The sequence below is a fragment of the Sceloporus occidentalis genome, unplaced genomic scaffold (genome assembly GCF_023333645.1).
Source record: "Sceloporus occidentalis isolate IW3139 unplaced genomic scaffold, rSceOcc1.0.p SCAF_1, whole genome shotgun sequence".
Lineage (NCBI taxonomy): Eukaryota > Metazoa > Chordata > Lepidosauria > Squamata > Phrynosomatidae > Sceloporus > Sceloporus occidentalis.
Window position 1 is genome coordinate 193,226,955 of NW_028316981.1, and position 60,948 is coordinate 193,287,902.

General features: G+C 39.7%; 1 protein-coding gene across 2 annotated transcripts; it reads right to left on the minus strand.

Moving 5' to 3' along the window:
* Positions 1-19,431: 19,431 nt before the first annotated feature.
* Positions 19,432-60,737, minus strand: CAAP1 (caspase activity and apoptosis inhibitor 1). Of its 2 annotated transcripts, none has more exons than XM_089487997.1 (6): positions 60,476-60,737; positions 54,833-55,033; positions 46,762-46,846; positions 41,765-41,843; positions 36,015-36,088; positions 19,432-21,178 (listed from the first exon to the last, which is right to left on the minus strand). In XM_089487997.1, the coding sequence occupies exons 1-6, from the start codon at positions 60,641-60,643 to the stop codon at positions 20,841-20,843; spliced, it is 945 nt and encodes a 314-aa protein (XP_089344123.1). In that variant the 5' UTR covers positions 60,644-60,737; the 3' UTR covers positions 19,432-20,840. The 2 variants fall into 2 exon arrangements, with proteins under 2 accessions (XP_089344123.1, XP_089344128.1); XM_089488002.1 differs by lacking the exon at positions 60,476-60,737 and adding an exon at positions 60,277-60,342.
* Positions 60,738-60,948: the final 211 nt, after the last annotated feature.

Below are 60,948 nucleotides of genomic sequence, written 5' to 3' on the forward strand. Positions count from 1 at the left end.
AAACAAAAATTAAAATTCAATTACTACAAAGTGGGCAAGAGGAGGGATTCACAGCTATCAAATTTGCACTTGTTCTTTCCAGGAATGTAGAAAGGATTTGAATTCTTCTCTTGTGTTGATGTGGCATTCTGTCAAAGGGAAAACAATGGATTTGAGTTTAAAACATTAATCCAAGGTTTAAATTTTAGATCGTAAGGGTTCTGCTGCATCCCATGACAAAGAAGCATGCCATGATTTTTCTTGCATATGCAAGCTTGCTTAGACAAAAAGAAAAAAGAAAAAGAGTCCACACAATTTATAGCTCCCATGTAGGAATTCACTGTTCACTTGGAACCATTTATTCATGTTAAACATAAAAGCTCCGGCAAAAAGTCTGCATTTGGAAAATTTGTCTGCATTTGCACAGTTCACTGAGAGCAGGGGGGGAAATATATGTCTCCCCCACATCACCTTCCTTTCCTCCCACATAAAATCTCTCGCCTTTCAAGTTAAATTTCTCATCAACTATACACATCCAGTGTGCTGAACTCTGCCCACTGATTCTTGGGGCTGATTAGAGCATTCAATGATAAGCATATATTATATCCCCAAACAGCTTTATGAGGCCTGCAGTTCTTCATCGACCATAGATCTGACTCTGCCCGCTTCATTCTCTTTGCCCTATTGATATTTAATGAACAGTAGTGACAACATTATCTACCTTTCCAGCAAAATGGGAAAGGAAGCACCTCTGGTGGCCAAGAAGCTGGCTAATCTCCCTTTCTCTTTAAGCAGAAGAAGTTGGATCATTATCAAGATTTGAGAGACTACTTGTCTATGGATTGTCCACCAGGAAAGTGCTCTTTCAAGTTGTTTGGGTAGCATATCTGGTAATTGTATAGGAGAGGACTCAGCAGGTAAATTATATCCTTTCGCTCGATGCCTTGTATGAGACAGTTAATTGGAAGAAACTCCTTTGACACTTAACTCCAGTGTCTCAAAGGGTTAGGTTGTTCCAGAAGCCGCCTTTTAGCAGTATGGTCTCCTTGCAGTAAAAGAGCAATAAATGCTTATCAAGTCCATATGTTATTTATTTTCAAAGTCCGATTTTAAGCAGAGGAAAGTGGCCGGCAGGGTTCCAAATAAAGTCTGTTCCTTGATTCATGTTTGAACACTGTGTTTGGTGGTCCCTATGTAGACTTGTCCGCAGCTGCATGGTAAACTCCTGCAGCTCTGAGAGGGTTTCTTCTGTCCTTTGCTGAGCGCAGCATTTGCTGGATCGGTTTGTAAACCATTTGGAGGTTGTGTTTCCTTACCAGTTTCCCTATTCTGTCTGGAGCTCCTTTGATGTATGGTAAAAATACCTCCCCTTTGGGTGGTTGTTTTCTTCCCTCCTCTGGGTTTTTCTGGTCTGGTAGACTTTCTAATGTCTGAGTTGGGGTAAACATTAGCCTGTACAGCCTGGTCTGGGTGCTGCAATTCATCTACCAAGAAGTGGGGTTCACAGATCCGTTTTGCCTGGTCTACTAGTGTTTTTATTGTGCTTCTTTTTTGTCCTGGGTGATAGTTGGAGTTCTTGTGCAGGCATCTGTCTTTGTGTGTAGGTTTTCTGTATACTGTGTGGCCCAAAAATTGGTTTGGTTTGCGAACAACCAGGCCATCCAAGAATGGCAGTGTTCCTTCCTTTTCTTTTTCCATAGTGAATTGAATGTTGGAGTGGATGTTGTTCAGATGGTTCAGAAACACGGTCAGATCTTCTTCTCCATGGTTCCAAATGGTGAAAGTGTCATCCACATATTGGAACCAAGTTGTGGGCTTTTTTGGTGCTGTTTCCACGGCTTACTTTTCAAAGTGTTCCATGTAAAAGTTTGCTATCACAGGGCTTAGAGGGCTTCCCATGGCTACCCCATCTCCCTGCTTGTAGAATCCATTGTCCCACAGGAGTAGTTAGTGGTGAGGAAATATTTGAACAGGGCTGTGATATCTTCCAGAAATATGACTGCATTTTCTGCAACAAAGTTCAGCTGTGGATCCCTAAACAAGGACAGGAGAAGCGGCTGATTAGTAATAGTTATTCAAATATGTTCCAAGTCTGAGATGAAGCAATTAATTCAGAGGAGGCAAGAGCACTTAAAAGTCAGAATCCAACAACACTTATTGCTACATGCATACTACAGAATAGGTGAACCTTGTATTGGAAGTCATTAAACAAGTTAGATGGCTGCCTTTCCTGTATACTGTAGCAATAGATTTCAGTGATGGTAACAGGGCTGAACTTTCCTATAACTTAAAAAAGAATTTAAAAATACGTAAAATTTTATGGCATTTCTCAAATGCCATTTTTCCTATGTTATTCTCCCATTCCAACTAGGCACAGCTTCTGGCCTCTTAAGAAGCATGTGTCATTTAAACAGCATATCTCCAAAGTGACCCAAAGCAGCTTTATTTTGGCTTGTATGTTTGGGCCCTTACTTAAAGAGAAGATTGATCTGGGTCTAATGCTAGATCTCTGGATGATTTGCAGTAAATCAACAAAGATTCCCCAGCTGTGTCACAAAATGATTCCACCCAAACAGCACATGTACACTGACAGGAAAATCTAGCTTATCTTTGGGTTATCCCAATCCATAGTGACCACAGGGTTGTCTACACACACAAGTAAGTTTGGGAGGATTGCCCACACATTTTCTCTCCTTTGAACTCACCCTGATCAGATAAATTGCAGTATGTATGGTCACACAACTATGCTGCTCCAGAGAACAGGACCCGGGACAATGGATGCAAGCTCCAGGAAAAGAGATTCCACCTCAACATTAGGAGGAACTTCCTGACAGTAAGGGCTGTTCGACAGTGGAACAAACTCCCTCAGAGTGTAGTGGGATCTCCTTCCTTGGAAGTCTTTAAGCAGAGGCTGGATGGCCATCTGCTGGGGATGCTTTGATTGTGATTTCCTGCATGGCAGGGGGTTGGACTAGCTGGCCCTTGTTGTGTCTTCCAACTCTACGATTCTATGATTCTATGAGATTTTCCTCATCTCTCCATGCATGTGTTTCTGAACTCCTTCGCCTGGGCTCACACGAATGTCATGATGGAGTGCTGCCCACATACAAGAGAAAATATTGAGATTTTATGCTCAAAACCAGGATAAATCCACACTTTTAAAATCCGGATTAAAGCCCTGAGGCAATGAAAAGGCCTGAATTCACTCCCAATCATCTCATAAGTCAATTGTACAGCTTTGTGTGAAAACTTGATGAATATCCCTTATCCAGAATGCTTGGGACCAGAAGTATTTTGGATCTGGGTTTTTTTGGGAATATTTGCATATACATAATGAGATATCTTAGAGATGGGACCCAAGTCAAAACATTAAATTGATTTATGATTCATATACGCCTTATACACATAGCCTGAAGGTAATTTTATACATAATATTTTAAATAATTTTGTGCACGAAACAAAGTTTGTGTACACCGAACCATCAGAAAGCAAAAGGGGTCACTACTGCATTCTTACATGAGGACAATTTTGGAGTATTTCATATTTCAGCATTCCAGATGAGGGATACTCAACCTGAAATCTGATCACCACTATCTAAGGCCCCTTAATGAGTGGAGGTATTGGAACCTAGTTTGAACCTATCTCTATTTTTGTTTCTTAGCCACTATGGTAGAGATGGAAATCAAGCACACATATACCTCAATGTCCTAGCTACTATAGCCAATGAGGAGAAGTTGCAACCCAACAACATTTGGAAGGTTGCATGGTTTTCTACCCCTGCACTAAAGCCTAAATACAACTAAGTATCCCAACTAAACACATTGAATCAAATGAATTTACATAAGGGTTATTATGCAGCAACTGATTTAATAGGTCTACTCTAGTTAGTACTAGTAATTGGATTGAGGGCTGACACTACAGTAATTCCAACTCTGTTGAGGTAATGAATGTAACTATAACATTTATTTAATGTATTTTAAATCTTACCTTTCTAATAAAAACCCTCAAGATTGCTTACAGGAGCAATAAAAACAAATAAAATAGCAGTAATTAAAAAGAAGCAATAAAACACAAAATAAGAAGCAGTGAAAGGTATTTCAAATGCTACTAAACACACAGGCAAACACAGTGGACTTAACCTGGTGTTTAAATGATATCAATGGCTTCTCTAGGAAAATATGAGTATGGAAGGAGTTCTAGAACTCAGAAGCCATCACAGAAAAGGCTTCTCACACACCCCAAAGCCTGGACGACAGATTATCATTTTAATTGGTCGGATAGTTGAAGGAGAACCAGCATGGTGTAGTGGTTTCAATGTTGGATTACAGCTCTGGAGATTAGGAAGGGCCATGGAAGCCCACTGGGGACCCTGCCCAAGTCGCATTCTCTCAGTCTCAGGGGAAGGCAAAGGCAAAGGCACAGGCAATCCCCCTCTGAATAAATCTTGCCAAGAAAACCCTGTGATATGTTTGTCTTGGGAGTTGCCATAAGTCAGAAATGACTTGAAGGCACAGAATAACAACAACAACAATGGCAACTAGTTGAAGGAAGTCAGTCTCTAAAGTTCCCTGGTTTCAGGTCATCCAATTGCTGAGAGTATTTGACAACAAGCTTGAAATACAACAGCAGGCAGTTCTTTAATATAGTGACATGCTCAGAATGGGGCTCATCTTCTCAATGTGTGATAATCTGTTTTTTATGTTCCCCAAGTAAGAAAACACCTGCAGTAAAAACAAAAACTTCACTATACAATGGACCCTTGCCCCCCGCCCACGTGAGGCAAAAAACACTTATGCTTGAGTCCCATTGAATATAATGGGGCTTGGGTGCAATGGTACATGAGCACCATTCATTGTATCGCAGCACAACTTTAGCATAAGCTGAAAGCCACGTATAGTGCGCCAGTGTATGACACGGGTGCGCTGTATAAAAGTCAAATGTTTTATCTCAGTTCCTTTCCTGTTTTGCTAGGTATGTTGTTTTTTGAATTGCAGAAAACTTGCACACCACCCATAGTTAAACTGAGGGAGGCCTTACCTAGGAATTTTGGGGTTCTGGTGTGCCACTCATACTTGAATCATTTATTATTATTATTATTATTATTATTATTATTATTAAACTTTATTTCTAAAGCACTGTAATTATACACAGCGCTGTACAAAGTCGGTAAAATTAAAGAGTATATAAAAGCCTGCCCAAGGCGTACATTCTAAGATAATAACAATTAAAAGAGGAATAGATAAAATTACCATATAGAAAAGAAAAAACAAATTAAAAACATCAAATATAAAACAAATCACATCACATCAAATATTATCAGACAGCCAGATGACAATCACAAATTCCCTGAGAACGCTTCCCTAAACAATATGGTTTTCAGCTCAGCCTTAAAGCTGGTTAGGGAAGTGATGAGCCATGCATGCAGAGGAAGAAGGTTCCAGGAATGAGGGGCAGCAAGAGAGAAGGGATGGATCCGGGATGGGGCAGAGAAGATCCTGGGTTGGGAGAGGAGACTTTGGCTACCAGAGCAGAGAGTGCGAGTAGGGATGTAGGGAGAGAGAAGATTGGTTAAATAAAGAGGGGCCAGCCCATGCAGGGCTTTTAAGGTGAGTAGCAAAAGTTTGTACCTGATGCGGAAAGGAAAAGGGAGCCAGTCAAGGGAGGACAACAGAGGGGAGACATGATCATAACGGCGAGCGAATGAAATAATGCGTGCAGCTGAATGCTGAACGGAAATTAATGGGTGGAGATGAGAGGGGGAAGCCCTGCCAAGAGGAAGTTACAGTAGTCTAGTCGTGAGACCACTAGGGCATGGACCAGTGTCCTTGCGGTAGAAGCTGAGAGATATGGACGGATTTTGGCGATATTATAGAGAAAAAATCTGCAGAGTTTGGCTGTAGTCTGGATCTGAGGGATAAATGTACAGCGCTGTGTATAAGAGGAGTCAAAGATGAAACCAAGACTGCGGGCTTCCTGGACCGGCTGGATAGAGACGTTATTGACAGAAATAGAAAAGGAGTAGTGAAGGGTGGGCTTAGGAGGGAAAACAAGAAGCTCGGTCTTGGACATATTGAACCGTTGGAGTCCTCCCATGGTCTAAAGTGGCCAATCTCTTCTCCAATAGGAAACCACTTCTACCTTTTTTTCCTAAATATACAGAACCAGTGTAGCATAGTGGTTTGAGTGTTGGACTACGACCCTGGCAACCTGGGTTCAATTCCCAGCTCAGCCATGAAACCCACTGGGCAACCTTGGGCAAGTCACATGTTCTGAACCTCAGGGGAAGGCAATGGAAAATCTCTAAATAATTCTTGCAAAGAAAACCCCACAATACGGTTGCCATAAGCCAAAAATGACTTGAAGGCACACCACAACATACAGAGCAAGCCAGTGATATCTCTAGAGTAAGTCAGACCAGTAATAACAGATCAGCAAAAGGTTTTTAGAGACCAAAACAAGCCAAATTATCACGAGGATTTATAACAGAAAGTAGAAGCCTTGGTCTCCAAACAATGCTGCTAATGTTACTGTTACTATGACCTTTATCCTATTGGTAGTCTCAGCTGGAGTAGGCCCATTGAATCCATTGTTGAATAGTGAGTATGCATTTATGTAAATCCAAGGCCCATTACAAACGGGCCTTTAAGTACAGACTCAGTCCGTACTAGGGTTAGGAGGGGCGGTGCTTCCGCACCCCCCTAACCCTAGTACGGACTGAGTCCGTACAAAATGGCGGCGCCCTTTCCACATGGGGGCCGCCATGATGACGTCACGACCGTCATCGCTCCATGCAAGGGCGCTTAATGCGCCCTTTGCGCTGAGCAGGAAGGAGCTCCGTTTCGGAGCTCCTTCCTGGTTTGCGTCACTGGTTTGTGTCGCTGGGCGCAGCCTTCAGACAGCTGCACCCAGCAACGCAAGGGAGAAAGTGGCCAAGCCGCCCCTTTCTCCTCCTCCCCGCCGCCGCTTGAAGCCCCAAGGACACCCCTTTCCAGGCTGCGGGGAAGCGGCCTTTTGCTGCTTCCCCGCAGCCCAGAAACCGGCGGATCGGGGCCTCAGCGGCTGCTGTTCTGTCCACTGAGGCCCCGATACACCGGGGAAAGGCGCACCTACAGGCTGTAAAGCGCCCAAGTGATTCAATTGGTCAACTGTAGTTGAGGCTACTAATAGAAATTAGGGCTAAATATGCAAAAAAATACTGTGAGACACAGTCATCAAAATCACATCCAGTGATGAAAGAGTTCCAACTCGTTGCCAGGGTAAGAGCTGTGTAGAAGGGAGCATTTCAGCAGGTATTGCTTGTCATGACGGCAAAACCTGTTGAAATTTCCTTGTCTATACAATCATTAAAAGTACAGAAGCCCTGTCCCTTATTTCAATTAGCAACCTTATGTAGCTCTGGACTTCCAAGTATCTTTGTGGCTGTTGTCCCACCAATGTGAGCTGTTGTTCCCACTGATATGTTAAATTGGTAGGAATTAATAGAAGCTACTTGGCTGCCATCTTGTTTTGACATTTATGAGTACAGTGGGCCCTCCATATCCACGGATTCCTTATCCATGGATTTAACCATCTCTGGCTTGAATGTGTGTGTGTGTGTATTCCAAAAAGCAAACCTTGGTTTTGCCATTTTATATAAGATGCACTATTTTACTATGCCATTGTATTTAATGAGATTTCAGCAACCATGGATTTTGGACCGTCTGTTACCATACAAGGAGGAGAGGGATGTGGGAGTCCCCCTAGCAGTGTCAACATCTCACTGAAATTTTGGGGAAATTGTAGCTCAAAAGGAGTCCTGTGAAAGAAGGGTAACTTTGGGGATCTTTCCATCTGTGTACACCAGTATTGACAGCAGAGAGACTCCAGTTTCAGTAAATAGATGGGTTTTATTTAGAAACTAGCAAAGGTACATGCAAACATACCAGACTAATGCAGCTTTAAAACCATACAGAAAGAAACACATAGAAGGTTGGATAGTGAGAAACTGGAAATTAGAGGGGGCGATAATTACCAGTCCTGGAGATAGGTCCAAGGAAAACTGAGAGTGGCTCAGAAAGCATCTGAAATTTAAACAGAGAGAGTGGGGCCCTGGTCAGTTGAACAGAGCACTGGTCTATGATCAAAATGGCTATGGCTAGGGCAGACATTTATATCCTATTTTGTATCTTTGAGGGTGCTCGATGTTACCACACAGTGTAACAAAAGCCTTGATGGTTTTCCCATGGAATTGTCAAAAGGAATCTGGAAAAGCTGATGGCTTTAACTCCGGAGTGACAAAACATTGATTGGATTTGAGGCAACCCCTGGATAGTCAAACAGGAAGGGTGAACAGGAACATAGCTTGGGGTGAGGTGGGAGGTATGGTCTTTGACTGCTTTTGCATTGGGACTCACTTTGCCTCCATTCTAAAAGGAAAAACAAAAAGCAGGCAGAAGTGGTGGTGGTGGAGTAATCATCAAACCCATTTAACATGTCCATATGCCAGTGTGACTTTATACATGTGTCATTTCCTGGTCTCCAAAGGTCATTGTGACCTCTCAAAATATTCCCAGTGTTAGATATTAATTATGAAACTTCGTATCCATCAAGAGGGATGTAGAGTATGCTAACACTTCTTTAATTTGTGGTCCTCAGAATTGTTAGAACTTGAAATCCCACTCTATATTTCCACTAGCCATACTTTGATGGCATTACAGACAAATGGCATCAGGGCAGCCAAGTTGGAAAAGTCTGGTGTGGAGGCTGTTGTTTGGGCATCTGGCTGTTCCAGTTATTATGAATGAGATGGTTTCATTAGTTTCCCATAGCTTCTGATAAACAAAACAACTGAGTAGAATGCTAGAAGACGAGTACTCAACATTATGGAAAAGTGTATGGTAGGAAGATATGCACACATTGTATTTTCATCTGTTTGAGTAATGTGAAGTTTGGTTATTCTATGTTTGATTTAAAGTTTACTTATCCTATCAGCCTGAAAATAGTTGCACTAAAAGAAGAAATTAAATTTAAAGCCATTGTTTACAATGGAACATCGTTTTTATATATTTAAAATTAGAGCAGTGAAAGACTGGAGGTGGGATGGCTGCCCACCCAAAAAAATTGGGGGGGGGGGAATATTCCCCCTCCCATTTTCTTTCCCCAAGTATTCACATCTGTTTGCACTAAGTACTGTGATATGAGTGAGAAATATTTAAGCACCGCTGTCCCTCCCTGCAGTCGAATCTTAAAGATGCTTAATTTAGGCTGCACTGCGATCTAAAGAAAATTTATCTATGCTAGCCACAAATGTTGATTTACTGAAGGGTGATACCAGGTTAGTAGAGTTGAGCCTTTAATCTTGATTTCAGAGTCTTCATATTTAAGTGCAAATGAGTGAAATTAGAGAAAGGAAGTAGAAATAGATGTGAGAAATGCTTTATAAAGCATTTATCAAATAGCAACTAGCATGAAAAGACACTAAAGGATTCCCATGTTTATAAGGATTAACCACCAAATATCAATGGTCAAAGACTGAGTTTGGCCATGCATTCCACAGAGGGCTGTTGGAGCATGCAAAGATGCAAAGGGGTGTGTGTGAACCACAGAAATGATAACTTGTCCCCTACAGTTTAATAACCATGCAATATTTACTGTTACGCTCCTTGGTTCTTTCCCCCTCTGACTAGAGAGAGTCACTTTGATTAACTGGTATGCAGCAAAAACCTTTTTACAGGCTTCAGACTTTTCTTCACCTTTTATGTATCCTGTTTACATATTTTAATATTAATGGAAAGAAACAACCATAAAACACGAGTCTTGACAAAAAAATTGCAGTATTTTAACATTTAAATTTAGCCGTAAATAAGGGAAACATAATAAACATGGTCTCCCACCTCCCGTCTGCACATATTGCAGATTGACTTAGCAATAAACATGAAGCTTTATATTATCATGACTAAACTGCAGGGCTTAATAATCAGGCTGTAATTTGGGATCTGGTCTCCTACAGTTTTGCATTTGCCTTTGGTTTTTTCAAATGGCCATCACTTAATGCCACCTCGCTGTCATTTCCACTCCACAATTCCACCGCTTTGAGAACATCATCAGCAAAGATCACTATAGCACTGTAAAGTTATACAACAGTTGTGGAGAAAACACAGCCTTTCAGATGCTGGCAGACTACAACTCCCATCATTCCTAGCCACTGACTATGGGGCTCAGACCAAAGTCTCCTTACTCCTGCTATAAAAGCCCTGGCCTGTGCTCTAAAGTGAAATGTGTGTAATGAAGTAGTATAGGTCATTGCTGCAAGGGGCGTAAACGCTACCTCTACAATATCTTCCTTTTATTTTATTTTTGATAAATTGGACAACATTTTTAAACCAATTCTTTTGTGCTCCTAAGGAACTGCTCCTACCCCTTTCCCATCATTCTATTTCATGAGTACAAACTGCTAGCCCTCAGGTTGTTTTGAACTACAATTCCCATAGCTCCTTACTATTGGTCATGCTGCCTGAGGCTTCTGAGAGTTGTTAGGCTGCATCCGCAATGCAGAAACAATCCAGTTGTGACACCACTTTAGCTGCCATGACTTAATGCTATGGAATGTAGCTTTGCGAGACTTTTAGCCTTCTCTGTCAGAGACCTCTGGTGCCAAAGCAAACTACCATTCCCAAAATTCCATAACATTGAACCATGGCAACTAAAGTGGTACCAAATTGGATTATTTCTGCAGTGCGGATGGCCTCTCAGTCCAGAACATCTGGACAGTCAAAAGGATTCCTACTCCTCTTCTGTTAGTTAACTGGAAATGAAGGTGAACATTGTCAGCCAAGCACCTAATTGATATAAGGACCAACATACATAGTCTGAGAAATCAGATAGGACTGTACTATCCTAGCTAGAAGGGTACATTTGAATCCCATATGGCCCTGTTAACATCTAAGGTCTAATTTGCACTGCAGAAATAATGCAGTTTGACACCACTTTAACTGCCATGGCTCAATGCTATGGAATCATAGGATCTGTAGTTTGTTGTGGCACCAAAACTCTGACAGAGAAGGCTAAATATCTCACAAAACTACAGATTACAGAATTGCATAGCATTGAGCCAGGGCAGTTAAAGTGGTATGAAACTACAGTGCAGATTAGATCCAAATCTCCTTGCCTGTGATACAATACAAAGGTGTGGACAATGCTGCCCTCCAGATGTTATTGTGCTGCAACTTCCAGCATCCTTCACCATTAGCTATGCTAGGTAAAGAGGATGGAACCTGTGCTTCAGTAACTTGTGGAGGTCCACATGATTCTCCGCCATGCTGTAATAGTCTGCAGGAACAGGGATGTAATTCTTTGGTAATTTTGTTCTGAAAAGAAACAAGCAATTTTAGCATTTTTTCAAAAACACTGTTCTCAAAGGAGTTCAGGGGATCTCTGCACCAAATTTGGGTATTTTCTGCATGAAAAAGCGTATCTTGTGCACAGAAAATAAAGTTGCTGTTTCTGAGATGGAAAATGTTGCTTTCTGCAGAAAATGTGTGAATTTTGCACCAAATAAGTCCCAAATGGCAGAGTCTCATCAGTCCAGCATTCTCCCCAGAAGGGTTTCCAGAGACTGAAGTAGCACACGTTTTAACCATTTTCCAAATAGTTTTGAATATTCCTTCCATACTGAGTCAGAAAGAAGTATCCCAGCCTTTTCCTTCATGCGGTCATTGCTATGCAAAATGTTTTTGCTTTGGATTTGAAAGTTAAAAGTATTTTTTTAACTTTGGTAATAAATGTTTTAGTTCTATCTTTTTTATTATTATTGTAAGCCACCTCGAGTCACATTTTGGGAGAAAGGCAGGATATAAATCTCATAAATAAATAAATAAATAAATAAATAAATAAATAAATAAATAAGATTGTACTCCTCATTTCAAACTGGGCACAGTTATCTATAGCAGCTGAATAGTCTGACACATTTGAAGGGCAATACTTCCATCGGCAGTATTTTTATGAAGTTGCCTTTAGGATACTTCATCTTTATTATTATTATTATTGCTGTCTAATAACCTGCCAACTTTGTGATCAATGCATTAATACTTTGCAGCTAATTATTTCAACCTCTTCCCCCCAAAAAAAGAAGATGGCAAAAATTCTAAAGATATTTAGAAGCAAATTAACCAGGCCTCTGGTTAATCTAAGCAGCTGAAGCAAAACATTTCCACACAAACACGAAACACCATAAAAGAGAGTGCTGCAAACAAACCTGAATTGTTTGGAGGCAATGTCTATAATTTGTCTTTTGAAAGTGACATTTTGAAGTCTAATTATTGTTCTCCATCAAATCACCATAAAAACAGCATTAAAGCCGCTTGCCAGGAATAATTGGTACTTTTGATTCTCACGGGAGTTACACCTTTTTTTTTTTAATTAAGATCATCCAACTGCAGTCTTGGCAACGGGGAAGCAGCACAAAATTGTGGAAAGAAATGGCTTTTCCTCTTCTGCTCAGAAGGCTTAGCAAGAAGTTAACTTTCTCCTTCCACTTGACCAGTAGCAAACTTTTTTGTCTGCAAGAAAGTGGGCTTTTCTCTTTCCTTGCTTAAGTTCTGAAATAATAAAGGACAGAACTCCACCAGCTGCATAGCTGTACAGAAGAGGGCACTTCAGCAGCTGTTGCTTGGCATTCAACCAGGTAACAAGTGACACCTGCTAAAATTTCCTCTGCTACACAACTATTAAAGATACAAGAGATCCTCTCTAGTTTTCACTCTGGCAACCCTACTTTGCGTGGGAAGGGAGGTTGACATGTTTTGTGGGGATGGAGAGTCTAGGGCCCCCTCAGAGCCTGGCACTGACAGTTATAAAGAATGATCACATGTGTGTGCAGATGTGGACAGCTATGTCACTCTTAAAAAGAGGAAAATCACTACGAGTGCATCTACACTGAAGAAATAATACAGTCTGACACGACTTCAACTGCCATGGCCCCATCCTACAAAATCCAGCACTCTTTGGCAGAGAAGGCTAAAGGCCTTGTGAAATTACAAATCTCAGGATTCCATAGGATGGAGCTACAGCACTTAAATGTCATGTCATGTCATACTGTATTATCTCTACAGATTCACCCAATGTAAACAAGTCCAGGTTCACACAAAGTGATCACTACCATGTAGAGCAATTTAAAGCATAAATAATCTACTAATACAATCGGCCCTTCTTATATATGGATTCAAGCATCCACAGTTTGAAAATGTTCAAAAACAGTATAAATTTCAAATATCAAACCTTGATTTTCCATTTTTTATAAGGGACACCATTTTGCTATGTCATTATATTTAATGGGACTTGAGCATCCATGGATTTTGTTATCCATGGGGGATCTTGGAACCAAACCCCAGCATATAACAAGGGTCCACTGTACCTTATTTTGTAATTCATACCTTATATATTCAATTATAAATTGAACAATCTATGCGCAAAAACTGACCTGTGTCGGCTTATATGTGGGTCAATACTGCTTAGAAAGGTCCTGAAAAAAGCCTCAGCAGCGATTTCTGAAAAAGCTGTCCAGGCAGGGGTGTGTGTGTGTGTGTGTGTGTGTGTGTGTGTGAAAGAGGTGATTTCCTTCACAATCCGATGTTAAAACCTTCTCCTCCAGCACCAGGGATGTGGTGTTAGGTGGTTGGGAGAGGTCCAGAGAAGGAGAGAGGGAAGTAGTGTTTCCCCCTTTACATCCCCGTTTGTTACATCCCCCTAAATTTTATCCTCAATGTATCCACGGGTAATATCAAAATCCATGATTCTGGCCCTAAAACCTTCCCTCGACTTATACATGAAATTGACTTGTACATGAGTTAATGCAATATACGTCTTGAACAACTTTTAGCTACTAGCTGGTAAGTAAAGCAATTACATACATTTGTTTGTAGCTAAATAAGACCTTTATACTATTGGTTAAACGTACTCAATCTACACGTCTTTAAATTATTTTAGGGGAATGAATGCAAAATTAAGAATTCCTGCTTCATGCTCTGCTTATATATTATGTAATACCATTTACATGAAGACTAGGATGTCCAGAACTTTCCAGAGGCAAAGTCTGGGCAGCAGAACAGTTTTTCTCCACAAAACGGAAATTAAATGGCCACACCATCTGACTGACAGAGTCTAATTTACACAATAATAAATATAATAAATGGCTATTGTCATGTTTATGCATGATTTCCACAGTCTGATATCTTTCTGTGCAGTCCATTCTTTCACAGAAAAGAAAAGTAGGTCTTAATTTTTGAGTGTTTGATATATGTGATGGATTCAGTTTTAAGTTATGATGGGAATGATTTTAAAATGTCTGTCTATATTAAATTCAGATTTCATTTCAGATCACATTATTTTAAGGAGTTTTCACTGTCAATAATGTCTTTATTTTTAAAGTAGGATAAATCCATTGCTAGTCCTGCCTTGGACAGTCCCACTGAAATTGTCAGGGCTTTTTCATTGCAACTAAAGTCCCATTAATTTCAATGGGTCTATCCTAGGTAGGATTAATGTTGGATTTACCTACCTTGTGTTTTTATCCACTCTACTGCCCAAAAGAGTGTGATCAAAACAGTACAAGTTGAGTCTCCCACACCATCCCCAACATCTGTTAACTGAGTCTGCTGCCACACTGCACAATTAATGCAGTTTGACACTGTTATAGCTGTCATGGCTCTGTTCTATGGAATCCTGGGATTTGTAGTCTGTTTTGGCACCAGAACTCTCTCAGAGAGAAAGCTATCTCACAAAACTGCAGTTCCCAGAATTTCCTAGCATTGAGCCATGGCAGTTAAAGCAGTGTCATATTGCATTATTTCTGCAAGTGTGGATGCAGTGCAAGAGAGGGGCATTCAGAATTCTCAACCCGACAGCTCTAGTGCCTCAACAAACTACAAAGCACAGGATTATATAGGATGGAGCAATGGCAGTAATAATGGAATCACAGTGCTGTGATGTGTAGCATGAATGGTACAGATGACAGTCCCTTTTTCACAGCATTTGACAAATTAGAATGGGCTGGCTGGGAGAGGAAGCAGTGGAACAGTATGGTTTTTTCCAACATTTTGTTAGGGTATATTGCCGCCATAGCAATTTTTCAAGTTTTGGTCTCCTCAGTAGCATTTCCAGAGAGTCAGTGTGTTGCAGTGGCTTGAGTGCTAGACTAGGGCTCAGGAGGCTTGAGTTCAAATCCCTGCTCAGCCATGGAAACTTACTGGGTGATCTCAGAGGAAGGCAATGGCAAACCTCCTCTGAATGAATCTTGCTAAGAAAACTCGGTGACACCATTGCCACAGGCCAGAGTCCATTTGAATGCAAGGAACATCAACAACCAATAGGGTATCTACATTTTTCTAATCAGAGCAATCCATCTCTGGATTTATATTGGTATGTACACAGAGCAGGTGCCATGTTGGGCAGAGGGTGCCTAAGGTGGCAAAATGGCTTTGACTAGATCTATAGATAGGAGATGCATCTTAGCTCTAGCACACCTCCATGGGGCTACAAAGTGCACTGTTTGCTATTTCACATGATAGCAAGGCTGCTTTTGAATTCTTTTAATAACAGATGGTAGGACAAGTGCATTTTGCTAGCCTCCTTGTAACGTAAAAGGCAGGCACACTATTGGCTGCAAAACAGAATGGGAGAAGCTACTGCACTGCAGTCTAAATGAACACAGTGGATGGACCAGAGCCCTGAGCCATATGAATGGTCCAGGGGGCAGGAGTGGGAAAGGGAGCATTGATCTTTCATAGGATACTAGCGGCCTGAACAGACAGGCCAAAATAAAGCTGCTTCGGGTCACTTTGGAGGTATGCTGTTTAAAGGACTGCAGCATAGCTTTGGTGCAGCTTCTGGCCTCTTAAGATGTGTGTGTCATTTAAACAGCATACCTCTAAAGTGACCCAAAGCAGCTTTATTTTGACCTGTTTGGGCCCTAAGCTTTTTACAAGCATAGCTGTTTTCATTTGTGAGATTGGAGACCATGGTGCCTCTCAGTTTCACTTGTTGGAGACGTAAGAGCAAGACAGATGTACAGTGGTCCCTCCACATTCGCTGGGGTTAGGGGTGAAGGACCCCCATAAATGTGAGGGGGGAATATCCTTTTTATCTGAGAAAACACATCCCTAGGAATCTCCAGTTCCTGCAGTGCAACTCTATGGTCAGTATCTGCCAGAAGTTGATCACAGAATCATGCTGGAGGACCTACAAATGCCTAGAGAAGTGTTTTCTCTAGGAACATCTAGGTTCTCCAGCACAACTCTACAGTCAACTTCCAGCTGAATTGCACTGGAGGACTTAGAGATTCCTAAAGGGAACATATTAATCAAAACAGCAAACAATTAAATTTGCAAAAGTCAAAGCCGCAAATATGAAAGGCCAACTGTATTATTCTTAAGGCCTGGCTGTCTTGAGTCCCTATATTGAGAGAAAGGCGGGATATAAAATAAATAAATAATGTCCTGCTTGTGAGTTTCACAGTTGGCCACTGTAGGAATACCATCCCGGATCAATTGACCCTCAGTTCCAATCCAGCACAGCTCTTATGTTTTCTTGGTGTATGTTTTGTGTGTCCCAACCACATCCTATGAGATTGGAGCCCTTATTCTGAATTCGCTCAGCAATTTGAACTCTCACATTGACAGATACGTTCCTGCCTCTTCTATTAGATGATCTAAAACAGTCACTCCCAGCCTTGGGCAATGGGCTGGTGTTGGTCTACACTTCCACAACCCCTGCCCGCTGGGGATGATGGAAGTTGTAATCAACACTGTCTGAGAGCGGGGAAAGCTGTTTAAAGGAGCATTTGAAACTGACAACATGAAAAGCAATCTGTAAAGCATTCCAAATAAAAAAAATAGTTTGATTATACAGGAAGCAAGCTAGCAGGAATTGATGCGGTAAGATAATAGGGCCGATGGTTCTTAAACACAATTGCTTGGCAGTTCTGAAAATGAATTAGTGCGTGAACAAGTGGTTGCTTGCACTCTCCCAGGCATAATGCTCAACAATTAAGAAATAATTTATTCCTTTGTAAATATCTTCCATTTTCCTGAAGCTAATGCTTTTATTTGCACAATCAACTTATCAGTCACTTCCATGTACAAGACTACATTTCTTCAAAACATTAAAAAAAAGCCTCAGCATGCCTCTGATGATTTTAGATACTACAAAGTACATACCACTAGATTTGATTACTGTATTTCAAATGACATTAGTGTTGTGACAGCAAAGTGCCTGGCTCTAAGGCTGGGCACATATTGGGTTTCTAAGAATTACCTCCAAATTCTTAGCCAAGCGTTACACACACAGAGGGATCATTTTAAAGAGCAGCCATCTCTCAAAATGGGCAGAAAAGTTACATTGTTGAACTATAGTTCTCCAACCATTTCAAGGGGATGCCAGGAATTGTAATCCAAAAAAATATTCATTTTATAAGCTCTGAAAAACATATGGACATTGTTGGGGCATGTTGTGGGCCGTCATAGCATGCCTTTTGCAAGCTGTCCTGAGTGCCCATTATTGCAAACATGACATGACCAGTCCTATTGGTATTATTGGTTTTTTAATCTGGAAAAGGCTACAGCTGAATGCTCAGATAAAAAGCATGAACAGAAATGAGAAAAATCCAGATTGCATCATCCTACTATGAAATTCAAAGCAATCCAGAGGAAAGATATCAGTTACCGTATAGAGACTATGGCAAAGGGAATAACACTATCCCAATGAAATGAATGAGACCTTTAAAGAAAAGCTGAACATGTCTGACATGTGCCCACAATTTATCCCATGTGAGCATGGTAATTATAGGTAGCAGGGTAGGCACCAGATTCAAGAACAAACAAAGAACAACACTTTTTGAGAGCCAGGTCATCATAAATACAGGAAAGGACCAAAGAACTCCCCCAGTTTAGCCCAATGCTATGTTATTTTATAAAGCCAGGCATTATTGAGGACATAAAGGCCTTCAGGCAGATCTCCTGGTTTTGAAGCAAACAGAAGGCTTCTTAATCCCATGTTAGCCTAGTAACTTTGATGTGAGTGTATAACTGAAGAGGAAAGAGTTGTTGTTCTATGGAAAGTTGTTTTATATACAATTTATAGGGATTTTGCAGCAGGAGATCAGTTTTTTTTAAAGTGCATGATGCATCTGCATCACCAGGAGCAACCCTTATCATCAGCTTCTTCCTTATTTTTCATTTAATTTTTTACCACACTTCAGTCTTTCAGAAATCCCCAACTCTACAAGCTGCCAAAAACAAGAATTACTGGGCGGGAAACAAACTTCAGCCAGGCAGAATTCTCAGCAGTTTCCGGAACAGCCATTTCTTGAAAAACGGAATTTCTTATTCAAGAAATGGCTGCTCCGTGAATGCTTTGATGACGGGAGAGAAGTGGGACATCTCAATGACGATTAAGAAGTGTGGCTGGCTATCCCACCTTCATGCTTCAGGAATGCTTCAGGAACGTTTTGCCAGTGGTAAGCCTCCGTGTGATAAGGGCCATTGAGTTAGAAGAGACCACAAGGGCCATCTAGTCCAACCCCCTGCCATGTAGGAAGACACCATCAAAGCACCCCCGACAGATGGCCATCCACCCTGTTTAAAACCTCCAAAGGAGGAGACTCTGCCATACTGAGGCAGCATGTTCCACAGCTCTTACCACCAGGAAACTACTCCTAATGTTTAGGTGGAACCTCTTTTCCTGCAGTTTGAATTCATTGCCCCATGTCCTAGTCTCTGGAGCCGCAGAAAACAATCTTGCACCATCCTCAATATGGCATCCCTTCATATATTTTAAAAAGCTATCACGTCACCTCTTAACCTTCACTTCTCAAGGCTAAACTTACTCAAATCCCTAAACCACTCTTCATAGGGCATGGTTTCCAGAACTTTTACCATTTTGGTTGTCCTCCTCTGGACACATTCCAGCTTATCAGCATGCTTCTTGAATTGTGGTGTCCAGAACTAGACATAGTACAGTTTGCCCTCTGTATCCACAGTTTCCTTATCCACACATTAAACTATCCATAGCTTATATTTTAAAAACATAAATTCCAAAAAGCCTTAATTTTGTCATTTTATATTGTATAAGAGAAACCATTTTACTGTGCCATTGTAATTAATGGGACTTGAGCATCCATGGATTTTGGGATCCATGGTGAGTTCTGGAACCAAATCCCAGCAGATACCAAGGGCCTAGTGTATTCCAGGTGAAGTCTTTGCCACATACTGTAGCTGATGGTCCCCCTTTTTACACAGTTCAGTGTTAGGTCTGCAACACTCCTTCCTTCATTCTTTTTCAACCCAAATACTGAAACCTAAGAAGGTGGGAGAACCAAAGAAAGCAATTAAAATGAGTGGCTACTGTTCAATCAGCTATTTGCTGCAGGTCTGCTTCCACCATTTTAATTTTTTTAAATAAAAAAATCAGCCTGAAATACAGTTATTTAAAGTCAATTATATTTATTTAGCTCATTTGTACATGGTAGATTGTAGAGGTTTTTTGCCTTTTTTCAAAAATGGCAGATATTGATCTACTGAAAGTTGTGAATAAGGGCCAATCAGTAATTTGTACAATGGATGCAAGAATATATATGTCCAAATAAAAACTCAGCATACTGACAATTCACATTCTGGACTGCTCTGTTTCATCTTACAGAATGGACAACTGAATGACAAATAAATAAAAATACCCTAGCTGCATGGAAATGTTTCTATCAAATAGAAATTAGAAAACTTTACTGGTAATGAAAGGAGAGAAAAATACCACATCGATCGAAAAATGAAACAGTTGTGGTACAGCCAGTCTTAACAATCAGGCACTTCTGTACTTGCTTAACATAGGGGTTAGAAACTATCATTAATCATATTAACTCTACAATGTAAGCATGCATTTTAATGTTTTGAGGTTTAACTATTCTCTTTCAATGTTGTCTCTCATATTCTGGGAAATTATGCACCACATAACTTTCAAGTACCAAAAGTTTTTTATACCGTATAATGTAACACACACACACACACACAATTACTGAAGTCACTAGAATTAAGGGAGACAAGTACTTTTTTCTTCATTTTTTGAAATTATACATATTGTGAATATTTAAGGCTGGTTGGCTGACCAAACTGGCAAACTGCTAAGGCCAGATGCATTGTTTCCCAATTCCTGCCAAAGGTCAGTGTCACCATCTTGACTTTCAAGAGGAGGCCATAGAGGTCAAAGGCAATGCATATCAACATTAACATGCCCATAACTTGTATCAATTTTAGAAAGTTCTGCAAGATTCAAATGACTGTCAGAGATCCTTGAGTGCTTTCTCAACTCACATGTCACATATAATGGGCAATGCCCCTTTGTCCCCTTCTACAATTAAACTTTCTAAGACAAGCAGGATGGAAATGTGTGGTTCTCCAGAAGGTACTAGATTGTAACACCCATCATCCCTCACTATTGGCTACATTGGCTCAGGCTGATGGAGACTGCGAAGTCCACACGTACCTCCTGAGTAAAGGTTGTCAAGAGACCCTCAGCACTTCTATTACTCTGTAAAGCTAGAGAGCGATGCTGTCTATGCCTATTTGTTTTCTGATTACTTTTGAGATATAATCTAAGTGAAAAAAAAGGTGACCAAGTGGGCCAAACAGTATCCAACCAATCAATGTGCATTTAAGTCACAGAAGCAGCATCCTGATGACAGTGACAAACTGCTGCCGATTAGTCCAGTTAGGATACACAAAGGGTTTGGAATGAGGAATGTCAAAGCCAGTCCAAACATCATTTTTAGCACTGAAGGGAGCTGACATCACACCCATCAGAACAAATACAGACATCTTGCAAATGAAACAACCCTGGGGCTATTTTTTTGCATCTCCAGCTTTCATGAGGGCCTTAATAGCCCTTGCTCGCATCTCAAGCTCCAGGAGTTCCAGCTGCTGTGCTGATGGCTGAACATCATCTGCTGGAGGAACTGCTAATGCTGCTGCCTTAGTCTCCTTCGGGGAAGATTCAACAAGCCCCAGGATCTCGTTTACACTTTTCTCAATGTCCTTTTGAAGGTCATCTATCTGACCATCTCCACTTCTGACAGTCTTTTCCAGCACATCTGGACTCTCTTCTTCGTTGCATGGGCCTTCAATGTCGCTATCATACGCGTCGGCATTGATGCTGAGAACATCACTATCCTCCCCCTTGCCTGCAATGCAAAATTAACATGAAGAAAGGAATTCAGATGCCTAACCAAAAGGATTGATTTTCACCTTGCAAAATATTGCCTCGACACACAAATATTCCCTTGCACAGATTTAAAGTATAGGAAAGGTCATCTATAAATTAAAAACAACAGTTTCTCTCTCTTCTGCCCTCCCCCAGTCTTAAGACTGATTTAATTTAGACAAGTTTTAATGCATTTTTATTCCAATTTAGAGGAACATGCAGTAGACCAAAGCAACAGCGCTTGGAAAATTTATTCCATCGTATGGAATTGCATGATCTATTTTCCTAATTAAAATGTCATAAGGTTTTATATCACAAGGACGCGCCTGCATTACAAAATGAAAGTTGATATGGGGAGCCTTTGGGACCGACTACTGTTTATTATTTTTGAAGTAAATTTAATTCCTAAAGTGCAGCTTAAAAATACTCCTAGAATTACTTTATATGTGGTAACAAAAATAATACAAGGGTACAAGTTAACAATGTAATAATACACTTAACCAGAGATGTTAAGAATTATAAACAGGATGTTTCAGTTTAAGTTACCTGCAGAACAATTAGGGCATTCTTATCTTATTTCTTCCATTTTGATTAAAAAACAAAGGCTGAGGAACAAACAGCTTGCTCCAAGGCTTGGGCATGTTTAAAATATTCCCTTTAAATGCCAGAGCTCGATTCTGTTCCTGATGCCACTTTAGAAATTTCTGTTCATTCCAAAAATACAATAATGGTAAGACATACTATTTCAGAAACTCAAGTCTCAAACTCCCCAGGATGTCCTGAACTTTGAAAACAGGCAGTGGGGTTTAGGAAACTTTAACAAAATACAATGCAAACTAGTTACATCTTTTCACATTTTTTTTTAAAAAAAGATAAACCTCAAACATTTATTTTTCTGACATCTTTTCCTCGGGTACTAAAGGTATGTAATCAATTATCTTTTGATATTCTCCATTAACAATGTTTATTGGTTAAATGTACGACAAAGCAACTTGTTCCCCAAAATAAGAAAATGACTGATTTTATAGGTCTAAAGGTACAAACTGCCTCACTAAATCAGATCAGGGACTGATGTCAACAAACCATCACTAAATAGGGCAAACCAAGCAACAAGGAAAACATGATAGCAAAAGCCAATGACACCATACCAAAGGCTAACAGGGAAAGTAGGACAGCAAAAACCTCCTCCTGTAGTATGCCCGCATTGTGGAGATTCCATTAGTAGTTATTATGGCTACGTAACTTAAGCTGCTATTTTTGTCAATCAACTTGACTTTTAAAGAGAAGGGCTATCTGTGAGGCTCCTGCTCCTTTATCCCACCGTTTCCCCCCCGGATGCAAGTTTCTGTTTGTCGTGGCACCTGAGCTCTTTGACGGAGAAGGGTAAATGTGTCACAAAACCACTAATCCAAGAATTCCATAGCATTGAGTCATGGCAATTAAAGTAGGGTCAACCTAGATTATTTCTGGAGTACAGATGCAGCCTAAACCACTTCTACTACCGTATGTGAAGGTTTCCACAAATCTCGCTATCACCAACAGCTTTCCCTTATTCCCACTCTGCCACAAAAACCACTGTGGGGGCCTACTAGATGCCCTCAAGGTTGATGTGTGGGATATTATGCAATGTCTAGTCCCATTAGACAGCAACTCATTTTGATAAAACATTATTCATTGAAAAAATAAAATGCACTCAAAAGATAAAAGCAGTTAAAAACAGAACATATTAAAACAGAATTATTGTTTACTCAGTTATTGTTTACTGAATTACTGTACTAGATAGAGCGTTCATTTATGTTGCTTCCACACTGCAGGATTAATGCAGTTTGACACCACTTTAAGTCTCATGGCTCCATGCTAAGAAATCATGGGATTTGTAGTTTGTTGTGACACTGGAATGCTCTCACAGAGAAGGTTAAGTATCTCCCAAAATCTACAAATCTCAGAATTCCATAGCATTGCATCATGGCAGTTAAAGCGGTGTCAAACTGCATTAATTCTGCATTGTAGATGCAACCTGTGTTAACACTCCATTCGATTTCAGCCATAAGCCCAAACTTTATCTATATCTATATATTCATTTTCTACAGTTTACCCCTTAAATTTTGACTCCATAAACTGTTCAAGAAGTTCTTGCAAGCCAAGTACAAAGCACACTTTGGCACCTCCATTTAGAGGCAGTAAAGCCAATTGGGGAGGAAACAGATGGAAGTTTCAGAACCAGAGTTGCAGGGAGACCTTTTTCTTTTCATTTGCTCTCCAAGTATATTGTAGAGAAAACAAATGAAAGAGGTCAGGGTGAGAAAAGGTTTAAGAAGATGAAGACTTCTGGATGTTCATACATTTATAAACTGTGACAATTGGCAGGAAGAGACTGGTTCCTCTCATTTCAGAATGCAAGGATTCAGCAGTGATATTGCCCAAAAAGTTCAGTGCAGAGGAAAGGAAGTTATTCAAATAACCCATACTTATGGCATTTGTTGCCATTACAGGTTGAGATAGTGTGAGGTCATGGACTTTTTGTAGAAAATGATGATGATGATGATGATGATGATGATGATGATGATGATGATGATGATGATGATTTTCTTATATCCCGCCTTTTCCTCCAATATAGGGACTCAAGGCAGCGGTAAAGTAATTTGGTTTTGTATATTCAGTAATAGAGGGAATCAGGTAAGGATCCAGTGGGTGATTGGTGAAATGTCTGGAAAGATTCAGATTTGAATTTGAATATAATGGTGGTTGACAGTTTGTCGAGATGGGCATGAAGTATGTGGAGTGAAAGAGTGAGGATTAGGATTAAGCCAGCTAGGTTTAGGAATTACTTTTTAAATAATTTTTATTATATATCAAACAGACAAACGTATATACATACATACATAACTACAAATGCATATACATATAGCACACACCCCTAGATCTACCTGTAGTCACATACACACACACACACACACACACACACACACACACACACACACACACACCCCTATAAACATTTATGCTATCTATTACCTACATATTACCTACATATTACCTACATATTACATATATTATTTTTCCCACCTATATTTACACTCATACTATATCTTCTTTTCTTATTAGCCTTTTCTTTTTCTTATGTCATTACTTGATTTATTCATTGACTTTTCTCTATATTCTTTTTCCAGTATTCAATTACTAGGTCCCATTCTTTTTCTTCCTCCTCGTTATCTTCCTTTTCTCCTTTCAAACTTTTGGACAGCCTCTCTCATATCCAATAATTTCCTCATCCATTCTTCTAATGTCAGAATTTGTATTGTTTTCCACTTTTGTGCGTACAGCACCCTAGCTGTTGTAATCATATATAATACTAATTTTGAGTATTTTTTTCCTAGGTCTTTCCCCAATCTATCTGTCAAATTTAGAAGGTACAACTCTGGAGTTCTTTGGAAGGTCTTTCCTAAAATATCCATTATAGCTGTGTGTATCATGTTCCAAAACTTCTTCACCTTTTTACAAGTCCACCACATGTGGTAATATGATCCTTCTGTTTTTTTACACTTCCAACACATCTTGTTTACATTATTATACATTTTTGCTAGTTTAGATGGTGTTAGGTGCCACATGTAAAACATTTCATAATAATTTTCTTTTAGATTTTGTGCCAGTGTGAATTTGTTAGTTCTGCCCCAAGATTTTTCACAGTCTTCTAAGTTTATATTATTTTGCCTAAGTTGGCTTCATTTAATCATAGTTTCTTTTATGCATTCTTGTTCTAGATCACGTCTTACTAATAAATCATATTTTGAATTTTTTTCTTTCCCTTTTCAAATATTATTTTATCCAGTTCATTTTTGGATTTTTCTATTCCTACTATTTTCAAATCCATTTTTAATCTTTCTTCTAGTTGTTTATATGGAAACCAATCTATTTTTATCCCTTCTTTCTCTAATTTTTCTCTTGTTTTTAATTTAAAGGTCAATCTTTCGTCCTCTTCCAATAGTTGTCCATATGTTAACCATCGTTCTTTTACATTTTTAAATCTGTCAAAATGAGCTTCTTATGGTGATGTCCACATTGGGATTTTAAAATAATTTTGTTTCCCTACATTGTTCCCAGATTCTCAAAAGTCCTCTTCTAATACCCTGATTATTAAACTCCTTATTCTCTTTCTGTTTTCCATATATTAAATATGCATGCCATCCATACTTTATATTGTGGCCTTCTAGGTTTAATATTCTCTCCTTTTTCAAATATATCTAATCCTCAAGCCATACCATCCCACATGCATAATAGTATTTTTCCAGATCAGGTAGTCCCAAGGTTTAGGAATTACTGAGTGGGGTTTAAGAGTCTGAGGCTCCATCTCTACTGCACAATGAAGGCAGTTTGACATTGCCCGAACTGTCATAGTTCCATCTGTGGAATCCTGAGATTTGTAGTTTGTTGTGGCACTAGAGCTCTCTGACAAAAGAGGCTAAATATCTCACAACACTACAAACCCCAGGATTCCATTGCATTGAGCCATGGCAGTTAAAGTGGTGTCGAACAGCATTAATTCTGCAGTGCAGATACAGCTTGAGTTAGTAGTTTTTGTAGAGCAGAATGTAAGAAGGAAAGATATATTTAAACACATGTTGTATTATGTTAATAAGAGATTTCTCTGAGGATATGAAACTCGGGGATGTTGTAAAACATAAATTTATTTGGAAGTGAGTCACATTAAATCCATGAGAATGGGCTACCAAGAACTGGTTTTCACTAGTTTCACATGCATGTCCCTTTCTTAATGGCTGCAGCATGAAATTACAGCTTGCATCTGTGAAGAAGTTCCCATAGATCAAACATCATGGATGGATGTTTATTATCACCTCTCACACACAGTACTTTCCAACAGAATCATTTCACACATTCAGCTGGGAGTTTTCAAGTGATGAGACATCAAGAATCTACAGGCATGTCAAAACAAGCCCTCTGTTAATATATTTAGGACTAAGGCATATCACACTTACTATGAAGCATCTCTCCTTACAATTACAAACTAAAGAAATTTTAGAATTCTTTACCCATTATAAAAAGGGAAATACAAAGCCACCTTGTCCATTGGTACATCTTAAAGGACACATGGCCTATTATGCTAAAGATCAATATGTTGCTCTTAGGGAGGTAGCTTATGTGCAGTGTTTTTAAAGAGACAATGAGAAAACCTTGTCAAGAATTTACACACAGTTTTGGAGCAGCAAAGAGATAAAATGGCTTCATTTACTGCAGTAGGTCACAACATTATATTCTTTTACAGAATACAAGAAGATACACATGCTTTCATAGGTTTTGACTTACAGATTCAGAGAATGTTACCCAACATACCTTGTATTTCTCATTTTAGCCATTCTGAATGTAGAATGTCACTAAATAGGTGTCATGAGTATAATAGAAATCTCCATAGTCTTAAACCGATGTGTAGATTAAAATACAGATAATTTTCAGTTTACACTATGAAAAAGTAACACTGCATTTGTTTACAAGCTCCTACGTTCCATAAAAGGGTAGCACCAGACTAGAAGACCAAGAAATAATTACATGCTTTATCAATACTTCTTTCTTGGGGATTTTGTTTTTAATTAGCCTTTTCCCATTTGCACCAAAATATTTTCTTTTACTGGACTGCTTTTACAGAATTAGCAGTTTCTTTTTCTCTAGCTTCGGCTTTCAAATCTCTACGGCTGGGAGCATTATTGATCTGCTCCTATTGCTCATCACCACCACAGTCACTGATATACTAGAAACCAATACAAAACTGCCTCTGAATTGCACTTCCTGAGTACCAAATAATTTCAGTCTTAGTAAAGCTTTGGTTCTAAAGGGGATGCTGGTTAATGCCAGCTCAGATAGCAGTAAATATTGAGGCCCAAATTCAATTGCTAATCCCATTTAGAGTAGATCTATTGAATTAATGGGTTTTACACAGGCAGTGACTTACCATTCAGCAATTCAGTGAGTCTATATGGACCTAGCTATTGTGTTCAGGACTAAGTTTTAGTGTCCTTAAAGGACAGCTAAGTAGTAAACTGTGGGTTGGTCCAGGTCTGAAACAACATCATCTGGCTTCCAATAATTTTTACTAAATTTTAAGTCAAGGTGTAGCTGTATTAAAACACACACACACACACACACCATCTACAACAGAAATTTATAAGGCAACACTGAGTCTCCGCTTGCTTCATATATCTTTTACATCACTACTATCTTACGTGCATTCTGGAACAGGAAAATACCAGTGTCAACTGCCCTCTGGAGGGATGCTTTCAAAAGCATTTTCATCTACCATTATTTGCACTGAAGATCTCCTGTTTCTGTGATATCCTCACTGATACCAACTCTTACTTACTACAAAGCAGTGGATACTTCTGGCTCCCAGGTCAGTTTGTAGAAAACTGAATGGAACCTGAGAATTCAGAAGTGTGCCATGCTATTTTTAAATTACAGCTAATACACATGCATGGAATGCATAAGTTTCGTGTGAAGAAGTAATCCATAGCAATTGGGAAAAGAAGTATAAGATCCCAAGGTCTGGGATGTAACAGTAGCACAACACCTCCAATTCAATTCCAGTTAGAAGATGTATGTATGGCATATTGACCCTGAATGAGATTGTTCCCTGCCCACCAAAAGAGATGAGACATGGGGCTGCATCTTACTATAGTATGAATCCACGTCATACAAAAAGGCAGACACATTAATGACAGAACTCTGTTCTTCCCACTGGGGATGCACAGAAATATTTGTTGGAAGGAGGGAAGTCATAAAGAGGAGATGCTAAAATTTATTTATTATTTAATGTAATCCCCACTTATCTGCAGTTTTGCTTTCCAATGTTTCAGTTACACATGGTCAACTGCAGGTGCTATCCACTATTTCAGGCATCCACTGGGAATCTTGGAATATATCCCGTGCAGATAAGGGGCTATTGTAATTATTAATTTTATTTATATCCTGCCTTTGTTCTAGGACAGAGACAGAGAGAGAGAACATATGGAATGAGGGAAGAACTTTGTATATAGGAAACTGAGCATTCCAATTTCATGGGTAGCACTACTGGCCTAAACAGTAGCTTTCAAAATCTTTAAGCTTTCCTTACCTCTTCCATACAGAAGTTTTGCTCTACCACAACCGCAAATCAAAAAACTAAACAAAAACCCCTTACAGCCTGCCACTAATCAGGATAAACTAACTGGCAAGCTCTCATCTGTTCAGGCATGTGTAAAATTTCTTCTTGACAAGTTTCTCACCCTTCCCAGAAACTCTAGGAAGTGATTTTAGCTAAAGCTGGTCTTTTGAGAGAGCTAGACTACTGTTTTTTTCAACAGTAATGGTTGAGTATGCCCTATCTAAAATGATTGGGACAAAAAGTGTTTTGAATTCTGGATTATTATTTTTAGGGTTGGGGAAGGGAATATATACATAATGAGATATCTTGGCAATGGGACCCAAGTCTAAACCCAAAATTCACTTATGTTTCATATACAGAAGGTAATTTTTACACACTATTTTTTAATAAATTTTGTGCATAAAATTTGTGTAATCTGCACCATCAGAAAGTAAAGGTGTCACTATCTCAGCCATCCATGTGGGCAATTTTGGGTTTTGGAGTATTTTGCATTTCCAGATAAAGGATACTCAACCTGAATGATACTCTCCCTTACTGATATCTGACATCTAGTGAGGGATTTGACGTCATTGTGATCCTAAATACAGAAGCCCGACTGGCACCAACATTGGATCCATTTTGTCATTAGTCTATAACTGAGCTTTTTATTAAAAGATTTTAGGGTGCAATGATTTTATCCAGTTTGTACATGTAAATGGTTTTCATTTGGTTTAATTTGATTTAGACTATTTCATGTGCTTTTAAACTTTCACTGCCCTGAGATCTTTGGATACAGTGCAAGATATAAGTTTTTTAATAAATAAACAAATACATAAATTTGTATTGGAAAAAAAAAAGGTTGAAGCAAATCAACTACTAGAAAACAGAGTTTGTTTTAGATGCTCACTGGAGAACAGAAAGTGATATTCAGCCTATTCTTTTTACCCACCAAGAAGCTATGTTACATTAGGGGAATCATGCTGAGCTACAGCAGAAATAGGAATTTGTCACAGTTGGCAACTACTATTATAAGTAATTAATAGGAACCATAATCCATTCATCTAACCATGTCTCCAAAGATTCCTGTTTTAACATGGGGATTATACAGACTTGTAGTGTGTCTGTCCACCTATCCCTCCAATCTGCTAGTCGATTGGCAGTAAACTCTTGCAATCCTTTTAGTATTTTCAGGGCTTTTTTCCCCCCAAATTGGTAATGCACAGCTTTTTGCAAAAGTTCCAAGAGGATTATTCATTATTATTATTATTATTTTTTTGCTTTTTAACAAGAATACCTGTTGAGATCCAGAATTTATTTCTCCCTGCCAACATGTACTTGTATCTGTTTATCCTGCCATATTCTAAAAACAAAGATTCTACATTTGCTCTCCTGTTAAATATTTCAGTGTCTTTGGCAGAAACAGTATACAGTACTGTATCACAGGGCTTTGCTCCATGTATGCAAGCAGCATTCTTTTGGAATACGGGAAGGAGAAGTGAAAACTTCCCTCACATAAAAGAGAGCATTCTTCACTTGATCTTTATATGGGATATTTTCCATTCACAGCATGTTCTGTGCAAAGATAAACAGAAGAACACACTACTGTCTCTAATGTGCAGCCAGTCCAAAATGAGATCAAGAACGACTACTTTTCCTCTCAAGTTAAAGTAGGGGAGAGGAGGCTTTGGAAAATCTACCCTGCCTTTCATCTTTTCTTTTTTTAAAATTTAACTTTGTTTGTGTGTGTGTGTGTGTGTGTGTGTCAGTCCTGTGTTTATGAGCAAAGAAGAAAATCTTTAGAAAAACATATTTTCCTTGACTTTTTATGATATAACTGCTATCTGGAGGCGAAAGAAAAATCAATACTGAACACTAAGAGAAATGTATAATAAATGTGCTTCCCTTGTAAAGAAGGAGGCATCTTTTCTTAAAGCAACTGGAAAGTAAAGCATAATACAAGCAGTGGGTTCACAAATGCTAGAAATGTATGTAAATTACATACTCTCATGGTAAATTTAGTAAAACCAAAATGTCAGAAGACTCATTTGAATATACAATTGCACCTTTGAGGGCCTGATTCAAGAAAACTTGAGAATGAGGCCAAGATCTTTATCAAGCTAATCATTAAGCCTGTGCTGGACAGACACAGAAGAATCCACTGATTTCATATATACTTCTAAGGATATCACATATTTAGAAGAATATGCACAAAGAACTTGCATTCAACAGAACGCTGCCTGAATTTGGGTGTCACAATAAACAGTAAGTCTTGGCTTCATAAAACTAAGTATACAAAAGGATCTTGTAGCACCTTTGAAGCTAACTAAGAGACAGACACAAGTTGGAAGCATAAACCTTCATAGACCTAAGACTACAGAAGTTTTATCTGAGGAAGACGACTTAAGTCTATGAAACCTTATGGTACCAGCTTCCTTCTTTCTCTCAGCTAGTCTCAAAGGTGCTACAAGATCCCTTTGCATACTAAAACAAAATGTAGTTTAATAATAAATCACACACAGCCCTTTCACTGTTGTGATTCTTTCTTCAAGGGAATGGGTGAAAAAACAAATAATAATAATAATAATAATTTAAAATGATAGAATTTGTGTTGTGTCACAACCTGAGATTACAATTAAGAGCTCACAAGCAACCCAGGATAAAAACATCATTAAATTTGGCTAAAGAACACAATGACAAGTGCATTTGTCCAATTATTAGGCAGATGGACAAAATCAGAAAAATCTATGCCACACAGTCATGACTGAGTTTCTCATTTCTTAGATAATTCGACCATACCTATAATAAAACAGTGGCTTTTAAAAGTGTTAATGGAAACCCACACAAAATGTATCTTCTTCACTATAGTGTTCTAAGGAGCAGTCCTCAAAAACAACATCAAATGTCCAACTTTAATCTGTAAGGTGTAGTTTTTAATCTTTTCCACACATTGCCTCCAGAAAGGCAGCCCTGAACTCCAAACACCATCTGAGTGCTTTTAACTTGCCAGAAACAAAGTGTGTGAAAGATCAAAAGAAATGGGAATCAATAGGATTAAGGAATGGAAATGCTTTTGCCTTGCTACTGGGCACTAGTCCATATTTACTTAATACATTGTTCAGCTGAACAGAATCTCTTCAAAGAGAGAAAACATCCTCTACTGAATAAGCCTGGTTCAGAGTTCAGAAGTTACATTTCAGTGCACTCATTTCTTTTTGCCAAAGGTCAAGCGATCCCAGTGAAAGGGGTGCTGACCTGGGGGAATGAGACAAAACTATTTTTTAGAGAAATAATTTCTCCTTTTCCTTGAGAATGAGAAGCTCCCTAAACCTTAAAGGTTCAATCGGGCTGGGTTCTCTCTTCAGTGCTGGAAATCTCAATGGAAGCATGGCGCACAATAATCACACAACCCTACTGGCCTAACAAATGTTTAATTAGCTGAACTTCCTCATTTCCCTTTTCTACTCCCCCTCCTTTTTTTGCAGCTGTAATTTTACATAGTAATAAAAGTCTCTGGTGGCATTTTTCTCATTATCTTTTTCATTTTGATAACTTGTATTTATTCCTTCAACTAGGATTGTGAAATTCATTTCCAGGCACTTAATTTCTCTTTTTTAACCACTTTTTACTCGTTCTTGCTTACCCCTTGGCTGTCATTCTTTTCATCTTCAGCATCACAGGCTCCAGCGTGGAAGAAGAACAGCTACTAAGTTTAACAATTTATGCCTGCACATTCTCAAAAGCTCTTTAAAAACTACCATCCTGGCTAGCAGTGTTGTCATTGCCCAAAGCCATCATGAAACGGTGGCTGATAAAGTCATAAAAAGGACAAAGAAGCAATCACCTACAACAAGTCATCAATTCCCTCTGATAGCAGAGAAGGAAGAGAGGAAGTCTGCAGGAAACATGTCAATTCAGAGGTCATTCCAGAGAGTGCAATGAGCAATATTTAAAGCATTCTTCACAAAGTCACAGCACTGTATTACCTCTTGGATGACTCATGGTACCAGGTTAGTCAAGTCTAATTCCCCCATTAGCTACTTTTGCCTTTTTAAAGAAAGAATAGGACATTCACTTCTAAAAAAAATCATTAAGTAACTACTGGAAATTTTTCTTCCAGTAAGAAGACCTTGGATTCTGTAGATAATTCTACCATATGCATCAAAGGCTAAGAAGGGAAAAAGCTGAAATGAATGCCCCTGTAGGAACTACTGCCTGGTCTCTGGTCTCACAGTTGTGTTGCCTGTCAAGCCCCAACAGCCAACAGAACAGCTCATTTTCTTCTTTGCTCATTATAAAGGCATGTCCCCATAGGATCTCAGTCCTATTTCCATCTCTTCACCAGCCTTCTCACTAGCCTTTGGCAGATGCAGAAGAGAGGTGTTTTTTCATCACAATACTGCCCTCAGGTACAGCACTCACATTTACCTCTAGGGCAGTATGGCCTAGGTATGTGCAGTATGACCTCTAGGGCAGTATGACCTGAACGTGGGAAGAAGAAAATGATGTGATCAAGGATAGTAGTATTGTAATGTCTAAATCAGTGGTTACCAAACTTTGGACTTCAGCTCGAAGAATTCCTGACTGTTGGCCAAGGTGGCTGTGGCTTCTGGGAGCTGAAGTCCAAAACACCAAATGGACCAAGTTCTGGGAGTCACTGGTCTAAATCATGAATGAGGAAAAGAGTCTTCAGAAATATCTGGTGCCCTGAGGCTGCACTTGTACCAACTCCGAAGCCCCTCACCATTCCTTCCACTCACCCATTTTTTCCTGGCCTTTTTTGCCCCCAAAATTATTCAGAAAATCCACCTACCATTTGAAAAAACACAAAACAACCACCCACACATTAATTTTAATTGGCATCTCTTCCAACATGGAGATCAGAAATGATATAACACTTCTGGTCATCATTTTGGGAGGAGTTCAATAAAAATGGAGGTTTTCTTCTATGCCATAGGACCAAGGTGCAGGCCACAGAGGGATCAGGGGAAAGCGGCCTGCAGTCCAACACACAATTGCCCACCCCAGTCTAACTCTATCCATTTTATGGAGAGGGACAAAGCCCTGTTCCTTCCCCTCTTGCTGACTTACAAGTCATTTACTTTGTTGAATATAAAGTAATGGAAGTTATTGGCCTACATGGAACCCAGTTAGAAGTGAAGAATGTTTGTTAATTTTTACACCCTCGGTTAAATAAAGTATGTTACAAAGGTAACAAAGAAGGGAAATTCTTTGCACTGTGGGACCTTTCAAAAGTTTGTGCAGGAAAAAAACCCATTTATTTCTTCTGCACAGTAATGTGGTTTTACACAGAAAATACTACATTCTGTATTGTACTGTATTTTGTGCAGTTTTCCATGCAAAACCCACATTTTTCTACACAGAAAATAACATGCATTTTTTCATAAAATTTCCCAAGACAACTCTTAAACTGCAAATAGTGATTGAAAATTGCAAAGAAATCCTCTTATTCCCATGCAGGAGAGAGAAAACTGCTAAAATTATTTCTTTTTGAATGTAGAAATAAAGTAAGTGAAGATTTATATCCCTAGACCAAGGAGAGAGACGCTGAAAATCAAGCTCTTGTACAGTAGTGTGTGTGTGTGTGTGTGTGCATTGTTTTACATATATATTTATAATTTTTTAAATACTTATTCAATAGAAAAGACAGTTTTCAATGCAATGTCAGCATCCATAATCACTAACAGCACAAGGCAAAGAGGTATGCTGGTTAGATTCTGCATGACCATGACAAGTTTGGAAAAAAGATGCAGGTTAAGTCTCCCTTATCTGGAATGCCACAATGCAAAATACTCCAAAACCGAAAATGTACTTCATGGGTGGCTGAGATAGTGACACCTTTGCTTTCTGATGATTCAGTGTACACAAACTTTGTTTCTTTCACACAATTATTTAAAATATTGTATAAAATTCCCTTCAGGCTATGTATATACGATGTATATGAAACATAAATGAATGGTTTCCTTCTTCATGATGTATATGCAAATACAACTATTCCACTTCTGGTCCCAAGCATTTCACATAAAGGAGACTCAGCCTGTACTTCTTCCCACCCCTTCATCTGACAATAAGAAAGAATTCAATGTTGGATGGGAGGGAGGACATATGGGTTTGGAGAAAAGACTTAAGCTCTTCACTGGTTAGCTAATCCAACTAAATATAATATATATAATAATTTTGTAAATATAATAATTTTGTAGTTAGTCACATGTGAAAGCTGTGTTCTGAGCTCCATAACTATTATATTCTAGAAGCTTCCCCAACCTGTTCTCCTTCAGTGGTGTTGGGCTACAACCTCATCACCCCCAGCTTCCATGACCACTGTATTAGAACACATCTGGAGGAAATTGTATTGGGAATGGTGACTCTAGGGTGAGCAACAAAGAGAATCCATGGCTAAGGACACAGAAGAAACTGGTATTACAAAATAATGCTGAATGAAAACTTCTGACATGTAGTTGTAACCCAGTCAGACAACATAGCATTATGAATTTACATTTCTATATCAATTAATAGTGAACTTATTACCCTTTAAGTGATTTACAATCTGTAAGACAATTGAGCTGGGTACTCATTTTATTCTTTCTTTATTCCTGGAACTGAAAGAGGACTTTTTAAAAAATGTTTCATTCCAGGATTGCATGGAAAAGTTGCAGCTGAGAGAGTGAGCCCATGCTTTGGAGGCATAAAGTCTCAATTTCAGTCTCTAGCAGCACTGTCTTCCCAGAAGGTGGAAGTGAAATTTCCAGACCTCAGACACACAGTGCGCCAGTCAGTCCTTTTTATGGGGACTGTGTGTGTACGTGTTGTGTACTAGAACTAGGCCAGCAACAACAGGCCTCGCCTGGGAAGACAAAGAGCCCTCCTTCCAATCACCATCTTGAGGGGGAGAGAGGCCTATGTGAGAGAGCTGATGAGCTGGACTTTCCCCCTTCCCTACTGTCATTCCCCTCTCCTTTTGACCATCCATTAAGAACCCAAGCCCTTCCTCCATTCCATCTGCCTTGGTCCTGGCCTCGGAGGTAGAGAAGAACTGCTGGTCCTGATCCCCTTCCCCACCACCTCTCCCTTCTCCTTTTGTGTCGTGTCTTTTTAGATTGTAAGCCTGCGGGCAGGGAACTGTCTAACTAAAAGATTGCATGTACAGCGCTGTGTAAATTTACAGCGCTTTATAAATAAAGGTTAATAATAATAATAATTTTACCGACCTACGAAAGGATGAAAGGCTGAGTCAACCTTGGAGCTCTGGGATCGAACGCACAACATTGTGGCTGCAGTACTGGCATTTAGCCACTGCACCACCAGGGTGCCTATTTACCTGCTTCTCCCCGTGCCACCCTTATCCAATACCAGTGTCTCATTTGACAATTAACAGGAGACTGCAGCACCTGCATGTGTGAAAATTCAACTTTTCCCCCCAAATAAATACATAGCTCAGGCTTAGAATATTTAAAGTCTACTTACCCAGAAGTCTTAGGCTGTATCTGCATTGCAGAAATAATACAATTTGACATCACTTTAACGGCCATGGCCCAATGCTATAGAATTCTGGTATTTGTGGTTTGTTGTGGCACCCAATCTCTCTGTCAAAGAAGGCTTAATATCTCACAAAAGTACAATTCCCAGAATTCTACAGTATTGAGCCATGTTGGCCTTCTCTGCTCCCTACCTTGTTTTGAGTCCATCCCTTCCAATTTGCTGTCTTCCTTCAACCAAGAAGTTGAATCTATGCTACTGTCTTGCCTGGAAACAAACAAGAGCACATTTGAATTAGTATAGCCTTTTGCATTTCTAAAACTGAACACTTCATCCTATACATAATTTCTCACCACCACTATGTTATTGTTGGTTTTACTTCATGAAACACACTTCCCTAGTTATTCCTGTGTGTCTTCTAGTTGTTTCTGGCCTTTGGCTACTTGTAAGGGAGTTTGCCTTTGCCCTTCTCTGAGGCTGAGAGTGTGTAACTTGCCCAAGGTCACTCAGCTGAGTGGATATTCCAATCCTGGTCTCCAGAGTCATAGTCCAACATTCAAATAACTACACCACATTGGTTCTCAAATATACATCATATATGTTTATATTTTAATGTACCCAGCTATAAAAGAAAGCAGGGTCCGTGCCACTTTAACAGTTGTATAGAAAAGGAAATGTGATCAGGTAGCTTATCATGCAAACAAAGTTAACAGTCCCTACTGTCGCCAAACAAAGGAAAGAAAATGTTTAAGAACTAAATGCTCATTAATCAGGAACAGCTATATGCTGACAACAAACCAGAAATTTTGGAACCTCCTTCCAGGAACTTGTTGCTCACAACTGACTTATCTGTTGGATGCAACATTCCTGACTCAAGTTGCCTAATAACCTTCAACCTTGCTCCATTTAAAGACTACACTTTTGGATCTCCCTTTCGGACTGTTATTTGGATTCACTGCTTGACTGCATTTGACTCAAACTGGCCCGACTACACTACGTCATCCTTCCTAGTGAATCTGACATCCTTCAGGGATTCTCCCATGTTCTGTTGCCTCCTGTACTCTTTCTCAGGGACCTGGATTCGTGTTGGCTCCGAGACAAGACAAGACAAGACAGGACAGGACAGGACAGGACAGGACAGCCTCGATTAATTCTTCTAGCAGAGCTCTCAGAGGAGCTGGCAAGATGGCAATGAGGTGGCAGCATTGGTGGGCAGGAAGCAAAGCAGCAGACATTTTAAAGCATTCATGCCCAGGAAAAGGAATGCTCCATCAAGGCCAGCCTGAAGGAAGGAGACTCTGCCCTCCATAACTGCCATCTGCCGGCCTGAGAGGGAGTTCACCAGGCAGGTCAAGCTCCATCAGGGCCAGCCTGAAGGAAGGAGACTCCGCCCTCCATAACTGCCATCCGCCGGCCTGAGAGGGAGTTCACCAGGCAGGTCAAGCTCCATCAGGACTAGCCTGGAAGAAGGAAGAGCCCTCCCTCCAATCCATCTGCCTTGGTCCAGGCCTCAGAGGGAGAGAAGAACCACTGGACCTCATCCCCTTTCCCTCCACCATTCCCTTCTCCTTTTGTTTCGTGTCTTTTAGATTAAAAATAATAATTGTAAGCTGCCCTGAAAGCCATTAGGGCTTAAGGGCAGGATATAAATACCTAAATAAATAAATAAATAAATAAATAAATAAAAGGAAGGCGTATGGTAATGCTACTAATGATATATTTGTAATTACTATCACTACTTCCACACTATTTTTAAAAAGAAATATTCACAATACTCCAGACTCCACATACAAAAGTGTGGGGGGGGGGGGGCGGATAGCCATAAATCTGGGCCACCAATGAGAAGTCAGTTGTACAACCTATAAAACTGCAAAGATCCACTTATCTCAGAGCTCTTGATAGAAAACTTTAAAAACTTCTAAAAAGTTTTACACAGTTCATAATCTGCACCAAAAAGGAAGAAATATTAATGAGCCACATTTTAGGAAGAGGTGGTAAGATCCTTGTTTAGAGTTTCCTACATGTTTCTCCCAAATATGAAGCTTTTTTTCTTGTACAGAGAGGGTGAATCTATAGCTCAAATGGATTACATTTTATCCATTACTTCACTGTGATATTCAAATGTCTTTATATCAAGCAGGAAAACAAATGAAAGATTTTAAGACACACTTGAGGATACAGCTCTCTGTAGGATTCTGAAATCATGGAAGGCTGGTCCAATTGTTGAGTTTAATGAGCATTTTGACCATAAAATGATTTTATATTCATCTAACCAATTTCAGACCTCAACTATTTTGTCTAAAATTTGTAAAGTGTATAAAATGTTAATATGCACACAATCACATCTGGTGGTTCATAATATGCACACAATCACATCTGGTGTCCCTCAGGGAGCGATTTTGTCCCCTATGCTATTTAACATTTACATGAAGCCGCTGGGAGAGATCATCCGGAGACATGGGGCGCGGTGTTATCAGTACGCTGATGACACCCAGATAATTTTCTCTATGTCTCCGACTGATGCAGTAACTAAGGATGGCATCTCTCCTCTAGATGCCTGCTTGCCGTCGGTAATGGGCTGGATGAGGGAGAACAAACTCAGTGTGAATCCAGGGAAAACGGAAGTACTGGTGATAGGTTCCCCGGTTTCGGGTGGTGAGATCTGTCACCCGGTCCTGAATGGGGTCACGCTCCCCCTGAAGGACTCGGTGCGCAGCTTGGGAGTACTCCTTGATTCGTCGCTCCAGCTAACTTCTCAGGTGGATGCGACGGTCAGGAGTGCTTGTTATCAGCTACGGCTGATACGCCAGCTGCGTCCCTACCTGGACCGAAAGGACCTTGAATCTGTTGTACATGCTTTGGTAACCTCTCGATTAGACTTCTGCAATGCGCTCTACATGGGGCAACCCTTGTACCAAACCCGGAAGCTGCAATTGGTGCAGAACATGGCAGCCAGACAGGTCGCTGGTAGTTCCAGGTCGGACCATATAACACCTATTTTAAAAGACCTTCATTGGCTGCCTATTTGCTTCCGAGCTCAATACAAGGTGTTGGTTTTGACCTATAAAGCCCTAAATGGCTTGGGCCCAGGGTACTTGGAGGAGCGCCTCTCCCCATATAATCCGCCTCGCACACTCAGAACTTCCGGGACCAAATTGTTGGAGGTCCCTAGGTCCAACTTGATACGGACCTCACAGAGAGCTTTTACTACTGCTGCCCCTTCTCTCTGGAATAAGCTCCCTGCAGAGCTTCGCTCCACCGCCTCATTAGCTGTCTTTAAGAAACAGCTGAAAACATATCTATTCCGGCTGGCCATCCCACCTTAGATTGTCTGTTTATTTTCCTGCCCTCCTTTTTCCCTTTCGACCCCGGACCGTTGTAAATTCCTTCTCTCTTTTCCTTGCCCTTGACATGTATATTTTATTGTTTTCCTGTTCCCGTTTTTGTAGTAATGTTTTTAACTGTTATATTGTATTTTTATCTTGTATTGGAATGTTTTAAAAATTTTGTAAGCCGCCCTGATCGTATCTATGGAAGGGCGGGGTAGAAATAAAATTTATTATTATTTTATTTATTATAGCATCCAGCTAGCAGGTTTGAGTTAAACTGTTAATATTTTAAGATTAGTGTTATTATACTGTATGTTTACATTTCATAGGTTCACTTATAACTTACCCATATATCCAGCTACATTACTTTAAGTGTTATGCCAAAGTTATGACTATATAGATCTATTTCCTTAATAGGGACTTCAACAAATGCAGTTCATTTCAAAGTAGTTCCTTAACTAATTTAGCTCTCCATGAAGAAGACTCCTTCCCACTGACCCAAGATTTGTTTCCATACACTGTGGCTATTGTTGTGTGCCTCCAAGTTGTTTCTGATTTATACCTAAGGTGAAGTTATCATGAGATTTTCTTGGCAAGATTTGCTCAGAGAGAGTTTTCTTTTGCCTCCTTCTGAGGCTAAAGAATTATGACTTGCCCAAGGTCACCCAGTGGGTTTTCCATAGCCAAGGGAAGGTTTAAACCCTGGTCTCCAGAGTCATAGTCCAACACTCAGACCAGCACATTGACTCTCTCTCTGGCTATACTGATGATAAACCAACAAAATATTGCACAGGACTTCTCCATTCAATATAACCAACAGTCTCTGATTCAGCACAGTAGCCCCAATATTTATACTGGAATCAAATTCATTTGTAATTACAAATTTTTTAAAAGCTTAAGCAGAAACATCAGTGGTGTATGTACGCCTGCAATTATTCAGCAATTACGCCACGCAAGCAGAAAACTGGCACTGAGTATGGAATGCAGCATCCTGAGGACTGCTGCTTACAGTCCAAACAACAACATTTCTATCTTCTAACACTGTGAAGATGGCACTTAAACTGCCTAGCAAATATGGACCTATGTGTTTTGATTATAGGATTCAGCTGCAGAATCTACCTTGTCCTAGGACAAAATTTTGAAATTATTTGGTGCATAGCATATACAACCCTGAGAGTAGGTGCAGAAGTAATAGCTATGCAAACATCTTTTGTGTATATTAGGAACACATATTCTAGGAACACATCTTTTGTGTGTTCCAGATAGTCTTGAGCAGCAAAAAGTACTTAACAATTGTACTCCTGGCGTGTATATCCTTCATTCAGAACCAAACAAAGGATGAAGACATCAATGCCTGAATTGGTTAATAAAGGTACCATCAAATACCACTCAGTGGCAAAGAAAACAGAGGATGACAGGACACAATCCTATAGTCTGCAGAAGGAGAAAGCTGCAAAGGGTATCTGTTCTAGGATAATAAGGCTCCTGCTGCCCTGAGTCTTTCTGCCAAATATAATGCTTGACTCAATATTGTTCTTTTGGCAGAAGCACCACTGTCACCTCTTTATTTCTAATTATGTAGCTTTTTTAAAGTACGGGTTATGGAAATGCCTCTATTCGACATGCAGTATTTATCTCAAATTTATAACAAATGAATATTCTGCTACAAAACCAGCTGGAGAAACTTTGTGGCACCTGGTTTATATCAGCCACTTCAGGAAAAAGGTACACATACTAATACAGACAATCTGCTGTCCAAAACATTTTTGTCACTGAGCAATTCTTGCACGGTCTGGACAAGATTTCTTGGTATAATGTGCTACTTATAGTTTAATATGTATGCCTTTTCTGCCACCTTGTGGCCAAACCATGTAAAGATGAGTTGTGGTTCCCCCAGTTAATATAACTTTTCATCAAAATACATTGGGCCCTTGTTCTAGTTGGAAAAAGAAATTTATTAATAAAGTCTACAGACAGAATGAAGTTACCAGTTCAATGCTGAGCTAGTTTTTTAATGTGGTGTCTACAATTACATGTGCATAATAATGAGTATCCCTCAAAAATTAATTCAAAACCATCTTGAATTATGTTATTTTCTGATAGCATTGCTTTAGAGAACACTGAAATGTCATATCTATAGCCTTGCTGATAGTATACTTATTAAAAGACAGGATCTGAGCAAAGAAAGCCTAGAATTCTCTCTCTCTCTTGAAGGCAATGTCAGAGTGTTTTACAAAATTTTGCAAAGGTATAATAAAAATTTCACTGGCATTTCACTTTGACTCACCTAGATCTCAAATATTTACCAAGATGCTCAAAAATTTCACTAACAATTTTGCACAATTTCATTTCCCAAATGTTTTGCTAATTTTTTACTTTACCTCTGTAGGGTACAGCAATATTTCAGAAAGTTTTCATACATTTTCACTAGGATTTCATATGGTTCCATCCAAGTGCCAGTCCCAATCATTTCCCTTAAACCTTTTCCAAGGTTTTAACTAGGATTTTTGTTGTGATTGCAGTCACATTGCAGGTGGAATGCTCAGCAAAAGACAAAGTTAAAATACAGTTTCTGCACAGTATTACATTTTGTGTATTTATTACAATTACTTACTGACTGATTGACTCAATTGCTGACTTCTCTTTATTATCATCCTCCTCTTCATCACTGTCAGAATCAGCTTCGTTCTCACCTTGAAATAAAATGTCAATGTGAGATACTCTTAGCAGCATTTTTCTGCCTCATTAATACTGTACACCAGTATGTTATGGCTGTATGTCAAAGAAAGAGACGCAGCCCACCTGCTTGTAGGGAGTTTGAACAAAACCATGTGACACTGCAATCAGTGAAGGAGGTAAGGGCCTGAGTTCTGCAGATGACTGGCAAAATGGAACAGGGCTGGTTGCAAGGGTATCATACAACTACATGATAGGGAACAGAATGACATGATGTTTTGAAAACTAAGACTGACTGACTGTGTGTTTGCCTGCCCCCTATGCACAAGAACAGATCTCATTGGAGGCATACGTGCTGCATGCAAAAGGTTCCCTGTTTGGTATATGCCATTTCCTGTCTGAAAATCCTATCGATCAGCATACAGAAAGTCAGCTATAACAATCACGACTACCTCCTATAAGGCAACCTCTTCCTCAAAAAGGACTGTTAGAGCATATGATTTGCACGCAGAAGGTCCAAGATTCAATGCTTGCCATCTCTTTAAGGAATCAACTGGCAGGGAAATACCTCTGATTGCATCAGAATAGACAAAACAATGCCTACATGGACAAATCAATGGAAACAATGAACAGCAGCTTCCTATAAACAAACAAGTATTACAACCATGTCATAAAAACACAGTGCTCAGATTCCAATCCCTTTGCAGGAGGAGGAGAATTAGATGGAGGAGCAGCAGTTGTTGCTGTCCTTCCATTAACAAACACCCATCTAACCAGGGGACATGCAGCCCCCTGTCTCCCATTTTGTAGTTTCCAAGCTTCTGGAGCTACCAGACCCCCTCTATTTAATTTTCTGAGGCTGAATTTTTAGGAAGGAAATGAACCCAGTCACCCAAACTGCCAGAAAAGCATGGCAGTCTGGGTCCTTTGCATACCCGAAACCCTAGAAAAATGGAAACAGCTGGTTGTTGTTGTTGTTGTTGTTATTATTATTATTATTATTATTTCTATTCCCACCTTTATCCCAGTTCAGGACTCAAAGCAGCTTACAGCAAATTAATAAAAAACATATTGTTAAAAATTTACAAGGTACAAAAGTTAAAATGAGATTAAACAATAAAAAAATAAAAACAGACTAAAACATACATAAGCTTTTAAGGGTGAATCCTGAGGGAGAGAGAGAGAAGTGAGGCGAAGTCACCCAGTCACTTCCAGCTGGGCAGATGCAGCCTGCCACAACTGCCTTTGCCTATCCTACCCAAAGAGGTTTTGCCACAGAGATCATATAACATTAAATCCAACCTTTTTTGAAGTATATTTATAGCCATCCAAGTTGAAGTGATATATTGGCACTGTAGGGAAGAAATGTGTTATTGTTTTTCAAAAGAAAAATAAATAAATGCAGGCTGCAGAGTCTGTTCAAGGACCTTGTAGTGTATCACAACATGACATCAAAACATCTATAACTAGAATATAGTTCTGAATGCCTTTGGAAATGCATGTACGGTCATTGGCAATTTCTGCAAGAAAAATCTAAAAGTCAAACTATAAGGCTAACACACAAAGACTCAATTGTTAAAAATTAGGTGTGATCATACAATTTCTGAGAATATAGGTTTCTTTACAGTGAAATATAAATACTACACACAAAGCAGCTTAGGAAACAAATTTGGGTTTTTACCAATCTACTGAGCAAGAAAAAAGCTCAATATAAGGACAACCACAACTCTTGTCTTAATGCTGCAGCCATTTACAGCTCTATATTAGATAGATGCCAAGTCATGTTTCCTCTAATTTGTTCAAAGTGTCTCTCCCTATCTATCTTATAGGCAATTGCCATGTTTCTTTGCTGCATATATAATCAAACAACCTTGCAGTGGTATTTATCAGTGGCTCCACACTTACAAGGCAGATGTGATTGCTCTGGTTAAATACAAATGGTATGACACTCAACAAATGCACAAAGTGTTGATAAAGTATCTGCTTCTTGAAACAGCTACACACACTCATGTGGGAATTCTGAGTGGAAGACAGGTTCCCGAATGAGGGTTCAAAGTCATCAATGCTTTATTCATTTGTTTTGGGAAGCGTCAATATAAAATTGGTGTAGCTTCAGCCACTGACAGAGGTGAACTGCCATTAATCCACACACTTAATTGCAAACACAGATTAGACTGCTCACCAGCACGCACTGAATGGATGTAGCAAAGCAGTGGTTCATACTCTTGTCACATCCTGCTTTGACTACTGCAATCTTTTCTTTTTCTGGTCTTGCTTTAAGGAACACTTAAGTCTTTTCACCTCTGTCCAAAATTCTATCACCAAGACTTACTCTTACTCCAATTGTATAATAATTTCCCATTCTGTATTGCAGCCGGCACAATTTCTTTGCCTTTGCCTGTGAGTCTGACTGGGGAGCAGGAAGACAGAATAGGTTTTGTATGTTTGGGAAGGGGATGGGAAGTGTTCAAAGGGTCTGAAACCAAAGGCAGAGAAACAGCTCTGATGGTGCTCATGCACGGTCAGAAACAGATACAAGTGGATATTGCTTACCTTCATACAAGTCAGACTGACTAAATAGTAGAGCACAGGCTTTGATACAGAAGGCTCCAGGTTCAATGCCTGACATCTCTAACTAGTTCTGGAAAATATTCTACTCTGAAACAGCAGAGACAGCTGGTGTCAGTCAGCATACATAACAATGCTCTAGTTGGCCAAGGGTCTGAAACAGCTTCCTATGCTGTCTTCCTATATTTAAAATTCTTTATGATTTTACCTTACTTTGTGCTCTTATTTCCACTTTCCCTATTTTGTGACCTTTTTGCTCTTGGACCTGCCCATCCCAAAGTCTTTCATTTCCTTCAAATACTGGTGTCATTCTCTCTTGCTGCCCTCCCTGCCTTTAACTCCTACTCAAAACACTGAAGGAATACCGTGAAACTCGTATTTTAAAGTAAACCTCTATTTCTCCTATCTGCTTAAAACAAAGCCATAACTGAACACAACTGAACCAATTCAGATTCTTCCATTATTATAGAAACTGAATTGAATGAATTTGACAAAATAATAAAGGAAGGGGGAAAAAAACAACTGATAAAGAAAATCCACAAGCTGTTACTGGAGAGAGACCTAGGGGAAGTAGTTAAGATTAAGTGGATGCAAAATATTGGAAATCAAATACCCTTAGTAAACTGGGAGAATGTAGGGAAAAACAATATGAAATTCACAAAATGTTTTATAGATGGTATATGATACCAACCAGATCAGCAATAATGAAAAAACATAATAGTAATAGTTGTTGGAAATGTAAAGACAAACCAGGCACCATGTACCACATGTGGGGGAAGTATAAAAGAATTTACTGAGTCGAGAGGAAATAGGTCTAATCTTATATATGATAACAGCTGCACATATGGTGAACACAAGGTATTGGAAAACTGATACAATACCAATGCTAGAGGAATGGATAGTAAAACTAAATGATCTTGCGGTCATGGATAGATTGTCTATGTTTATTGCAGGAAAGTCAATTCAACAATATGAAAAGAAATTGGGGAAAATGTCAAAATTGTGGAGCCAGATTGAGAGCGATCATTAAAATTCTGTTCAAAACAAAACCATCAAGGATTAGAGATTATGGAATGTATATAATAGATAAATAAGAGATGTTACATGTAAGAAGTTAACATGCAGGTATCTCCCTCTTAGATAATATTATGTTTACATTTGTTTGTTTGTCTGTATTATGTATTATTAAAACAATTATTTTTTTATATATATATAAAGATTCTTCTGTTATAATTGTTTCCTCATGCCTTCTTTCTTTCAGGGTGAGCAAAGTATGATCTGGGGATTATAAGCAATCGCCACTCCAAGACGCTTTTGTGGCCCTGAACAGTTCCAGAATCCCTAGACCAAGTTTTTCCACTGGTAAATAACAGGGGTGAATTGCTGCTCTTAACCTCCAGGTACAACAATTTACCTTTTAAATACATTTCAAGTCCTCCTCTGTCCTGTTTAACACTGAAAAATATCCATTTTTGAGAGCCAGAAGTGGATTTCTGATTATCTGGGGGGGGGGGGGAGGTTGTTTTATTTTTCAGTAGTTCAGAGGGTCTTGAGATATAAAAGAGGCTCACAGACCAACTGCATTTATCCATTTTCTTATTCTATAGTTGTTTTTTGTCCCTTGCTATCACAACAGTTTGTTTTATTTCACAATTTTTGTTTTGTTTTGTTTTGTTATTGCTACCCTGGAAAGTGCTGTGGCTGATGAAGCTTCATAAATAACAGATAACAAAACCAACATTGCTGATCACAGCCAAAATGTAGTGAAAAACAACAGCATTTGCAAAGCTACAGTATTGTGGAAAAGCATGAAAGTTTATTCCTGTCCTTCAATGGAACAAACAAATCTAAACAACCATGGAACAAAAACGGTCAAATGCTGCTACTAGCTTCTAACAAATGCACATTGCTTTTTCTGCAGTAAAGCAAAGATTAGTAATCCAAAATCATAAATCTTCCAGTGTAGATACTCCCTTTGCTATAAATTGCTCTGGATTTTCAACCATGAATGCTCTGAATCATGAATCTGATTGAAATGCATGAAATAAAGAACTTCAAGCTTGCTGAGACTTCTTAAAATTTCCATTTTACTAGAATCTAAGTATTAGGATTCAAACCTACACACATGATAGATAGTAAGTCCCATTTTACTCTTCTGAACGTATTTCTAAATGGATTCTAAGCAGGATTGAGCTGTTAGTCGGATAACTTAATTTTTACTACCAAATATATTTACCCTCTTATTTGCTGAATTGATACAAACCCCATGCCCTTATCTATTCTTTGATGGGCATTACCCTAAAATTTTACAGTAAACTCAATATATGGCATACTTTCAGTTTCAGTTTGCCATGCACTCCTGCTTACCTTCAAGAATTTTCAGTAATTTCTTCTCAGACATGAGTTCCAGCTGTTCAAGACAAAGCCTTTTGATGTCTTCTATGGAACAGTTCTAGGGGAAATGATGGCTCTTTTGTTAAAAATGCAACATTAGTACAAGACCATTAAAAAAACACACACAACCAAATACTGCACATTGATTAAGCCAAACTGATAATACACTCTCTGAACTTCTTTTTGTCTTCTGAACAAATTATCAAATCCCCTGATTTAGCAAGTGGATTTGGCTTATTCCAGCTACTGTTCTCATTACTTGCAATGGACTTCTTTTCCAGCTTTTGAAAAGAGATCAATACCACTCTTACTTGGTCTCCAACACCTTCATTTTTATTTTAAGAAAGAAAACTGTATTAGTCAGTTGCAGCAAAAACAGCAAACCTGAGGCACAATTCTTTTATCATCATCTTTATTTTCTCAGTAAATGATCCTAAACCACTTTGCTCATGTTATAACAGTTTGGGTAGACACTGAGACCAACCTGTGATGCTTGTGGAGTTGATGCTTTAGTAGGCTATGAATCATAAGCTGGGCTGGCGGAGGAGAGGTACAGTTTGCTATTCAGCCTCAAGCAACAAAATGTCTTGGGGCCACCTTGCTCTCTAGTAAGCACTGTTAGCTGGCATTAATCTTAGGTATACAGATTGCCTTCCTGCCGCAAATTCCATACTTAGTCATGGTAAAGTTGTTTGTCAGTATTACAGTTATTTCTGCCTAAAGCTAACCAGAGTTTAACTTAAGGCTGAAATTCCTTTCAGACTGTTGTCTAAGATACTGGTTTATTAAACTTGTCTTTCTTTTTATTTTTATTAGAAAATGAAAGTATGTTCCTCAGTGGTTCAGTATCTGAGTCCCTCCAAGCCATTCCAGCTACTTTATTCAACCTCATGATGGGGAGTCTATATTTCTCCATCAAATCGCTTCCATGGCAAGTTTATAAACAACCCAAGTGCTTTCCAACAGAATGAGAATTTCTATGAATCTTCCCCTCCACTCACACATTTTTTGGCCTCAGACATGGGAGGGATCATGGTGGACAAAATATTTGTGGCTTAATAAATTTTGCTAGGTTTTTCTACAATAGAAGGAGCATGAACATCAATATAGTTAGCTAACAGGCAGTCACTACATGTTGCTATGAAACTGGTACTAGAGCCTTAGAGAACAAAAAAGGGAGTTGCTCTCTTTCCATTCCACCAATTACAAAAACTTCCTCCCCATAAATGGTGACACAGACAGGTATATCATAATGGGAATATGGGTAACTTTCTTACCAACTAGAAGAACCTGCAATAGTCTTATAGAGCACCAACCACCAATAATGTTGCTTTTTGTTTATTTTTCAAATTCTGCCTGCCCTCAAGTTCTGGTTACTTTATTTCCTAGCAAGCATGCCATACATCTCTTGGGAGTAGTGTTCTCTTTAATTATAAATGACTTATTTATAAACTGCCAAGTTGCCACACTCATATCTGATGGCATTATGTCCAATTAAAGAAAAATTTCAATATCCCCATGGAAATGCTATAATTATATACTACATTATTCCATATGCCACAGTAATTAACGTTATTTACATTTCCAGCCTGCTCCATTCCAAGGGCTGTATAACAGTATTTATTAAAACACACATACAGACAAATATATAAACATAGAATGCTTTTGTAGCAGTCTGATCTTAATATCTACTGAACTACTATTGAACCAGCTTACAAATGCATAGGATACACACTGAAAAGGACAGCCAGCTCTAATTGGTTGGTTAATCAAGTACAGCTTAGTTGATTAATCAGTGGAAGAGTCAATTTTAATTGGCAAAAGTATATTTTAATTGGTGGGGTTATAAGGTAAAGTCACAGTTGTCTATTTTTGGGTTGTTGGGGGTTGATATTGAGATTCTAGTGTTATCATCATAAAAACACACTCAAGGCCTAAACACACCAACACCTTGTGCCGGCCTGTGGGGGGAGTCAGGGCGCAGCGTTCTCACGCTGGACGCCCTAACTCCACCCCATGGCGCCATTTTGGCGCACATTGCTCCACATGGCGCGCACCATCATGACGCACCTCTGGTGCTGCATCCACATTATGTAGCGCTGAAGGGGCATCATAAAGCTGCTCTGCTGTGGTTATGGCACCCCTTAGAGGGTGTAAAAAGGAGGTGCTTTTTGTGCTCTTCAGAGGCCGGATCGGGGCCGCACCATGAGGTTGACCGCAATCTGGCCAATAAAGGGGCAGCTGCATGCCGCTACTTTATGGGCAGTCTGGACAGCCCCTCAGAGTTTAGAAAAATGCACCTGTGGGCTGCATGCAACCCTCAGTCCCATTTTTGCAGCCCCTACAAACTAAGACCACAAAACTTCCTTTAAAATAAAATCAAAATAAAATGTGTTTGTTGGGGGGGGGGGTGGGGTTGGCTTTCAAATGGCAAAATGCCCTCAATACCTTAAAACAGGCCCCAAATACCATGGCTAGCCTAACTTTGACAAGCCCTTAACAAACATAACCTACAAAAATTTTTATTGTTTTTAAGGATTGCTATTATGTTTATGGTTTTGGTTGTTTTTAACCTTGTATGATGTTTGCACCTTGGTGCTCTTGTAAGCCGCCCTGATCGTTTGGAAGGGCGGGGTATAAATAAAAATTTTATTATTATTATTTAAAAATGGCTGAATATCAGCCCAAATAGGAACGGGAAATGTGACCTTACGTCTTGTTTGTCCAGCGGGCGTTAAAATGGGCACATGAATAAACTGTGCCACCCCTGACATAATTGAAAGTGGTTTAATTTTAGAATATGTTTAATTAGCATCATCAACAAGCCAAGAAAGTAATGGCTGAGTTCCTTTTTCAGGGAGTCTTCCATTTGAAAAGGCACATCTCAAGATGAGCAGGACTACTTTCTCTGGAGCAGAGGAGTGGGTTACAGTATTTTGCAACCATATGAGTTTTTAATTGATATGTTATTTATGTCAAATTAGAAATTTCCCCACAGTACATAATTTAGGAATTCCTGACTAGCTAAGCTATAAATTATATTACCCTATTTTCAGCGGGCATAATAATAATAAATAATAATAATATGCTTTATTTTTATACCGCTTTTCCGGGGTGATCAAAGCGGTTCACAGAATCATTTAAAACTTACACATCATAAAAACTGCCTCACAAAAACCAATAAAAACCGAACAACATGCATTAAAGACAAGCAAGATGGTGGTCGGGAGGAGGGCATGTTTCGATATCACAATAAGCCTTGGCTTGTTCAACATAATGTCAAAACTGGAAACTCCGCCTTATTGCTCTTCTAACGTCTAGATTAGGGGAAGAATAAATCTATGTTCCAAGTTCAGATGTCATGCTAAACAAATCATAGACAGAGTCCCAGGATTTTTAGCTAGTAAAGAAGGCAGGAAGAAAGAAGGTCCATTCACTCGGACGCACGCTTGCTTGCTCAAAGTAAGCTACAATTTATGGTTTATTACATTTATATGTTTTCAGCATCTTAACAGGTATCTTCTATTATTATTATTATTATTATTAATTATTATTATTATTATTTCCTGCTTCTCCCTTCAGATCGATTATTATTATTATTATTATTATTATTATTATTATTATTATTATTATTATCCCACCCATTTCTCAAAACTGGGACTTAGAGCATCTTACAAGATTAAAAACAGTACAATTAAAAACACAGAAAAAATGTTAAATTAAAACAGAATTAAATTACAGTGGTACCCCGGGTTACGAAATTAATTCGTTCCGCCGCCGCTTTCGTAACCCGGAAACTTTCGCTAGCCGAAATGCCCATAGGCGCTAATAGCGAAAGCCGCGATTCCGTGTGAAATCGCGCCGAAAAGCACCAATTTTTTTTTCGTAACCCGAAATAACCTTCGTAACCCGGAAAAATGTTTTTAAATGGATTTTTTCCGTAACCCGGAAATTTCGTAAGGCGGCGCATTCGTATCCCGGGGTACCACTGTATTACAATATTAAAAGAATTGCATAAAAATATAGTTAAAAAGATAAAGACGTTTAAAATATTTAAAAGAATACAACATCCAGCCCATTCTTTAAAATCCTTCTGCTTTCAAAGCCTGTCTGAAGAGGAAGGTCTCTGCCTGCTGGCGGAAACCCAACAAAGAAAGGGCCATTCTGGCCTCCCTGTGAAGGGAGTTCCAGAGCTTAGGGGCAGCCACAGAAAAGGCCCTCTCTCGTGTCCCCACCAACCGTGCTTGTGATGGTGGTGGGACGGAGAGAAGGGCCTCTCCTGAGGATCTCAGAGCCGGGACTGGCTCATACAGGGAGATACAATCCACCAAATAGCCTGGAACTGAGCCATATAGAGCTTTATAGGTCATAACCAGCACTTTGAATTGTGCCTGGAAACAAACTGACAGCCAGTGGAACTGTTTCAATAGAGCCGTTGTGTGATTTCTATAACCTGCCCGTTAACAGCCTGGCTGCAGCTCTTTGAACCAACTGAAGTTTCTGAACACTCATCAAAAGTAGCCCCAAGTAAAGCGTGTTACATTAGTCCAAAGGGGATGTAACCAAGGCATGTACCACCATGTCCATATCCAACGTTGGACTGGGCGCAATTGGTGCACAAGCATTAAATGTGCAAAAACACTCCTGGTCACTGCAGAAACCTGGGCCTCCAGGTTCAAAGCTGAGTCCAGGAGTATCCCCAAACTGTTCACCTGCATCTTCAAGGGAAGTGTAACCCCATTTAACACAGGCTGAATCCCCATTCACTGATCTGCCTTCTGACTGACAAAAGCACATCTGTCTTATCTGGATTAAGTTTCAATTTGTTTGTCCTCATCCAGTCCATTACTGATGACAGACACTGATTTCGGACCAGGACAGCCTCCTTGGATTGAGGTGGAAAGGAGTAGTAGAGTATCATCTGCATATTGATAGCACCTCACCCCAAAACTCCAAACAAACTCTCCCAGCAGTTTCATGTATATGTTGAATAGCATAGGGGACAACAAAGAACCCCGAGGGACCCACTCCAGAAGGAAAGAATGGAACCACTGTAAAACAGTACCTCCCAAGTCCCATCCCAGAGAGGCGCCCCAGAATGATACCATAGTCGACAGTATTGAAAGCTGCTGAGAGCTCCAGCAAAACTAACAGGGACACATTCCCTGTTATCTTTTCAGATAACGACCTGGTTTGAATGTCCTAGTAAACCAAATCCTTTTTTAAAAAATAAACGCTCCAGTTGTCTCCAGTCTTAATTTTGAATACAATGGCCCCTTAGTATCTGCTGGAATATCAAAATCCATGGATGCTCAAGTCCCATTACATACAATGGGGTAGAGACCATTCCTTTATACATTTCATAACCAAGGAGGATATTCTCTTTTTCCAAGAGACATAGAATACAGAGAATCTATGGTTAAATGACTTTATCTCGTGTTCTGTGAATACCTCACCTAGTAATAAGGAAGGAAGAGCACTAGGTGGTTTAGCAATTCTACAATAGGGTAGTAAAATGGGGTTCATTTATAGAAAAATGGCAAAATCAAGGTCTGCTTTTTGGAATTTATATATTTTTGGAATATTTTCAAGCCATGGATGGTTGAATTCATGGATAAAGAATCAACGGGTAAGGAGGGCTGATTGTATTGTACTATTCTCCAATAATGTGTAACACCATCATTTATTTATTATTAAAAATGTATATTCCAGACTTCAAAATCATTATGCCAGGAAGGTTTATAAACCCTATTATGAGAGAATAACATACATACCAATCTTATTACCTAGTCAGTTTCATGGATATGCTAACTCAAAATCATCATATGAGTAAATTGATCTAACAGAACTCTTGACTGGCAAAACCCAGACAATGTATGACCTGGGTCACAGAATAGTGCTCAAGCCTTAGAAGGCTGCTCAACTGTCATCTGGCAACAGACATTCCATCAAACTGCAACAGAATGACAGCAAGAAAGCAAATCCACCCATTGGCTATCCTGAGATACCAGCTTCATTTGGCTCATCCTCTCCCTAAACTGTTTTCATTCCAACTGACCATTATTAGTATTATGCAGTTGGCCCTAGGTATCCACTGGGGTTTGGTTCCAGGCGGCCCCGTGCGTAAAAAAAATCCGTGGGTGCTCAAGTCCCATTAAATATAATGGATAGTAAAATGGTGTCCCTTATATAAAATGGCAAAATCAAGGTTTGCTTTCTGGGAATTTATATATTTTAAAAATATTTTCAAGCCATGGATGCTTCAATCCGTAGATAAAAAATCCTTGAATAAGCAGGGAACACAGAACTATTTTACTGTGTGATTTTAACCAGTGCCTGAGTTCTCCCTGACTTCCTCTCCTCATTGATTTGTCCTTTTCTATTGAGTCTTCTAGATAGTAAATCTACAGAGTATCTCTGTATGCTGCTCTGGGAGACTTTTTTACGGGGAAATGCCTTAAAGAAATACCTCAAATAATTATAGTTTTTTGTGGTTTTTTTGGGCTATGTGACCATGTTCTAGAAGAGTTGGCAACATAGCCCGAAAAACCCACAAAAAACTATGGATGCTAGCCATGAAAGCCTCTGACTTCACCTCAAATAACTATTCAGTCCTGTGCAGCATGTCTCCTAAGAGTGAATTTGGACATCAATGAATTGGATCATTTCAATTAAATCTATGTATGTGAATAGGTATGTGTGTGTGTGTTATAGTTATGTCAAATGTGCAATTATGATGGTTGTAAGCAGCCTTGAATCCTGCAGTGGGAAAAAAGGCAAGATATCAGATAGACAGACAGACAAATAATAGATACATAGGAAAATTATCACAGAAATGAAATAACCACAGAAAAATTGCAATTAAATGTAGTGACTTTCATGCACAATAGAAAAGTTGCTATTTTCAATGCAAATAGCAGTACCACTCATGTTTCCTTTGCCTTCTTAAAATCTAAAGAAAACACATTCTGCTTTGGGGAATCTCTTAATTCTAACTGTAAGTTTAAAACAGCAATCCTACTGGTAAGTGGGGATGAATTGTAACATCACTAAGGGTGCATCTACAGTGTAAAAATAGTGAACTTTGACACCACTTTAATTGTCATGCCTCCATCCTAATCCTGGGATTTGTAGTTTGGTGAGGCACCAGCACTCTGGCAGAGAAGGCAAAAGACCATGTAAAACTACAAATCCCAGGAGTTCATAGGCTGAAGCTACACATCATTATTTCTAAAGTGTAAATGTACCCTGATAAATATGAAGCCCAGTAGTTTTTTTAATTATTTTTAATAGGTCTTCCTTTCTTTAGCTTTTTCTCCTATCTATTTCAAGGAGAAAGACGTCATCTCCATCAGTTCAAAGGCTAGTATAGATCTACTGCTTGTTCAGAGACATCTGAAGGCTGCAGCTCTTGCAGATCTCTCACCTCTTTACATGTGTCCAATAAGCCTGTCTTTGAAGTTAAACAACCATCAGTCCTGGAGGTTTCTGCAATGGCTGGAAGGGAAAGGGCATCCAAGTTCAGGTCATCCCCCACCCCTAAGAGTGGATTTCTGTCTTTGCCCTCAGAGGAAGGGATCCAATGGCCCCTTGAATGCCTTCCCATAGATTTTAAGATTATAGCCCAAGTTGCTAGAAGCTAAAATTGTTTTGTCTCTAGTTAGCAGCCCAAAAGAAAGATACAGACTATAAGCCAATATACAGTGTGATTTGTGGAACTGGGGAAAAAATTATGCTCACAAACTGATTATGACAGGATGTAATAACACATATTTAGCATATGAAATACATTTTTAATCCTGATAAAAGATGTAGAATTACTAGAGAAGGAACGAACATCACATTTTCGTCACACCAATGGTTCTCAAACTTCAGCTCCCAGAATCCCTCAGCATTGGCCATACTAGCTGAGACCTCTGGGGGTTGAAGTCCAAAACATTTGGAGGCCCAGTTTGAAAAACATGGCTTTATATTACTGTTTACAAAGTGTACAGACTTAGAATCATAGAGTTGGAAGAGACCACAAAATCTGACATTTCAGTACCTTTAAAACATCTGGCAACATTTTTTGCAATTTCTTTTCTCCTATGATATAGAAACATTGCCGAAGCATTTCCTTCTTGTCTGTGATGTAAAAACTAACTGGCTTTAGTTGCACACTGAGATCTAGTCCACCTTCTTCTATGTCACTGGGTTCTTGCCCCACGTCTTCCTTCTCTGGAACTTGTGGAGTACCTTTTGTTTCCTAAAATGACAGAGAAAACTGTTTCAGTCATGAGTCCATCAAAAATGTATTTGACTCTATAGCAATCTCAGCAACTGACAACCAGCATGGTGTAGTAGTTTGAGAGTTGGACTACAACTATGGAGACCAAGGTTTGAATCCTGTCTCAGCCATGAAAGCTACTGAGCGACAATGGGCAAGTCACACTCTCTCAGCTATGGCAAACCTCTTCTGAACAAATCTTGCCAAGAAAACCCCAGGATAGGGTTGCACACAACACACACACACACACACACAAGCTTTGTCTACAGACCTGACAGCAGAATCATATACATGTCTACTAAGAAATCCCACTGAGTTCTTGCTTAGTTAATATCCCACCTTTCATCCAAACTCAAGACAGCACACACGCCTCTTCTCTTCCACCACGTCATCCTCACAACAACCCTGTGAAATAGGCTAGGTTGTGAGAGAATAACTGTCCAAAGGTTACTTAGTGAGTTTCATAGCTCAATGGAGACTTGAACCTGGACCTCTCAAAATCACAGGAAGGAATACAACATGCTGGATATGACTGCTGCTGCTTCAGTCTCTCAGAGCTCCTGAAAATGGCAAAGGAGAGCAAACAGAAGAAGAAACTGGACAGGAAAAACAAAAGAGCATGTGTTTATTGGAATAGTAGATTGTTGTTGTGTGCCTTCAAGTCATTTCTGACTTATGGCAACTCTAAGGCAAACCAATCATGGAATTTTCTTAACAAGATTTGTTTGGAGGGACTTTACCTTTGACTTCCTCTGAGGCTGAGAGATCGTGACTTGCTCAAGGTCACCCAGCAGGTTTCCATGGCAGATATGGGATTCACACTTTGGCCTCCAAGTGTCCTAGGCCAATACTTGATGCTTATGTTTTGACTGTGCGCCTGCTCTATTATTTTAGTGATGTTTTAATTTTGTAATATTGATGTTTTAGCGTGTGTGCTGGTTTTTATTCTTCATTCATTTTGATTTCTTCTATGTGTTGAGCAAATCCTACAGGGCTCTATAAATAAATGTTACTAATAATAATAATACTCAAACCACAACACCATGCTGGCTATAAAAGTGGCATATATTTAATTCTTAGTTACAGTTAATACAGAAACTATGACATTGTGCCACTTTTTATTGGTAATTGTTTTTAATGGTATTTTAGGGTGGGAGGGAGATTGGGGAACTAGGATCTAATATGTCCTGTTATGATTTTATCTATTGATATTCATGTTTGATTTTATTGTTTTTGTTTGTTGTTACCCGCCTTGATCCAATACAGGGAGAGGCGGGATACAAATAAATATTATTATTATTATTATTATTATTATTATGGCCTTTATGGAAAATATATGTTTTGAGGAAGGATTTAAAAGAAGTATGAGGTGTAGTTTCAGAGGTGTTCTGGAAGAGATTTCCAGATACATGAGACAAGATAAGAAAAAGCAAAATCATTTGAGGGAGTGGGACCTCTGGATACCTAAAACATGGTGAAAATGCAGGAGCAAAAATGATAAGACAGGAACCTAAATCCTGTTGGTAGTCCTGACTAGAGTAGATCCATTGAATCGTTGGGATTTACCAACATATTGACTCAACAGTCAGCAACTGATTGAATAGATCTACTGTAGTTGGATTAACCAGCAGGATGCCAGCCAAGTAGTGACAGTCTATTAGGATAAACAGGATGGGAAGAAGGAAGCCATGAGGAGCATTGAAGGTAAAGAAGATAAGTGTGGACAGCACCTACGGTAATAGTAGACAAGAACCCAGAGATCTACAGGGGGTGGGTATGACATGATGAAAACAATAAGAGAGTAGGATGATTGTTTGGTACAGAGGAGTTTGGTACAGAGGTGAGGCAAAGAAAAACCTGTTGTTATTGTTGTTTGCCTCCTAGTCATTTTTTCACTTATGGCAACCCTAAGGCAAACCTATCATAGGGTTTTCTTGGAAAGTTTCTTCAGAGGGGTTTGCCATTGCCATTCTCTCAGGCTGAGAGTGGCTTGCCCAAGATACAGAGAAGAAATTTTCAGAAGGGTAACGTAACTATCTTTGCCTCTTACAGCAAAAGAAACAGTCCTGTGGTACCTTAAAAAGGTGTTACTTATTCTGAAGAAGTGACTGTAGTCTATGAAAGCTTATGCCAAATGAAGCCTGTTAATTGGTAAGATCCTGCAAAAAAAGATGTTAAAGAGAAGACTTCCACAATCAAGGTGAAAGACACTCAGAATGCAGACCAGTTTTGCTGTAAAGCCAGAGAGGGAGAAGCATATTTTTGAAATGGCTTAAAGAGAGAAGTGTCATGATTTGGCAATGGGTTGAGTATGTAGAAGAAAGGAAAATTATCAGTTATGAAGCCAAAATTACATGCTGCTTCAAAAGAGGGCATGAATGAGAGAAAAAAGGAAATCTTACAAAGGAAAATATAGAATTTGTACATGCTGAACTTCAGAGGACAATAAAGTGTCCAAGTGAAAAATAATAGAAGGGTATCTGGAGATTCATAATTGGGGTAAAAGAAAAAGTTCTCAAGTGGAGAGGTAAAGCTGAGTGTCATCAACACATAGAGCCTGTGAGATTTGATGAGGTCCCATGGGAATGTCTGCTGTCCAAAATATATAATTAGGAATAACTTGATCGTTAGCGTATGGCATTTTCCAAGCCACAAGATCTTTAGCATATGGCTTTTCCAACCTGGTGCCATATCACAACTTATCATTTGCCACGGTGATAATGAAATGTATTAGAACAACAAAGAAATAATAATAATAAAAACAACTATGTCCTCATCGGCATTGCAGAAATAATCCAGTTTGACACTGCTTTAAGTGCTATGGCTCTACGCTAGGGAACACTGGGATTTGTAGTTTCGTGAGCTATTTAGCCTTCTGTGTCAGCGCTCTGGCACCACAAGAAACTACAAATCCCAGAATTCCATAGCATTGAGCCATGGCAATTAAAGCAGTGTCAAACTGGATTATTTCTGCAGTGCAGATGAGGCCTATGAGAAGGTGCTTCCATTTTCCTTTCTTCAGTCTTCTCTCGGTCCCACCACCATCCCAGGCATGCTTGGTGAGGACATGAGAGAGGGCCTTCTCAGTGGCTGCTCCCACCCTCTGGAACTCTCTTCTGCGGGAGGCTAGGCTGGCCCCTTCCCAGCTTTCCTTTCGCCAGCAGGCAAAGACATTTCTATTCAAGCCGACTTTTAATTGTGGCTTTTAGAATCATAGAATTGTAGAGTTGGAAGAGACCCCAAGGGCCATCCAGTTCAACCCCATTCTGCCATGCAGGAAATCACAATCAAAGCATCCCCATTGACAGATGGCCATCCAGTCTCTGTTTGAAGACCTCTAAGGAAGGAGACTCCACTACACTCCTTCCTTAGAGGTCTTCAAACACTGAAAGGCTTTTATATGGGGCATGTACTTTAGATATTAAAAAAAACCCTTTTGGATAGTCTATATATGTTTTTGTATGTTTTATACTAATAGTCCTGATGAGAAATCTGTACTCAGGACAAGAACAGAACATGAAGAAACAGAATGGCTCCCAATTGGCAAAGGGGTTAGGCAGAGCTGCATCCTTTCACCCTATCTGTTCAACTTACATGCAGAACATATCATACGAAGAGCAGGCTTAGACTCAGAAAAAGGAGCAGAAAAGACAGGAGGAAGGGATATCAGCAATCTAAGATATGCAAACGACACCATACTACTAGCAGAAAACATCACAGGCTTGGAACCATTATTAAGGAAGGTCAAAGAAAAATGTACAAAGGCAGGCTTAATGCTGAACATAAAAAAAAAACCCAAAATAATGACCATGGAGGACCAAAGTATATTCAACACAGACAATGAAGGAATGGAAATAGCAAAAGAGTCCCCTATCAGGAATGAGACTGCAGTTAAGAAATCAGAAGAAGACTGGGAAGGGCAGCTATGAAAGAACTAGGCAGGATCCCAAAGAGTAAAAATATACAACTGAGCAGTTAAGTTAGACTAGTACTAGCCCAAGCCATAGTAGCCCCATCATCATGTACGGATGTGAGGGCTGGAGAGTGAGGAAAGCAGATAAGAAGAAAATCAATTCATTTGAGATGGAGAAGACTGCTGAGAATACTATGGATGGTCAAAAAGGGTCCTAGAACAGATAAAGCCTGAAGTCTCTATAGAAGTCAGGATGGCTAAATTGAAAGTCATGCTGTGTACACACATGAGAAAGGAAGAATCATTGGAAAAGGCCGTGATGCTGGGAAAGGTAGAAGGTAGTAGAAAGAGAGGAAGACCGCAAGCCAAATGGTTAGACTCAATGAAGGAGACCATGGACCTGGGCCTAAAAGACCTGAGTAGGAAGATAGAGGACAGGGGTCTTGGAGATGGTTCATCCACAGGGTTGCCATGAATCGAGGATGACTTGTGGGCAACTAACAACAAGGAAGAAATCCAGGAAGAGTTGCCTAAACTCCCATAGAGAACCGCTGAATAGAAGCAGAGAAGTGGAGGATAAGGGGCTCCTGGAGAAGTCTAATCCACAGGGAGGATGAGGAGGAACTGGAGCCATGTGTCCAAAGGAGGGCGACTAAAATGGTGAAGGGTCTGGAAGCCATGCCCTACGAGGAACAACTCAGGGAGCTGGGGATGTTCAGCCTGGAGAAGAGAAGGTTAAGATGTGATATGATAGCCCTGTTTAAATATCTGAAGGGATGTCATATTGAGGGGGGAGCAACCTTGTTTTCTGCTGCTCCAGAGAACAGGACCCAATGGAGCAATGGATGCAAGCTACAGGAAAAGAGATTCCACCTCAACATTAGGAGGAATGTCCTGACAGTAAGGGCTGTTTGACAGTGGAACAAACTCCCTTGGAGTGTCATAGAGTCTCCTTCTTTGGAGATCTTGAAGCAGAGGCTGGATGGCCATCTGTTAAGGGGGATGCTTTGACTGAGATGTTTATCACACTATACTCTTAAAGTGCTACTATTCCACTTTGACTGCTCTAGCTGCCTCCTGCTGCATTCTGGGATTTGCAGTTTTAAGGAGGGGTATTTAGAATTCTCAGGCAGAGAAGGAGGCAGCTAGAGCAGTCAAAGTGGAATAGTAGCACTATAAGAGTATAGTGTGATAAACATCTAGGAGTTCCTGCATGGCAGAATAAAGGGGTTGGACTGGGTGGCCCTTGTGGCCTCCTCCAACTCTGCGATCCTCGTGGTCCTGCTCTCTTTCCACTGCCCTCTACTACCTTTCCTAGCATTGTTGTTATTGTTGTTATTGGGCCACATCCGCCATTTTGTGGCGCCTGGGCCTCTTCCTTCTCTGGCTCAGCCAATTGCAAGGAGAGAGAGAGAGAGAGAGAGAGAGAGAGAGAGAGAGAGGGCCATCTGCGCCTGCGCACTCCCTCCCTCGACCCACTGCCAGCAGGGGCCACACTACTAGGATACCTCGCTGAAGCCGCCGTGTAGCAGCGCCTCCGTGCTCCGCCGCTTCCGTTCGCTGCCCCCGCCGCCGCCGCCGCCGGTGCTGCCCCCACCTCCCCCTCCTCCTTCCTCTGGGACGCCCAAACGGGAGCGGTGCCGCTTCTTCTCCTTTGGCAGTTTGCGGCCCGTCATCACGACCCCCTCCTCCGCTTCCTCCCTCGAAACGGCCGCGACGGGCCCTTGTCTCTTTAAGAACTATTAACCCGGGTGGGTGACTCTGCTGTCGCGGTTTGATGACGTCATCATAAACGCCGGGGCAATATAGAGATAAGAAATGGTAGAGTGTGTCATGGCAGCGGATGGAGAGACAGCTTCCTGGCAGCCTTTGAAGCTCCTTCGCATCCCCCCCCCCTCTCTCTCTCTGACAGAGAGAGAGAGAGAGATAAAATATCTCAGAGAGGGGGGTGGGAAGCATATATATAAGTCCACGAAATTAT

Coding starts and splice junctions, on each gene's coding strand:
- CAAP1 (XM_089487997.1), bottom strand. CDS start 60,643: ATGACGGGCCGCAAACTGCCAAAGGAGAAGAAGCGGCACCGCTCCCGT. Junction 41,844..46,761: donor ATTACTGAAAATTCTTGAAG/GTAAGCAGGAGT, acceptor TTTTATTTCAAG/GTGAGAACGAAGCTGATTCT. Junction 21,179..36,014: donor AGGGATGGACTCAAAACAAG/GTAGGGAGCAGA, acceptor TTTGCATTGCAG/GCAAGGGGGAGGATAGTGAT.